We start from the raw sequence: 72,089 nt of genomic DNA, 5'->3' as shown, positions 1-72,089 counted from the left end.
GAAGGAGTTCACACTATTTATGAAAAAACTGGTCTTTGCGCATTTCAAGACCTAAGGGATTTTCATGAACTCCCCTGCGCCTCCTTTTACTTCTACTTACAGCTAAGGGCGGCGCTCAGGGCCAGGGCCGCCTGGGAGAAATGCGAGGCCCTGTGCAAGATTTAAACGCGAATCCCCCCCCCCCCCCCCCCCCCCCCCCCCCCTAAAGGGAAAAAAAATCATACAGTCAACATATTCTTAAATAATAGCGCTGCCCGAGGCTGGGCATGATACAGTCAACATATAGCAAGAGAGAGAGAGAGAGAGAGCGAGAGCGAGAGAGAGCTCCCGTTCTACAGTCAATATACAGTGTTATCGCTGCACAGACCCGGCAATGCCCCTGACCAGAGGAGAGAGAAATATAATATAGTTAGTAAAAGCACTATATAAACTCAGAACACAGCTCAGAACACAACACAGCTTAGAACACAGCTCAGAACACGGAACACATCTCATAACAGCACAGAACACATCTCAGAACACAGCACAGAACACAGCTCAGAACACAGCTCAGAACACATCTCAGAACACAGGTCAGAACACAGAACACATGCAGAACACAGCACAGAACACAGCTCAGCACACAGCTCAGAACACAGCTCAGAACACAGGACACCTCAGAACACAGAACACATGCAGAACACAGCTCAGCACACAGCTCAGAACACAGCTCAGAACACAGAACACAGCTCAGCACACAGCTCAGAACACAGCTCAGAACACAGAACACATGCAGAACACAGCACAGAACACAGCTCAGCACACAGCTCAGAACACAGCTCAGAACACAGGACACCTCAGAACATAGAACACATCTCAGAACACAGCTCAGAACACAGAACACATGCAGAACACAGCTCAGCACACAGCTCAGAACACAGGACTAGGTACAAGAGTTAGAGAGTTCCCATGTTTGTGGTGCTGCAAAAGAGCAGACATGTAGTACCCTGTAGTGCCATGTAGTACCATGTAGTACCATGTAGTGCCATGTAGTACCCTGTAGTACCCTGTAGTGCCATGTAGTACCATGTAGTACCCTGTAGTGTCATGTAGTACCCTGTAGTGCCATGTAGTACCATGTAGTACCCCGTAGTACCCTGTAGTACCCTGTAGTGCCATGTAGTGCCCTGTAGTGCCCTGTAGTACCATGTAGTACCCTGTAGTGCCATGTAGTACCATGTAGTACCATGTGGTGCCATGTAGTACCATGTAGTACCATGTAGTACCCTGTAGTACCATGTAGTACCCTGTACCCTAACTAAACTAGACAGATTAATCTAAAGGTCAGTCCCCGACCAGGTGAGATCAGGGTAGGTTGAAGGAGAGAGAGAAAAGATGAGTCTTAAGCAGGGATTTAAAAGCTTCGACAGAGCAGGCGCCCCTGATGACGGCAGGTAATTTGTTCCACGGGTAGGGAGCGCGGTAGACAAAGGCTCTGTGGCCGGCGGATTTCTTTTTAACCCTAGGGATCGATAGAAGCCCCGCATTTTGTGAGCGCAGAGCACGAGCGGGCGAGTATCGGGAGATGAGATCGGCTAGATAGAGCGGTGCAAGCCCATTTAAAATTTTGTAGGTGAGGAGTAGCACTTTAAAGTCAGATCGGGCTTGGATAGGAAGCCAGTGTAGGGCGGACAAAACTGGTGTGATAAAATGTTCTAGTTCTAGTTAGTATCTGTGCAGACGCATTTTGCACGAGTTGAAGATTTTTGATGCTTGAATTAGGTAGGCCTGAAAAAAGTGCATTACAGTAGTCCAGACGTGATGAGACAAAAGCATGAATCAGGGTTTCAGCATCAGCCAGAGTTAAAATGGGGTGAATTTTTGCGATATTACGAAGATGGAAGAATGCAATTTTGGTGACATTTTTTATATGTGCATTAAATGAGAGGGAGGAATCAAAAATGACTCAGAGGTTTTTTATGGTGGAGCTCTGGGATACATGACAGGTATCAAAGTTGAGGGAGATGTCCTGAAACAGGCCTCTGTGGTTTGGGGGGCCAACAATTAACATCTCAGTTTTATCTGCATTAAGGAGTAGAAAGTTTTGCGACATCCATTTTTTGACGGCAAGCAAGCAGGCCTCAAGGTTTTGTAGTTGGGAGGAATCATTTGGCTTAATAGGTATATATAATTGGGTGTCATCAGCGTAAAAATGAACGTTTATGCCAAATTTGCGTATGATATCGCCGAGGGGTAGCATGTAAATCGAAAATAGCAAAGGGCCCAGGACAGAGCCTTGTGGGACACCACATTGCACTGGGAGGGTCTCAGATGTTAAATCATTATAGACCACGCAGTGTGTTCTATCAGTTAAATAGGATTTAAACCAAGCTAGTGCGAGCCCCCGAATGCCAACATGATTCTCAAGCCGACCTAGAAGAATCGAGTGATCGATAGTGTCAAAGGCTGCACTGAGATCAAGCAATAAGAGCACAGAAGTGAGGTTTGAGTCAAGAGAGAGCAGTAAGTGATTTGTGACTTTGGTAACTGCCGTTTCGGTGGAGTGTAAGGCTCTAAAGCCAGATTGAAAATATTCATTAAGATTATTGTTTGATAAATGGTCAGTAAAACACTTTGGATAGGAACGGAAGATTGGAGATAGGTCTATAATCTTTCAAGATTAGAGGGTCGAGGTTTGGTTTTTTAAGTAGTGGTTTAATGATGGCTGATTTAAAGGCCAGGGGCACCACGCCAGTAGACAAGGAGGTGTTGAAGATATTGAGGAGGGCAGGGCCTAGAGTTGGGAAGAGTTTTTTGATGAGAGTTGCTGGAAGAGGGTCAAACAGACAGGTTGAGGGTTTAGCCGCGCCAACCAGTTTAGAGAGGGAACTAAGTGAGACGTTTTCAAGGCAGCATAGCGTATGGCTGGAATCAAAGTCAGGGGGAAGGCCCATCAGAGGTTGGGAGGGACTCTGATTGTTGAGTAAAGCAACAATTTCATCTCTAATGAGGTCAATTTTCTTGGTAATAAATGTCATGAATTCCGTAGCCGAGAACGCATGGTTTAGGGCACTTGGTTGTTTCTGCGTAAGTTTTGCAACTGTGTCAAACAGAAACTTTGAGTTGTTTTTGTTTTCATTTATGAGACTGGAAAAATATGAGGTTTTGGCAAGTGAGAGCGCCTTTTTGTAGTTACGTAAACTATCATTCTAGGCGAGGCGGAATACTTCGAGTTTGGTCGAACGCCATTTATGTTCAAGTTTGCGACAAGCCTTTTTAAACCAGGGAGTTCGTTTTTGCGGAGCACGTTTAATTTTAGGCTTAAGGGGAGCGACAATGTCGAGCGTGCTACGAAGGGCGGCATTAAGTTTGTCTGTAAAGAGATCAAGGGGGCCAGAGTAAGAGAGGAAGGGAGAGAGGGTGTCTGGTAGGCAGTTAACTAGAGTTGGGACAGTTGAGGCGTTAATACGACGGCTCATGTAGGATTCTACACTGTCTGGGCGAGAAACCGTCAGATCAATTTGAAATTTGATGAGGTAGTGGTCTGAGAGAGCAGGAACATAGGGGGAGACGGTCAAATTTGACACAGTGAGACCGCGGGCTAGGACTAGATCAAGGGTGTTCCCACCACTGTGAGTGGGTTGGTCAACGATTTGAATGAGACCGACAGAGTCAATGATGTCGGTAAAAGCCTTATTTAGGGGATCTAGAGTTTTGTTGGAATGAATGTTAAAATCACCAACAATTAAAATGTTATCTGAGCACATAACAAGCTCAGAGATGAAAGTTGAAAATTCATCTAGGAAGAGGGTGTAAGGGCCTGGGGGGCGGTATAGGACAGCCATTACAAAGGATTCAGTGGAGGTAGGAATCAGACCGCCACACTTTCTGTTGGGTGGAGAGGGACGCAACAGGAGCACCTCAAACGAGGAAAACTTACAGTTTGCGTCGGATGTAAAGTTGTGCTTAGAGTCGTAAATTAGAGCAACTCTGCCTCCTTTCTTGGAGGTGCGTGCGATGTGGGAGCTACTAAAATTAGGGGGTGAGGCCTCGTTTAAGGGCAGAAAGTCATTCGGTTTAAGCCATGTCTCAGTGAGGCCCAATAGGTCGAGACTATGGTCTGTTATCAGTTCATTTACCAAAAGAGCTTTGGTTGGCAGAGAGCGGATGTTGATAAGACCAACCTTCACACACTCTGTATACTTAGCAGCGCGATTTTCAGCCATGCGGGTAGGTTTAATCGCAATTAAGTTGTCATGGTTTATCGCACAAGGACGAGCTGGGTAAAGCGGAGCGTAACGAGATATTCTAGTTTTGATTTGGTATACCGGTTTAAGGGTAGAGATAGAAAGAGAGGAGTGGGGAGCCTGGTGGAGGAGGGACCCAGCAAGAAAGGTATAAGGATTGGCAGGCTCCATCGGTTTAGCATGACTAGCAGGCTCGCTAAGAGCCTGCACCCTGGCATGATTGTGGGGTGGCTGTCAGCCCGAAGCTATAATCTTGTCTATATTGCGAGATAAGAGAGAGGCGCCTTGCATGTTAGGATGCACGCCGTCCTTTTTCTCAGCAAGCCAGGGCGCCCCCAGAAGGAGGACCAGTTATCCACAAACCCTAAGCCCTGTTCTTTACAGTATTTTTCCAGCCATCGGTGTAGAGAAGCTGTCCTACTCATGAACTCATCATCATGCCGGTTTACAGGCAGGGGGCCAGAGAAGATTACTCGATGCCGACTCATCTTTCTGGCGAGGTCAGAAATCCTAACTATGTTGATCTTTGTGACCTCAGAGACTTTCATCCTACAGTCATTAATTCCGATGTGTATAACAATATGGTCGAATTTATCTTCAGTGGGTGTGATATGTGGGTTACCTTTTCCCTTGACTATGCTATTCGCCAGAAATCTCAGGTTGGTTTCAATGTCGGTAGCTCTGGCTCCCCCAAAACATGCAGAGCCACAGAGCTCCACTAGTATATCTGCAGAGCCGCAGAGCCCGGAACAAGTCAGACACATTCTACAAACGTGTCTAATGTGAAATATATAAGCATATAAGCAAAACTAGATTTTAGGTATGTGATGAAAAAGGGCCTTGCGGGAAGGGGGGCCTCGCAAAAATTTTAAAAATTTAATTAAAAAAACGAAATAAAAAATAAATAAATGTTTATTTTTTTATTTTTTTTGTGAGGCCCCCCTTCCCGCGAGGCCCTGTGCGACCGCACTGCTCACACACCCCCTGAGGCGGCCCTGCTCAGGGCACATGGGGTTCTGTGGGCTCAAACACTACATCCACACCCTTTCTTTAAGCTTATCAGAGACAGAACAACCTCAAGGGGTTTTGTCTCAGATTTCTATACACTCTTAATCAAATCCACATATGTGACTTGCTCTTACAAAATCAGTCACATTGACCCGAAAACACATTTTGAGATGTATACACCAATGGAAAGAGGAGAATGTTAGCTTTCCAATGATACCAATATCACCTTTCTACTCCAAATATAAAGCAAGTTATTACAATAGTTAGTTACTACATATCGGATGTCAGCAAAACCTTATTGTGGAGAAAAAAGCCTTCAAAGTTTTCAGCTAATTAATTAGAATAAATTTATTTAATTATTATTATTATTATTATTATTATTATTATTATTATTATTATTATTTATTTATTTTTTTACTCACACACCTGGTCCGAGGGACAGAATGTCTGGGACATGTAAGTAGATCTCAAAGTAATATCCTGCAGGGACCCTCAATGGGGAAAACACGTACATAGGATGAAATCTGAGAACACACACTTAACGTTAGATCATACAAGTAATTTTCAACGCCTTGGCCCGAGACAACAAACACCATGCTATTTTTCAACATGGCATCAAGGATATCAATGACGTTAACAAAACTATAAGCTAAACTAACCTAAACATTTCACATAACTGTACCTGTGAATGGGACACACACAACCAGCAGGTCAAACAATACAGTCGGTCGCTCGCTCCAGCTTGCATCAAGCTACAGAACAGAAAAATGCACATTAGCAACTAGCAACATGTGCATAAAAGCAGCGTGCACTTCCGTCACCTCTCAGTCAGTAATAAAGGTATTTACACAAATTATCAGCGAACTAATTGTGGTCTACATAAGTTACAGTGAGTCATAAAATTCTACTGATGACTTTTCCACACTGTGATCACTTAAATTATAGTATTAACAGTTTTTCTATACGGAGCGAGGAGCAGAGCATCTTACTCACAGCTGAAGACATCTTTCTGCTGTAGGTTAACCACAATGCACCGGTATTATGAATCGCACCACAAAAGCCTTGACTTTTTCACACCTGTAGGTGGTGCACTTGTACATTAAATAAAAGGACTTTTATTTACAATGGCTGCTTGACCCAAATTATTCACAATTTAACAATACTAAAACGGTATTACTAACATACTGTAGCTGAACATCATTCTTCACACCGTTACAAGTGCATACACTACACTCACTCACTCACACACACCTGACCGAGGGACAGAAGGTCGGGGACATGTAATGTCCTTGGTCTCCTCAGTGCAATAGTCTCTTATCTTGTCGAAGAGGTACCATTGCCTTTTGGCATCCAGTCCTGGCCTCTCCTGCTGACATGGATCTTCCTGCCTCACCATTGCATCAGGGCGCAGTAGCTCAAACTCTTGCTCTGGTGAGTGTTGGAACTCCTTGGCCAGGACGACCCCAAGCTTTTGGTGTGTGAAGCGGAGGTGGTGAAACCGCTTGATTCCGGGTAGTGGGCGGTAACTGGGGGATAGGAAGGTTTGCCAGTCATACGATGGCACCAAACCCTCCCCAGACTCCAACCCAACCAGCTGCGGGATGTTCACACCGCTGACTGTGCTTTGTCTCACTGCCCAGCAGATGTCTTCAAGAAAAGAAAATCATTCGATATATTCTGGCGAGAGAACTCAAGTTCTCAAGTTCTTTAATAGTTGTCATACAGAAGTACAGAATACTTTCATACAAAATGCTTCTTACTGTTACGCTCCAGAGACTGTGCTAGACAAGATAGTATCAAATAACATAATAACATAATATAGCATGAATTTAGAAGAAGAAAATGAGGTCACAGTTGTTCGGTATAGACATATGTACAATGTTCTGAGTTACCATATAATATACAATACACAATACTATGCAGTGTACTAATGTACAGTACTATCTAGTGCAAAGCAGAAATGGGATGAGGTACAATTTTAGGTACAATTTACAGTAAGGTGTACGAGTTGTAGTGCAATCCTTCATCCATAAATATAAAGTGTGGGGAGTGGGTGCTACAGTGTGTTTGTTTAAAGTGGGTGTGTGCTATAAAGTGTGTGTAGTGGGTGCTACAGTGTGTTTGTTTAAAGTGAGTGTGTGCGTGTGGATGTGTGTGCTATGTGTGTTTGGTGGTTGTTGTTGTGTAGTGTTCATTCATTGTTCGTTTAGCAGCCTGATGGCCTGGGGATAGAAGCTACTTCTGAGTCTTTCTGTGCTCGCCTTGAGACTCCTGTATCGCTTGCCTGACGGCAGCAGTTCAAAGAGGCAGTTGTTCGGGTGGCTCGAGTCCTTAATAATTCTCTTAGCCTTCCCCTTGCAACGCTTGTAGTAAATGTTCTGGAGGGTGGGGAGCCCCCCTCCAATTGTGCGTTCGGCTGAACGTCTCACTCTTTGTAGTCTGCTTTGGTCTTTTGCAGTGCTATTCCCAAACCAGGAGGTGATGTTGCCAGTCAAGATGCTCTCTATTGTACATGAGTAGAAGTTCTTAAGGATCTTCTGGCTGACTTGGAACTTCCTTAGGCGCCTGAGGAAGTAGAGGCGTTGTCGTGCCTTCTTCACCACACTGTTAATGTGTATGGTCCATGTCAAGTCCTCGGATATGTGGGCTCCGAGGTACTTGAAGCTGTTGACTCTCTCAACCGGTGCCCCGTCGATGCTGAGGGGGCTGTAGTCCTTGACCCCCGACCTCCTGAAGTCCACAATCATCTCCTTTGTTTTGCTGACGTTCAGGGAGAGGCTGTTTTCCTGGCACCATCCCGCCAGGACCTTGACCTCTTCCAGGTAGGCCCTCTCGTCGTTGGCAGAGATCAGGCCCACCACCACTGTGTCGTCAGCAAATTTGACGATTGTATTGCTACTCCGCTGAGCCACACAGTCGTGTGTGTACAGGGAGTAGAGGAGGGGACTCAGAACACAGCCCTGGGGGGCCCCTATGTTGAGGGTGATGGATGAGGAGGTGCAGTTGCCTGCTCTCACCACCTGGGGTCTGCCAGTCAGGAAGTCCAAGACCCACTGGCAGAGGTCATAGCCCAAGCCCAGGTCCCTGAGCTTGGCTATGAGTATGGAGGGGACTATGGTATTGAATGCCGAGCTGTAGTCGATGAATAGCATTCTCACATAGTTCCCCTGCCTCTTGTCCAGGTGTGATGCTGCTGTGTGCAGCACATGGGATATGGCGTCCTCCGTGGACCTGTTGGGGCGGTATGCAAATTGCAGGGGGTCCATGTTGATGGGGAGGGAGGAGCAGTCCCAGAATTAGACAGAGTTTGACTGGGATGATATTTGGGCTAATGTTACATTGGCTTCCTGTAACCCTAATCACCAGCAAATACATTTTAATTATATTCATAGGACGTATCTCACACCTATAGGAAACTGTGCGCTATGGGGTTGGTGGCTGACTCTCTGTGCACATTGTGCGCTCTGAGGGCCACTGGCACTTATATGCACATGTTTTAGGAATGCCCACCGGAAGCTCATTTTTGGAAATCTATAACAACTAAACTTTCAAACATATGTAACCACTTACAGCAGCAACACTACTCCTAAATGATATATCACTACTGCCGGCCTCCATACAGCAAAAAATAATCATTCTGGTGGGCGTTACAGCAGCCAAGAAACTGATAGCCATGAGGTGGAAACAACCTGAGAAACTTACAATGATCAATTGATCTCTAACACTTTTGGATGTGATTTATATGGAGATCTCCACTGCTTGGGTGAGAAAGTAAAGGCCATGATCTAGCGGTGAGGCGGGGTCGGAGTGTTGGTCCTGAGGGGTCCTGAGGTCCTGGGGTCCAGGGGTGGGGGGAAGGAATGTTCTTTTGTGAAATGTCTTTAGTAATGTCTGTGGTAATATAGTTTTATGTTTATATTCAGTTTTTATTATTTTCATTATTTCTATTTATTGTCATTATTTTTGTTATTATTATTGCTGTTGTTGTACTGTGAAGTCTTGTTTATTATTATTATTATTACTATATTGTGTTTTGTCTTGTTTCGTGTGCAAAAGAAAAAAGGAAATAAAAAGAATTGATAACGAAAACGACCTAAACAAATTCCTTGTATGTGAAAATTACTTGGCAATAAAGACCTTTCTGATTCTGATTCTGAAGTCTTGACATTTGATGAGCAGCTAAGTAATTATTCTGTTCATCATCCTGTTACAAAAATTGCAGTGATAATGTGCAATGTCCACTCAACAGTCATCTCCCGCCTCGACTACTGCAACGCACTGCTCGCTGGCCTCCCGGCCACTGCCACTAAGCCTCTTCAACTCATTCAGAACGCAGCGGCCCGCCTGATCTCAAACCTACCGAAGTCGGCCCATGTCACCCCACTTCTTAGGGACCTGCACTGGCTCCCCATTGCTGCACGAATCCGCTTCAAGGCCCTCGACCTAGCATACCGTGCGGCAAAGGGAACCGCTCCCGCCTACCTCCGGTCAATGGTCTCTAACTACACACCCTCAAGACCCCTACGCTCTGCATCTTCTGGCCGCCTCAGACCTACTCCTATCCAAGCTCCGGGAGGGTCATCAAAGAGAAGTCGCCTATTCTCAGTCCTTGCCCCACAATGGTGGAATGAACTACCCACCCCAGTTAGGACAGCCGAAACACGTCCAATCTTTCGCCGTCGACTAAAGACGCACTTCTTCAACCATTATCTGAATAAAAAAAAAAAAAAAAAAAAAAAGTCATGCACTTGTCCTAATAAACTAACCTACACTGTAGCACTCAACACTTTGATGAACATTGTTGCTCAGCTGATAGAGTTGTGCCCTTCCTGATGGCTTGTCGTACAGAACATGTAAGTCGCTTTGGATAAAAGCGTCAGCTAAATGACTAAATGTAAAATGTAAATGTAATGTGAATAGAGGAAGCATGATTAGGGTATATAAAATATTAAAACTAGTTTTGGGTGCCGACACAAATATTTATGTTGAATTGAAAATGTAATGTAATTTAGAAAGCATTTTATGAAGCCATATAAAAAAATATCCACGCCACACTGATCTTGCTTCACGGCACACCAGTATACGACAGGACACTGGTTGAGAACCACTAGGCTATACTTGCTTTCTTTATAAAAACAAGAGGGGTTGTCTTATATTCGCATCAATGCGTTATGTGGAAACACAAGCTTGCATTTTAATGACTCAGGGTTTTTTTGGGGGGATGAATTGAGTGGTTTACATGGCACTTTATGGTTTCAAGTTCAAGTTTCTTTAATAGTTGTCATACAGAAGTACAGAATCATTTTATACAAAATGCTTCTTACTGTTACGCTCCAGAGACTGTGCAAGACATGATAAGTATGAAATAAAATAACATAGTATAGCATGTAAATTATAAGTAAAAAAATTAGGTCACAGTGTTCAGTATAGACATATGTACAATGTTCGATGCAGAATAGACGTAACTGAGTTACCATATAATATACAATACTATGCAGTGTACTAATATACAATACTATATAGTGCAAGGCAGAAATGGGATGAGATGCAATTTAGGTAACATTTACAGTAGGTGTACGAGTTGTAGTGCAAATCCTTTATCAATAAATATAAAGTGTGTTTGTGTGATCTAAAGTGTGGAGAGTGGGTGCTGCAGTGTGTTGTTTGTTTAAGTGAGTGTGTGCGTGTGGGTGTGTGTGCTGTGTGCATTTGATGGTTGTTGCATAGTGTTTATTGTTCGTTTAGCAGCCTGATGGCCTGGGGATAGAAGCTTCTTCTGAGTTGCTTGCCTTAAGACTCCGGTATCGCTTGCCTGACCGCAGCAGTTCAAAGAGGCAGTTGTTCGGGTGGCTGGAGTCCTTGATGATTCTCTTAGCCTTCCCCCTGCACCGCTTGTTGTAAATGTTCTGGAGGGTGGGAAGCCCCCCTCCAATTGTGCGTTCGGCTGAACGTGTCACTCTTTGTAGTCTGCTACGGTCTTGTGCAGTGCTATTCCCAAACCAGGAGGTGATGTTGCCAGTCAGGATGCTCTCTATTGTACATGAGTAGAAGTTCCTAAGGATCTTCTGACTGACTTGGAACTTCCTTAGGCGCCTGAGGAAGTAGAGGCGTTGTCGTGCCTTCTTCACAACACTGTCAATGTGTGTGGTCCATGTCAAGTCCTCGGATATGTGGGCTCCGAGGTACTTGAAACTGTTCACTCTCTCAACCGGTGCCCCGTCGATGCTGAGGGGGCTGTAGTCCTTGACCCCAGACCTCCTGAAGTCCACAATCATCTCTTTTGTTTTGCTGACGTTCAGGGAGAGGCAGTTCTCCTGACACCACTGTGACAGATTCTCTACCTCTTCCAGGTAGGCCCTCTCGTCGTTGGCAGAGATCAGGCCCACCACTACTGTGTCATCAGCTAATTTGATGATTGTGTTGTTGTTCCGCTGTGCCACGCAGTCGTGTGTACAGGGAGTAGAGGAGGGGGCTCAGAACACAGCCCTGGGGGGCCCCTATGTTGAGCGTGATGGATGAGGAGGTGCAGTTGCCTGCTCTTACCACCTGGGGTCTGCTGAGTAAGGTCTGCCAGACAGCTAAGCATTAATACTAAATCAGACACACACACAGCCAGAGGTTGTTTTATTGCAGTAGCCAGGGGAGCAGAAGGCAGCTTTATAATATTACTCCTACGTATAATAGTAATTTTACTATGACTACTAATAATAATAATAATAATAATAATAATAATAATAATAATAATAATAATAATAATAATAATAATAATAATAATAATAATAATAATAATAATAATAATACAACTAGTTATAGTACTGTAATAGTACTGGTACTACAAATACTACTACTTATAATAGCACTGGTACTACTACAACTACTACTACTACTACTACTACTACTACTACTACTACTTATAATATTACTGGTACTACAACTACTACTTATAATAGTGCTGGTACTACTACAACTACTACTACTTATAATAATAATAATAATAATAATAATAATAATAATAATAATAATAATAATAATAATAATAATAATAATAATAATAATAATAATATTAATAATAATAATAATACAACTAGTTCTACTTATAATAGTGCTGGTACTACTAGCCTACTACTAATAATTATTATTATACTATTACTACTGCTATTACAACAACAACAACAACAACAACAACAACAACAACAACAACAACAACAACAACTACTACTTATAATACTACTGGTACTACTATAACAATTACTTATAATAGTACTGGTACTACTTATAATACTGTAGCAACCCTGGGATTTGGGTAATTGGTCAGCCGAGCTGTAACTCTGCACTCTGGCAACCTGGGGTCCCGCGAGCCGGGCGTTGGCAGAGGGGAGGGGGCAGGGGCTGACGGAAGCAGTGTAGGTGCAGACGACGTTAGGCAAGCAGAGGTGATGCACCTCTATTTGCTACGCTGTAACCTTTGCTAACTATAAATAAAATAATGTGAGAAATAAATGAGTCATCCTTTTCCGAGGATGTTACAATACTATGACTACTATAATACTACTGCTACAACATAATTTGTTTCAATGTGTTTCAACATATAAATAGTCACCTTGAATCCAATGTGATTTTTATGCAATGATTTTAGAGAGAGGATGAGGATCCATCAACTCTGCTGGAGTTTGACCAGCCCTGCCAACCACACACAGGATTATATTTTGTGAGTAACTTTCCAAACATTGCTACAGAATACTGAATAACCTCATTTCAACTGCATTATTTGTTTGAAAAAAAAAAACTCCCATATCCACAGAGTCTGGAGTTTAGCACAATATCACCCAACAGCCCGTATCCGGGCCCTCTTTAGGATGATGTTCCCACTGGCGCGATACGGCACTTTGCAAGCGTCTAGCGGCTCGGGTCTGCATTTTGTACACAGTTTACCAAAATCGAGGTGAGGCCGTGTCCCCAGCACATACCGTATGGAATCCTAACTCTAACCCAACATGGGTTATGTGCCTTAGGGAATACCATACAGTACCTGTACTGTGGGGATGTAGGCCTGAGGGAACATAAGGCTGGGGTAGCATATGGCCTAATCTTGATGAGGAATATGTCTTAGAAATGGTGGAAAATAGGGCCTAATTTGGGGGAACATAGAGCCTAATTTTGGGTAACATAGGGCTGTGGGAACATGGGGATGACCCCGTCTGAACAACGAGTTTGCTACTTTGTTGATGCCATCCACTTGACACAACTATGACCAATGGGCTTTCTCACAGTACTCTGTTAAACAGTGTGTGAGAATTACTTCAGTGTTTACTTACAAAATATCAAACTACCTGCATGGCATGAAATGCCTCTGCGCTTGAGCCATCCCGTCGTCCTTCCCCCCAAGTGCTCCTGTCCGTCTCCATCAGGGATGCAACAGTATTAGCAATCTGTTCTGCATGTTTTTCCATTTGGTTTATTTATTTTTGGGGGGGAAACCCTTGTGAGCATGGTGTTAACAGAACACGCTTTGGGGCAACAATAATGTGGTCAAGAGGTATGGATTCTCTATTGTGCCCGAACTGGCTTGACTTCTTTATTCACATATAAGCAGTATAGATGTACAGAGCTCTGCTCTCTTTGAGAGCCGTTGGAGTAGAGAAAGAAATGAGAGGGGGCGACCTCTTATATAGTTCCCTCTACGGTAGAATACTCCAGTAGCTACGCCTAGAGCGCCCTCCGGTGGAGACAGATATATATGCATAGGTAACCACACAGAGTCCCTTAATTAAACACTCCCACTTGTTGGTGGACTGACTGACTTCTTGGAAAGACCTTTCTTTTAGTAACAAAGAGATAACATATATATATATATATATATATATATATATATATATATATATATATATATATATATATATATATATATATATATATATATATATATATATATATATATATATATATGTAAACCCAAAAACATTTTACAAAGGAAATTATATAATCACAAAAGTATCAGCAGAACATAGCATTCAATATCTTCACATTAAATATAGTCCTTGTAAACTACATCAGTTTTATTGAGAATGGGTACCTTCACAATACCTATTACCCTTTGTCCGTTGGATAGTAAATCGGTGTCATTCTTTCTTATCCGATGATATACCTGATGAGGGGACATTATTTTTTGATGACATGTTTACATCCATATTGACACCTCAGGTTCCTGATAACCAAAATGGTTCCCTGTTACCTTTATGAACAACAGTTTCCATATACACAATATCTATCATTTTAAATGGTTTAGAAAGAACGGCCATTCTACAAGAATACTATATTTGGTAGAGAGGATACAATTCAGTTAACTACTACATCCTGGACAATGTATTAATAACCTTATCTCCATCACTTCGAACAGTGGTTCAAGATAAACATATGTATTTGTCATAGCTAGAGATAAGTATACTCAGCCCCACATGCTGATAATATCTCTGTGGGATCTATGCCTTTAAGTTCTGGCTATCCACCTGCAGCACCTCTGTGGTAACAAAAGAAAGAAAACAAATTTTGATGGAGTTCAATGGTTCTCTGTGTGATCAACAAAGGAATACTATGCCATCCTTACTCACCATAAAACATAGGTCATGGCGAGTACAGGCTGTTCAATAGAATGAAGTTATCCACAGTTTATCTATACATTTTCACTTCAGTCAAACACAAAAAAAAACGACTCAAGATCCTCTGGGGTATCGATGTCCATACCTACAGAATGGTTTAATGTGCTTAGGTCTATCTTTTGTGGTCTGGAGTGATGATAAAATCCTCCACTTTTATATTTTAGACGTAGATACATTTTCTATGAACCATATTTTGTATTTGGTGGTCTTCAATACCTTCCTGGGTTGAATACTTCCCCATTCGCCCCCCACTGACTGCCTGTTCTCCAGTGGCTTGGTTGAAAACATCTACTTTTCTCTCCCACTGTATGTATGCCCCCTACGGGGGTATGTGTATTGCCCTCGTTGTCACTCGCTTCCCGGGCATGGTCTGTCAGATGTTCTAGGGGTCTGTGTCCCCCTTTGGGGTACCTCCCACTGCTTGAAGCGCTTGACGTCACCCTCAGGTGCTTCTCGCCATCGCCCCCTGGGGGTAGCTGACTGTCTGTCTGCATAACCGTACTGGGTACACTGGGGTGTTGTGTTTCTATTTTTACACACCATGTTCTGGAGTCCAGTTCTGTCTCCTCTGTCTGTGCCTCGTCCTCACGAGTTGTCTTTGTGGCAAACTTTACTAGCATGTGTTTCTGTACTGTCCCTTTACCGGGATGATACACTAGGAGAGCAGGACTCCCTCTGTCGTGGCCTACGAAAAATCCTTTAACGTCCTTGGACTTGGGTTTCCCCTTACCCTGCAGGTGCACATAGCACACTGATCCAAATCGGTGCATTCTGGCTAGATTACACTTCTTTCCTGTCAGTGCTGTATATGGAGTAGTGCCCGAGTGCTTATTAAAGCACCTGTTTCGGGTGTAAGCGGCTTCTTGTACCGCATAATGCCATAGGCTCCTTGGTAAGTTACTACCTGCTAGCTTGCATCTAGCTATTTCGAAAAGGGAGTGCCATTCCCTCTCTGCCACCTTGCCCTGGCGTGTGTGGTATGGGCGTGACGTCTCGTGTCTTATCCTATACCTTCCCAATAGTGACTGGAACTCTCTGTTTGTAAATTCGGCTCCGTGGTCGGACCTCAGACATTTTACTACCCCATAGGGAGCTACGTCTGCCAGGAATCTTTCCGTGGCCTGGAGTATGTCACCCCTCTCTTTGACAAAATAGACAAACATCGCCCCTGTACACACGTCTGTAAAAGACTGTACATATCCGAAATCTCCCATGGACTCACCGCTTACTGGGCTGACTAGGTCCATGTCAACCAGCGCGAGTGGCACCTCCACTCTGTCTGTGAGATCTCTATGTCTCGGTTGGGTAAACTTTCCCGTTTTGCACATTGCACAATTTTTGTCAGGCCTACGCACCCCCTCAATGTGCATACCCTCTGATATTACTTGTAGTTTCAGTAAATCCTCGTAATTACAATGACCCATAATCTCGTGCCATGTCTGAATATCGTGGCTGGCCATTCTGTCATACGCATCATCATTTCCGTTACACTGGTCATAGTCATTACACTCCGTTTTCAGATAAAATACTTTCTGGTACATCTTTATGTCAAACCGGGTACCGTCAGGCTCTACAAGAAAATGTTTACCTTTATCGAAGGACACCTTGGTGCTGCTTGCAGTAGCAGCTATTACAGAGAATAGTTCTTGTGGGAACGATGGTACGTACAGGGCGTCCTTCATCATCACTCTACGCCGGCGCCCCCTGCTGTCCGTGAGGCATATCTGTGCGTCCCCCCTACCGTATGCCAGCCTGTAGATACGTCTACCATCGGCCAGTTCCATGCAGTGCCTCTCCGATTGGAAAGTGTCGTGAAACTTCTTGAACCGACTCCTGTCGTTGATGATATGGGACGACGCGCCCGTGTCCACGAGCAGTCTCCTTCTCGTGGCCCGCTGCATCTGGGCCGGCCCGGCGGTGTCCGCCGTCCGCGCTCCAAAAGTGCAGTCTTCTTGTTCCGTTATCCTCCGGGCGTCATCTCGACTCGCCTCGTGTCGGTCGTCGCCGCCATCGATTCTCCTGACGTCATATCGATTCATCTCACGTCAATAGCCGCCGCTGTCGTCATCCTGTCCACAGCCGCCATCTTGTCCGTAGTCGCCATTCCGTCCGTGGCCCTCGACTCGTCTGCAACCGCCATTTTGTTCGTGGCTTTCGTCTCGCTGGTGGCGTTTCTTCATGCACGCTCTGTCTGTGTGTCCCGGGGATTTGCAGAAGCTACACCAGACAGCCTTTGTGCATTTGCTTCTCCGATGGCCTTTATCACCGCATCGCCAGCACGCCAGTTCTGTCGTAGTCTTGGTTCTCTCTCTTGGCGTCTCTCGGGCCTTTAGCACCCTCTCCCCCTCCTCCGTGGCGGCTGGGTGGGTGTCTTCTGAGGCCTCGAAGTTCCTTAGCTTAGCCTTGAATTGTCCCAACGTAATGTCCGTTGAACCGTGTGTTATCAGGAGTGTGAACGGTTTGTACAGCTCCGGTAGTCCTCTCATTATCATCGCCATCATTAGCCCATCACTCGTTGCCTCTCCGGCACTCCTCAATGGTGTCATGATCTGTTCCGCTCTGTTGACGTATTCGGTCACTGTCTCGGTGGTTCCCATTGTCAGGCCCGATAGTGCGGTGTAGAGGGCCACGACTCTGGGTCTTCCTCGTCCGATGAAATGTTCTCTCAGTACCGCTAGGCTTTCTCTGCCTCTGTCCTTAGTGTCGCGGAATATCAGCCCCAGGCTGGTGTCGTCAAGCATCTGCGCCAACTCACAGTACGCATTGGCATTTCGTTGTTCATCCAGGGCTCGCTGTTCCGCTGTTAGTTCTCCGGTGGGGGCTCCCAGGATTGTCTCCTTCAGTCGCGCTCGGTGCATGCAGCACAGCATGCGCTCTTCCCAGAGTTCGTAGTTCTCTGCTTTCCCAGTGAATGTTGGCCACTTGTCTCTTCTTTGGCCTTCCATCTCTTTGTTAATGGTATGCTTAGCCTTTTACTCTGGTCGGCCTAGCGACTAGCTACGCAGTGCTATCCTAGCCTATAACTCAGCTAATCTTACTACAGTACCTCCACACATTTTCGCCCCGGCGTTATCTGGGCCCATAACCTGTTAACAGAACACGCTTTGGGGCAACAATAATGTGGTCAAGAGGTATGAATTCTCTATTGTGCCGAACTGGCTTGACTTCTTTATTCACATATAAGCAGTATAAATGTACAGAGCTCTGCTCTCTTTGAGAGCCGTTGGAGTAGAGAAAGAAATGAGAGGGGGCGACCTCTTATATAGTTCCCTCTACGGTAGAATACTCCGGTAGCTACGCCTAGAGCGCCCTCCGGTGGAGACAGATATATATGCATAGGTAACCTGTTACAGTCATAGTCAAGTCAAGTCAAGTCAAGAGTTTTAATTGTCACGGCATACAGGTATACAATGAAATGCGGGTGGTCTTGCCCGCAACGATGTGCAATACAGTGGTACATATAATAGAATCAAAAGAAGAAACAACATTGTGCAGTAACAGGTAGCAGGTAACATGGAGTGACATCTCGGTATCTGTACATAGTTATTTACAGCGCATGTGTGACATGCTAGTTAGCTTTGGTAGTGCAATACACTGTTCCTGTTATTCTAATTTAAAGTGTCCTTTCCTTTGGCCATAAGTGTGCGTGTGTGCGACATGAGTGTGTGCCCGCTCATGTTAAAGTGTTAAGTGGCTGCTCGTGTGTGAGCGTGCACAGTGTGCGTGTCGTGTGTGTGTTCATGTGTGCTTGTGTGTGGACAGTTCAATGTTCTGAGCACTCAATGTACATTGTTCATGGCTCTGATGGCCTGGGGGAAGAAGCTGAGCCTAAGCCGCTCTGTCCTAGTAGCTGGGATTTGCAGGCGTCTGCCTGACCTCAGCAGCTGAAACAGGCTGTTATTGGGGTGGTGAGGGTCTTTCATTATCCTGCAGGCTCTGGATTTGCACCTCTTGTTGTATAGAACCTGCAGGGGGGGTAGTGCAATACCCGTGGTACGCTCGGCTGAGCGCACCACTTTCTGTAGGGCCTTCTTGTCCTGTGCCGTGCTGTTTCCATACCAGGCAGTGATGTTTCCGGTCAGGATGCTCTCTACAGCTCCTGAGTAGAAGGACTGGAGTATCTTCCCCGATACTCTGAACTTCCTTAACTGTCTCAGGTGGTAGAGACGCTGTTTCGCCTTCTTTACTACTGTGTCTATGTGTGTTGACCATGTCAGGTCCTCTGAGATGTGGACCCCCAGGTACTTGAAGCTGCTCACCCTGTCCACGGTAGCCCCGTTTATCATCAGTGGTGTGTGTGTCTCCTGCTGTCCTCTCCTATAATCCACGATCAGTTCCTTGGTTTTGCCAATGTTCAGGAGCAGGCTGTTGTCCTGGCACCAGCGTTCCAGTACCTCAACCTCCTCCCGGTAGGCCTTCTCGTCGTTGTCCGAGATCAGCCCCACCACCACCGTGTCATCTGCGAACTTCACTATGGAGTTGGAGCTGAACTTGGCCACACAGTCGTGTGTGTAGAGTGAGTACAGCAGGGGGCTCAGAACACAGCCCTGGGGGGACCCGATGCTCAGGGTGATGGTGTTGGAGGTCTGACCCCCCACCCTGACCGCCTGGGGTCTTTCGCTCAGAAAGTCCAGTACCCAGGCGCTCAGGGCGGAGCTCAGACCTAGCTCGATCAGCTTGTCCACCAGTCTGGTGGGGACTATGGTGTTGAACGCTGAGCTGTAGTCAATGAACAACAGTCTCACATAGCCCCCCTTCTGACGGTCAAGGTGCGAGAGGGTGCTGTGCAGTACCTGGGAGACCGCGTCGTCGGTGGACCTGTTTGTCCTGTATGCAAATTGCATGGGGTCCATATCACTGGGGAGGGAGGCACAAATGTGGTCCTTGACCAGCCTCTCGAAACATTTCATGACCACAGAGGTGAGTGCCACCGGTCTGTAGTCATTTGGACATGCTGGGGAGGGTTTCTTCGGCACAGGGATGATGGTAGACCTCTTGAAGCAGGCAGGGACCACTGACTCCGCCAGTGATTGATTAAATATGGCGGTGAACACAGGGGCCAGCTGGTTGGCACAGGTCTTGAGTATACGTCCTGTTATGCCATCTGGGCCAGCAGCCTTCCTGGTGTTCACCTGCATAAATGCTCTTCTCACACTGTGTTCCGACAACGAGAGAGCGTCCCCCCCCCCTCGCGGTTGCCCCCCCCCCCTCCACAACAGCCGGCGCGCCAGTGACGTCACTAGCCGGAGAGCCAGCAGCGCCACTGTCTACACCAAACCGAGCGTAGAAGGTGTTGAGCTTGTCCGCGAGGGAGGCGTCGTCGCTCCCCATTGAGGGGGCGCTGACTTTATAGTCAGTTATTGTCTTCAGTCCCTGCCATAATCCTCTTGTGTCGTTTTGTGCCATTTGTGTCTCCAGTTTGTCAGCATATGTCCTCTTAGCAAGTTTGACAGCTTTGCGTAGAGTATAGACTGAAGCCTTATACTCCTCCATGTTTCCTGACTCTCTACCCAGGTTGTAGGCGGTGGTACGAGAGTTCAGAGCTGCTCTAATAGTGCTATCCACCCACGGTTTCTGGTTTGGGAAAATCCGCACCGTTTTCCTGAGGACAATACCATCAGCTATTGTTGTTATGTAGCACACCACTATGTCTGCTAGTTCACTGACGTCACTGGCGCTTCCTATGAACATATCCCAATCCGTGTCTGCAAGCACGTCCTTGAGCGTGGCCTCTGATTCGTCGGTCCACTTCTTTGTCTCACGTGACACGACGGCGTCACGTGATCTCTGTTGATATGCCGGAAATAGCAAGATGGAGTCATGATCGCTCGAGCTTGTGGACCCCGTTAATGGCGGAGCGGCTACTGCCTTGTAACCCGCTTTGAACGGGGAATAGCAGTGGTCGAGTGTGTTCTTCCCTCTGGTGGAGCAAGCGATGTGCTGAAAAAAGGACGGCATCACTTTCTTCAGGTTGGCCTGGTTGAAATCGCCGGCCACTACCATCGCTGCGTCTGGGTGTTTGATCTGGTGTCTGTTGAGATGATCGTGTAGTTCGCCCAGCGCTTTGCCCGTATTCGCGTGTGGGGGAATATACACGGCAGTCATGACGACTGCTGTGAACTCCCTCGGGAGGTGAAACGGACGACATAGGATAGAAAGATGTTCCAAGTCCGGCGAACACGAGTTTGAGAGGACCTGCACCCCCTCGGGATTAACCCAGGAATTGTTCGTGATGAGGCAGACTCCGCCGCCGATGGTCTTTCCTGAGCCAGCGTTGCGATCTGCACGTAAGACTGTGAAGGCATCCGAGGGAGAGACGCTTTTGTCTGGGGTCGTCGACGTGAGCCATGTCTCTGTGAGACATATAATGTTGATGTCTCTCATCTCCCGTTGGAACCGGACCCTCACTCTCAGATCATCCATCCTACCCTCCAACGAACGGGCATTCGCCAGAAAGATGGATGGAATTGCTGGGCGGTAAGCAGCTCTTTTTAGTCTCAATCTGATACCTCCTCGTCTCCCTCTGTGTCTTCTCCTGCCGTCGCCTTTGTTCTTTTCTTTGCCGCCATTCTCCCGTCTGATTTCTGCTGGCCATTCTAGGTCAAAAGTGTCTCCAAACTCCTCTTTGAGCCCGGGGTTCAGGTCCATAAGTGTCTGACGGTCGTATGACGTACCCGCCAGTGTTGCTTTAAATAAAAAAGTAGCAAAAACAAACATAATAGCTAAAAGTGAGTACATCGTTGCGGAGCTAAAACCAGAGGCGTCTGACCAGGGTCGCGTCCTCTTTGCACAGTTAGACAGTCACTAACATCCCCACACAGAGTCCCTTAATTCAACACATGGGGAGAACATGCAAACTCCCCACAGAAATGTACCAGGCAACCCGGCAACCCACTACACCACCATGCCCCCCATTCAGTCATGAAAGAAACGTATACCTTGGTAGGGGCAAGGAAAGGAAGAAGACAAGGTTTTAAGAGAGTAAAACGATAAAACAAAATATCCTGCCATGTCTTTTTCTTTTTTTTTTACTTCCTTGAAACCATTTTGATCGTTTGAACCTCCCTTTCTCCAGGACACAGTGACAACTCAGCCTTCTGTTTCCCAGTGTCTTCTTTTAAAAAACAATGATCACAGAAGCACTCCGTTTCAGTGTTAGTGGGTGGGAAGCCGGTGGGGTTATGAGTCCTGGTCATTGTAAACTGTGACCCGTACTGGTCGGTTGGGGCGCCGGTTCAGCAGGGAGGGGATCTGGGGGAAATAGTGTGAACCTCTGCACGTGTTACGTGTTAAACGGAGTGCGTTGCGGTGGCGATTGAATAGAACTCAATTGACTCATTGATCATCTTTAGCCTCTGGCATATTTATTTCACAGGCGGGGCGAGATGCGGTCGTAGTGCCGCTATATATATCAACAACAATCATTCACAAATAATAGACCGGAACAGGAATGGAAAGGAAACGTCAGTGACGTCACATACTGGATTTACTACATCGCCCTCTGTAGAACACAAATGAGCAAGGGCGCACATAATAATAATATATTTAACACCCCCACTCGAACTTAGCTTATTGTGGTACAAAACAAAAAAATATATATATATATTCTCCTTCTTTGGCCTTCAATACAAAATAAACAACAACAACAAAAAACATATTGGCACATCCATGCTTTTCTTTCACTCTAACTAAGTGCCAAGCTTCAGTTGTAGCTTAGTGGCTGGTTTTGTCATCACATCAGCAATCATGTTGTCAGTAGGACAATATTCCAAACATATCCTCTCACTATTCACAGTTTCTCTTATGAAGTGATATTTTATATCAATATGTTTACATCTTTGCCTGTTTACAGGATCCCTGGCTAGTGCAATAGCTCCTTGGTTATCATCATAAACCTTGGTTTGTGCATACTGACATCCATCAATACCCTTGAGTAGCTGTTGCAAATACATACACTCCTGTATGCAGTGATGCCAGTAACGCGTTACTAAGTAACGCGTTATTGTAATCTGATTACTTTTCCCCGAAAATAGTAATCTAACACGTTAATCTTTAAAAGCCAGTAATCTGATTGCAGTTACTTGTCCAAGTGGCTGTGCGTTACTATTTCGTTACTATCTCATCATAAATTCATAATGCAGGCGGAATGCAGTATTTTATTTTGTTTTCAACAGTCAAAAATACATTTTGAGCTGTTTTTCTTATTTGGGAGTGACGTCGTGTGGCAGTGAAAGGGTTACACAAGAATGTGTCCCGCGGCGTGACTGGACCCTCTGTCTGTGAGTGACTCTGCTTTGGTCCAATCACATTCCCCATCCACAGTCTGCGAATCAGAGGCAGAGTAGGGCGGGTCTTTACAGCACGTCATGTAACATATGCGCCAATCGTGTGACAGCAGGGCTCCGTCGTTACAGCCTCGTCTGCACAGAGAATTCCACCCCAAAACGCTTGTCTAAACGCAAAATTAAAAGTGAAACCGCAAGACGACTTTTGCGGTTTCTGTCCAGACTTCCCTCCCAAAACGCTTGTCTAAACGTAGCCTCAGTCACTACTTCACGTTTGTGTCAGCTAAGCCGGGTGAAAAAAACATTCATATGCGGAGGAAACAAAATACTGTCTACCGCTAAAAACAGCACATCCAATTGCATTGAAAGCATCTGGAAACACTAGCCGACGCTTCGACTACAGATACAGCGCTCAAAACTCAAACCTCTCATGCGCCTCTACCACTCCTCCACCACTGCACTCCAAACTGATTGTGTGACTCCTATTGTTCTTGACCGGGCCAGATTTCACACCTCCACTTCCTCCCACAGGCTGGGCAGATTTTCATTTTACATTTTTATTCGTCCTAAATGTCCCAGCCCCATGGGATTTCTTAGCTTTTTTCACTGTTTACTTATCATGCATTGCAACACTAATATATGGTCAGTACCCCAAGTCAGACTGCCCATATACAAATTATTTTGGGGGTCTGAGGGCAGTAGCCCCCGACCCCCTCCCTGGGGAATCACTTAACTTAAGTACCCTCCCTTTGTTCCCCCAGCCACCACCCCCGGAAAATTAACACCTGAGTAGACTTAAGTGGCACACAAGCAGCAACAAGCAGCAGACAAGCAGCAGACAAGCAGCAGAATTGGTTTGATTTTTGAGCGCTGCGTCTGTAGGTACAGGAGGACTCGGAGGTCCAACAGCAAAAGAGAGAGATTGTTTCTTTCCCTTTTGATTAATGTATATTTGATGGTGGCAGAGCAAAAGCTCTTATTTGCCAGATTTACAGTTAATTTACATGTTAAAGAGAGACTGATTGTATGTTTATAGAGAGACATTTATAAAAACAATTTAATAGTTACAGTTGATATAATTGAATAGTTCAGCCTGCATTTGTTAGATGTGATACACTGGTTTTGTAAAACCACTGGCTGGCTGCTCTAATGCTGTGAGCATCATAGACTGTTGCTTTACCATACTTGATGGTACAGAAGCTGAAGCACTAGTTTAACAATTTACGTTATGTGCAGAGAAACAAGTGAAAAACAATTTATGCACTTTCAATAAAGCGTTTAAAAAAAAACTGTTGGGGGAACGACGACGACTTCGTAACCTAGTTACTTTCAAAGTAACTAAGTTACTCTGATAATCAAGTAATCAGTAAAGTAACTTAGATTACTTTTTAAAGGAGTAATCAGTAATCAGTAATCAGATTACTTTTACAAGTAATCTGTGGCATCACTGCCTGTATGGCTGATGCTAAGGCCATGTATTCTGCCTCGCAGGTAGAATGTGCAACTGTTGGTTGTCTTCTACTCTTCCATGAAATGAGAGAGCTTCTCTCACTTAGACTGGCACAGTACCCTGTGGTACTACGTCTGTCTACAACGTCTGATGCCCAGTCAGCATCACTGTGGACTATTAGGCCTAGTTCACCTGTATCATTCTTTTTAAAACATAAGCCACGGTCTGTTGTACCCTTAAGATACCTGAACACATGTTTTACAGTGTTCCAATGCTCTTCACTTGGTTCAGAAAGATGCTGGGAAAGTTTACTGACTACAAAACTTAAATCTGGTCTAGTGCATGTAGCCAAATAGATCAAACTTCCCACTGCCTCTCTATACATCCTTGGGTCTCCAAATTTTTCTGCATTTTCTGTGTATTCAAGTTTTGACTCACATGGGGTCTCTCTGGACCTACACTCTTGCATTCCAAATCTGGAGAGGATTTTGTTCACATACCTCTGTTGTGACATTGTGACTTGACCCTCTGACTGGTTAAAATCTATCCCTAGAAAATGTTTTAATTTTCCCAGATCCTTCATTTTAAACCTCTCAGCAAGCATCATTTTGACACCTTTCACAACCTCCTCATTGTTACCAACAATGATTAAATCATCAACAAATACAATTAGAATCACTTTTTCATTTTGTTTTTCCCTTGTGTATTGGCAGTTATCAGCAGGATTTTGTTCAAAACCATTCTCAGTGAGATATGCATGTACCAGAGCATTCCAGTTTCTGCCTGACTGCTTTAGACCGTATAGGGATTTCTGTAATTTGCATACTAGCTTTTCTCCTGTTTCTGACTCTATCTCATAACCTTCAGGTTGTTCCACATAGACCTCACGATCAATTGGTGCATGCAGGTATGCAGCTTTGACATCCAATTGATGTAAAAATAAATCTTCCTGCACTGCCTTTTGCATGACCACTCTAACCGTTGTCATGTCAACTGTAGGTGAGAATGTTTCCTCGTAGTCAATACCTTGCTTTTGGCTGTAACCTTTTGCCACAAATCTTGCTTTACATTTGTCTGATCCATCAGTATCACTCTTGAGAGCATAGACCCACCTCGCCCCCACTGCCTTTTTGCCTGGTGGCAACTGGGTGATCTTGAATGTGTCATTATCTTTCAGTGACTGTATTTCATCATTCATTGCGTCTACCCACAGATGTGACTTGGTTGAGCTTATGGCATCCTGGTAATTTTGTGGTATGTCACAAACTGCTCTATAACAAGAGTCTACACATGTTACCAGTGTAGTAGTTTTTTTATAGAACATAAATCCTAAACCTCATTGCCCCATAGAAAAGGTCATAAGATTAAGCTTTGATTAGGAAAACAGCTGCCGTAGTTAATCAACGCAAGAACCCTCCCAACAGGTTGTAACAGCCGGCTGTAAAAGCTAAAAGAAACTGTTTGAACAAGCTTCCTTCTTCCCCTTCGGGAGTGATAGAACAATAGAGCCACCTGGTTCCTAGGGTGGGACAGGAAGGATTTCAGATAAGCCCTAGCTAACACAATGAGGTGATGAGATCCCATGACGTTGTTATCAGCTGTTTCGCGGCCTGGGGACAGAAGGACATTCAACTGTTCTGAGTAGTGAATGTTTACCATCAATGTGAGACTGTTAGGCTGGAGCTTGGTAAATCATGGAGGAACATATTATTAATGAACGCTAAAGTATCAAATGTATAAAATAGAGATTGATATAAGTTAAATGAAGGATTAGGCCTGTTAGCTATTTCACTGAAAGTCAACAGACTGTTACAGACTTAAATCCCCTGCAAAATAAGACTAGTTTCACTTAAGGTGAAATTAGGCTTAATGGTAACAGAATGTGTTCAATTATGATATCTCTGTGTTTATGTAATCAATTGCAATTCAAATATATATATTATGAGATCAATAACCCAAGTATTAAGTTGTTGGACGGTGTTTGTTCTTTGACTGGAAAACAAAGGAAAGTTCAGTTGGCTGTGAAGCCAACCCCCAATTTCACATCCAAACTTAGTAGGCCTGGGATTGGAGGAAAATATCTGATGATGTCATTTTGGTGACGTCACTCAGAGACTCCAGGTTTTTGGATATAAGATGGGGTGTGGTGACGAGGTCAGGGGACTCTGAAAACGAAACCACCAAGAAACCACACCCACCTCTTCACATAGGAGACGACGACCGGCAGAGAGGAGACTGAACAAAGAAGAACATTTTGGAGGGAGAACAGACCTTTAGCTTTGTTCACCAGCAAGAGAACAAAGGCCTTCAACAATTCAACAATCTACTTTCTTAGTCTAGTTGGGATCGCAGACGGCATAGTGTCTCGTGATCACAACTATAGCGTTCTTTATTTTAATTGAAACAGATCATTTTTGTATGATTTTGTGGATTTTAATAAACCACTCCGTTTGAAATAACTACCTTCTCCTCCATTTCTCCTGTGCCGCTGGTCGTCATAACAAAGACCTCCAGGTCTTTGTTAAAAGTACTTTCCAGGGCTTTTAAGGTTTTAAACACAACGCAGAGCAGATTAGATATTAGGTTCTGATTATATCAGAACAAATAGCTCAGGAAAGTACTACACCAGTCTGTCTGCTGTATCCTCAGCAGTGTTGGGCAAGTTACTTTAAAAAAGTAACTAGTTACAGTTACTAGTTACTTCTTCCAAAAAGTAACTAAATTACTTACTCAGTTACAAATTATAAAAGTAACTAGTTACTTCAGAAAGTAACTATTGCGTTACTTTCAAGATTTTGTTTTACATAAACAACATACACAAATCTAAACTATTTTAATGTTGCTGTGGGACAAAGTGAGACTAGCCTCCAATCAAATGCCATGTAGGCTATGTAGATATTATAATTACTATGTTTATATAGTGGATCATACAAATATAAACAGAATAGATGTTTTGGAACTTTTGATATGTATTGCCCCTCAACAGGCCACAACTGGGCAACATAAAATTATGCTTGTTAAGCACTATACCAAAAATAAATAACAAATATATACTGATTGATTGAACATTTTAATTAACAGATTTCAGAATGGGTACAATACAGTACGGCTCAATACACACAATTGTTAAGGGGATGCAGACCAGAGAAAGAGTTTCGTCTTGTTTACATCAGGGTCCCCCATTTTCAATTCATGACATTTATGACGAAAGTCTTTCTCTGGTCTGCATCCCCTTAACAATTATATGTATTGAGCTGTACTGTACTGTACCCATTCTGCAATCTGTTAATAAACTTTTCAATCAATCAATCAATGACATACACAACATACAGATATAAGAAGCTAATCGAATCATCTAAACTAATCTAATCATTACATTTAAGACATGCATGACATACAGAGATATATCTCTGAGCAGCTGAAGCCTGTGCTATTAAACCAGGAAGTGCAGCACTGTTGATAAGGCTGTCAGCACTGCAGTAGAGCCACTCAGTGCCCCTGCAAAGAGTGAACACAAAACGCTCATGGACCCGCGGTCTCATGTTGACATTGTGTTGTTCGTTGGATTCGTTTTTGAGCTCAAAACGTACACTACACGGACCGCGGTCTCATGCTGACTGATCAGTGATCGCTTGTCTTGTCGCGCTGTGTGTCAGACTCTGGATGCTTTAGACAGCCGCCCACCTCCACCTCTGATTGGCTTACCATGACATTGTATTCAACCTCAGCCAATCGTCAGCATGTATGCTTGGCTCGCGCACTGTCCACTAAACAAGGAAGAACATTATTATTGCCTCTCGGCGCAGAGATATGTCTGATGAAAGAAACAGGTTCATTCATAGTAACGCGCCGCATTTTTTTTTAGTAACGGTAACGACGTTATTAAGATTGGAAGAGTAATCCGTTAGATTACTCGTTACTGAAAAAACGAACGCCGTTAGTAACGAAGTTACTTATAGTGCCGTTATTCCCATCACTGATCCTCAGTCACATAATCCTGAAGGTACACTGGCTTTCTCCTAACTCTAGGTGGGTACCTTCTACCCTGACACTCAGTGCTAGGCTGTTCACATTTAGCCTCAGAAACATCACTTTGAACACTTTGACCTGATGCATTTTCCATTTCTTCATCATCATTTCCCTCATTTTCAAGGATCCTGGGGTGTAACTGTGCATCTCTGTCCAGATATTCAATGTGTGATCCATGTGTCTGTGTTTCTTTTTCTTTGGCTGTCTCATTTGTGAACTTCACTAACCTGTGTTTTCTGACCTTCTCTGTGTCTGGATAGTACACAAGATAAGCTGGGCTGTTTTTGTCATAGCCAATAAAAAGACCCTGCTCACATCTGGGATCTAACTTCCCTTTCTCTTGTGTGTAGGCAAAACATACAGATCCGAATTTCTGAAGTTTGGACATGTTTGGTTTCTTGCCTGTGAGCATCTCATATGGTGTCTTCTTTGTGCGTCTACCGTAGCACCTGTTTCTCACATAGGCTGCCGTCTGTACAGCATAACTACACAGCTTGTCTGGCAACTTACTGTCTAACAGCATACACCTTCCCATTTCATAGAGGGTTCGCCAACCTCTCTCTGCTGTGCCATTTTGGTGAGGTGAATAGGGTGCAGATGTCTCATGCTTAATCCTATTTTTGGTTAACAGTGCTTTGAATTCCTTGCTTGTAAATTCACCTCCATTATCAGATCGTAAACATTTCACTTTTCCATAAGGGGCTGAGTCTGCCAAGTACCTCTCTGTGGCGTGTACTGCATCACTTTTGGATTTGAGAAAATACACAGTCATGGCACCTGAGTAGTCGTCTGTAAAAGACTGTGCATACTTATGACCTTCTAAGCTTGGGGTTCTCATGGGACCGGCTAAATCAGTGTGGACCATCTGTAAAGGTTCTGTAGCCTTTCTGTCCGGCTCCCTATTCCTTGTCTGGGTGAATTTACCTTTTGTACATATTTCACACAGCTGTGCTGGCCTCACTGCACTGCCTCTTATCTCCATACCTTTTATCACACCCAGTAACTTTTGTACATCCTCATAATTGCAATGACCCAATATTTCATGCCAAGTTTGCATGTCATGACATATATTGCATGTATAAAAATGTTTCTGAACAGTTGGCAAATAAAACAGATTACCACTTTCATGGAGGTCAAACCTGTTGCCCTTCTTGGCGATCATGTGGCTGTCCCCCTTTTTGAAAGTCACCGTTGCTCCTGCATTGGTTGCTCTTGCCACTGAGAATATGTCATGTGGATACGTCGGCATATACAATGCATCCTGTAGCTGTGCTCTTTGTTGCCGTCCCTCGTTGTCTAGTAGGTAGATCAGCGCCGTTCCTCTGCGTTGTGCCAACCCGCTGCACTTGGTCCCATCTGCCAGCTCCATTGAGTGGGTGTCAGGCTGGAATGTGTTGTCAAAGCTCTTGAACTTGGCAATATCATTGACGATGTGGGATGTCGCTCCGGCGTCCACCATGATCCCCTTTTTCTTCACGTTGGCTGATGGCCTCTCGTTGTTTGCATGCTTGGCCATGAAGCATTGATCGTCGTCGTCGGTGTCCACCTCTGCGACCTTTCTTGCTCCTTCTTTTCCCTTTTTCCTGCACAGGGACTCTGTGTGTGTGTTGCTCTTGCAGTGACTGCACCACACTTTTCAGGTGCACCTGTTTCGGGTGTGTCCTCTTTCTCCACATCTGTAACATGTCAGAGTGGCTTCCCCATCCTTCCTATATGTCTTGGTGCCTTGTTTGCTTTGCCTTGTGCTAGTCTTCATCACACTGTCTGTATATGCAGTGCCAGTTGTCCTCATTTTCTCAGACTCTTCATAGACTCTTAGTCTTCTCTTGAAGTCTTTGAATGTAACATTGTCCTCATTCTGTGTTACATGGACAGCTAGTGGCCTAAATGAGTCTGGTAATCCATTCAGAATAGTGGCTACAAGCAGCCCATCACTCATGTTCTCTCCTGCATCACGAAGAGCTGAAATTATATTTTCAGCCCTTATCATGTAATCAGTCACAGTCTCATTGTCTTCCATTTGTATGGTGGTCAATGATGTGTACAGGTTTAGAATCCTGGGCTTGCTTTTTCCCGAATAATGCTCCCTCAATAATTGCAGGGCTTTCCTCCCAACATCGGCCGCATCATGTCTTATCAATGAAAGGCTCTTATCGTCTAGCGCATTCACTAATTGGGCGTAACAGTCTGCATTCCTCGCTGCGTCTGCAGCTAATGCAGCTTCACCAATGGGCGCTCGCAAAATCGTGTCTTTTAGCTTCAGAATGTGTAAACGGCTAAGGAATCTCGTCTCCCACAGATCATATCTATCTTCTTTTCCATCGAATATAATCTGCTGGTGTATTGTTCCTGCTACAGCCATTTTCACGTTTCTTCAGAGTTTACTATATCCAAACGTTCGGTTGCGGCTTGTAGAAACTCTGTGACGTGTCTTCACTGTTCACGGAAATCTCCCGGTACCGTCTTCATTCCCGGTTTAGTTAGTATATTATTCTATTCACCTTGTCGCTCTAGACTGGCATTCCTGGGCCCATAACCTGTTAAACGGAGTGCGTTGCGGTGGCGATTGAATAGAACTCAATTGACTCATTGATCATCTTTAGCCTCTGGCATATTTATTTCTCAGGCGGGGCGAGATGCGGTCGTAGTGCCGCTATATATATCAACAACAATCATTCACAAATAATAGACCGGAACAGGAATGGAAAGGAAACGTCAGTGACGTCACATACTGGATTTACTACATCGCCCTCTGTAGAACACAAATGAGCAAGGGCGCACATAATAATAATATATTTAACATTACGTTCCCCCAGTGAAACTCCTCGCTGTCAGGGGAAAAGAAGCGGCTGGCGACTTCACATGTATTGGAGGAGGCACATGTATGGTAGTTCTACACCCTCCCCAGACCGACAGTGGGGCAATGTGCGCAGCGACCAGGAACGGAATTGGCATAACTACTAAATTGGGATGGGTGAAAAATACAGAAAAAGCCCAAAAAATAAATAGAATAATAAAATAAAAAAAAAATTGTCAGGATCCTGTAGTGCAGTGGTTCTCAACTGGTCTAGCCTCGGGACCCAACATTTTCCTTAGTCATTAAGTCGCGACCCAAATTTTTTTACCACTATGATTTATGTAAAAAAAAGAATTTGCAGTAATATGCAATCTTTCATAACATGAAATAAACACAAAGCTTCTGCAGCTTTTAGAATGAAGCATTAACTTCCGGTTGAGCGAGCTAGGAGATGGCAGCATAGGAAAATATGCTCTCGACCAATTAAGTTAAAAGTAGCCCAATACATCTCGAATCAACTAAAAGTTTTGAGACAAATGGATGCAAGATTGGGCGCCTTGAGAATGCCTAGAAAGACGAAGAATTCAACGCAGATTGAAATACGGGAGGTAGAACGAGAAGACCAGTTACCTCCCGAGGCTAGCAGGGCTATGGAGGGGAATGACCCACCGGCCAGCAGTGACACTGAGGATAATGATACGCTGGACGGCGACGGAGAACAAACAGACGGAGCGGGCCTGGACCTCATACTGAAAGAATTGAGAGAGTTCAGGAAAGACAACAGCCAGCAGCTGAAGAGGATTCGGGAAGAAATAAAGAAACCTAACACGAGAATCGAGGTGGCGGAAGAGAGAATAGAGACGGCTGAGACACGGATACAAGCGGCGGAGGGGGCGGTATCTGAACTGTTGAAACTCCAGATACAAATGCACGCTAAACTGACTGACTTGGAGGGTCGCTCCAGGCGTGAAAACATTAGAATCCACGGAGTTAAAGAGGGAGCAGAAGACGGTTCTCCGTTAATGGTTTCCTATGTAGAAAGCCTGTTTAGAGAACACCTGGAGCTCCCGGTCTCGTTCGAAATACGAGTTGAAAGAGCGCACCGCGCCATGATGCAGAAGCCGCCACCAGAAGCATCACGAGGTCCATAGTAGTCAAATTGGCCAGCTACAGGATGAAAGAAGAAATACTGAAACAGGCATGGCAAAAGCGGGGATTTCAACTTTTCGGGAGAAGGGTAAACCTCGACCATCGAAGTGGCCCCCGATGTTTTGACAAGGTGAAGGGAATACGGCGAAGCGAAATCGGTGCTGAAGGAGAAGAATATTCATTTTCAAACTCCGTTCCCGGCCAGGCTGAGAGTTTTCTACCAGGAGGGGACAGTGCTGTATGGATCAGCGGAGGATGCGACCAGCGACATGGCCAAGAAGGGGCTCCAAGTGACCGTCATCAAACAACCAGAGTGTCTTTTGGAGCATGTCCAGCGCTTATCGTGGAGCACGAGCAGGAAAACGGGGAACAAGGAAGCTGCTCGCGGGAGGGGAAACTACAAAGATAAACTCCAGGCTTTCAGGCGATAGGACCTGGACTCAGAGTGACTGTAAGTAAAATGGAAAGTGATGGAAATTGACGTTTACCGAAGAGCCCACTGAAGAGAGGGTGAGTTTCGATATTTAAAAAAAAAAAGAGGGGGGGGCGAGCCAGGCTCAGGACATTCGGGACAGACTGTGAATAATTACTGCAAATGAGAAGAGTACTTTGTTGGCAATAACTAATGAATATACATGAGTGGTCGGGGCTGTTTCCTTAGCCACATAACCTAATGGACAGCAGCATGGACTGGAAAATGCTGACAAGTGAAGGCCCTCTCCCACCAATAGGGGGGAGAGGTTATCCCTCAAAGCCCTCTTACAGTCGGGGCTTAATTAGGGTCATAAGGAAGACCCCCACACATGGAAGTAATTTTTCTTTGTTAATGTTTGTATTATGATTTTGCCCATTTATGTTTTTTTTGTGGCTGCTGTTCTTGGCAGCCCCAGGGGGGTTAACTTTGATAAAGTGAGTTCACTATCGATAATTGAGTTTAATTATATTGGACAATATGCAAGCAGTTAAAATTGTAACGTATAATGTGAACGGTTTACTCAATCCAATCAAAAGAAGCAAGATATTAACTAAATTGAAAAGAGATAAAGTGGAAGTGGCCTTTTGGCAGGAAACGCATCTTACAGAGATAGAGCATGCAAAATTTAAGAGAATGGGCTTTAAATACCAGTTTTCATCCTCATATCCGGCGGGCCACAGGAGGGGAGTGGCGATACTAATCTCCAGCAAACTTTGTTTTGAACTCACATTTGAAAGAACGATACGGAGGGGAGATATGTTTTGATAAGAGGAAATATGGGCGGGACATTGATAACTTTACTAAACATTTATGCCCCACCTAACTCGAAATGGGAATTTTATAGGATTCTATTTGATTTGATAATAGCAGAGACTCAGGGGGTCCTGATTTGCGGGGGGACTTCAACATTAGATTAAATCCTAATCTTGATACCTCCAAAACACGCATAACTCAGCCAAAACTGACAAACAAGAAAATAAATACTGCAATGAAGGATATTGGGTTAATAGACGTTTGGAGAGAGTTGAATCCACAAAGAAGGGACTACACATTTTTCTCCAACCCACATTCGATGTACTCAAGGATTGATTACTTCTTTGCTTTTGGTAACATGATGGGTGGCTGTGAAATAGGCACTATGGACCTTTCAGATCACAGCCCTGTTTATTTAAAAATGAATCTAGTACAGGATCAGAGAAATACTCTGTGGAGATTAAATATCCTCGTCCTGAATCATATGAAGGATCAAATTGAGGTGGATATTAGAGAGTACTTGGAACAGAATGACAATGGAGAGGTTTCCCCGCCGATACTTTGGGATGCATGTAAAGCAGTTCTGTGGGGTAAAATAATTGGATACAGTGCTCACTTAAAGAGGTCTCTGCTAAAAAAAAATAGACGACTTACAATCAGAATTGAAACAATTGGAACAAAACCATAAAGACACAGTAGACCGGATAATTAGAGAACAAATAATTAAGAAAAAGAATGAAATAAATGAGATATATACAGAAGATATTCAAAGAAAGTTGATATTTACAAAACAGAAATACTATGAACGGGGAGCAAAAGCAAGTAAACTGTTGGCGTATAAATTGAGAGAACAACAGGAGGAGAATTCAATTCATAAAATTAAAGACCCTCTGACTAACCTTATGCAACACAAACTAAGTGATATACAAAACTATTTCGAAACATTTTATAAGAATTTATATTCCCAACCCCAATTTGAGAAAACAAAGAGGGGACAGTGCTGAAAACAAAGATGGAGGAGTTCTTTAAGACAATTCATCTTCCTAAAATAACCAGTGAGCAGAGTAATCAGCTCGCAACTGAAATATCGGAAGAAGAAATTTGTTCAGTCATAGCTCATCTCAAATCAAATAAAGCCCTGGGACCTGACAGATTTCCTTCAGAGTGGTACAGATTAATGAAAGATTTGCTGATCCTGGTGCTGAAATCCACCTTTATTTGGGTCCTTAAGGAGAGTAAGATACCCTCCTCCTGGAGGGAAGCGGTAATCTCACTGATTCCAAAAGAGGGAAAGGATAAATCTGAATGTGGCTCATTTAGGCCGGTAAGTGTTCTCAAAAAGATTATAAGCTCTTTACGCATATACTGGCAAAGCGAATAGAGGGACTTTTACCACAAATCATCAGCCTAGATCAGACAGGTTTTTGTTCGCGAAAGACAAACGCAAGACAACATCAGACGGACCTTACATGTAATTAATTATATAAAAGAGCATAATCTAGAGGCAGTGTTGGTGGGGCTGGATGCAGAAAAAGCCTTTGACTATGTGAATTGGTCATTTGTATACAGCGTTTTGGATACATTTGGCTTTCATAGCAGTTTTATTAAAACAATACAGGCTCTTTATGATAAACCAAGGGCAAGAATTAAGATAAATGGGACAGTGTCTAGTTCCTTCGGACTAGAATGCGGGACTAGACAGGGTTGTCCAATTAGTCCCTTATTGTTCGCAATTTTTATTGAACCCCTGAGTCAGTGGATTATACAGAATACAAATATTAAAGGGATAGATATGAAGGGGGAGAACAAAAAATGTCCTTATTCGCGGACGATGTATTAGTGTATTTATCAAGCCCAGAACATTCACTTAAACAGTTATTTTAGCTTTTAGAACAATATGGGTCATTCTCAGGGTATAAATTGAATGTAACAAAAACGCAAATTCTTAGTTTTAAATATAGCCCTTCAAGAAATATAAAGACGAAATTTTTATTACAATGGGAAGCAGAATCCATGAGATATTTGGGAGTAAATATACCAAAAGATTTGTCAAAATTGTTCGCCATTAACTTCCTCCCCTTGAATCAAATGATTAAAGAAGACATAAGGAGATGGGATGCAATACCTCTTCTGAATTTTGGATCGCGAATTGAATCGGTAAAAATGAATATTTTGCCGAGATTACTGTTCCAGGCCCTCCCTCTAGACCTACCTGACCAAAAATTTCAGGAATGGGACAAACTTATTTCAAGGTACATCTGGCAAGGGTGGAGACCTAGAATTAGATACAAGAGTCTACAACTAGCAAAGAGCAGGGGAGGGGTTGCACTTCCATGTTTGAAGGACTATTATATTGCAGCTCAATTAAGACCAATGACGTGTTGGTGTAATCCAGAATATTTTGCCAGGTGGAAGAAGATCGAGATGGCGGTAACAGAAGAGTATCCAATTCACGCAGCAATTGGGGATAAGGCTTTGTTGAATGATTTAAGGGAGTTGGGAAATCCATGGATTAGTTTACCGCTTAAGTTGTGGAGTAAGGTAATAGCCCCAAAACATTTAAAAGAAGCCATAAAGGTTTTGGGATGGTGTGCGTATGACCCAGAGTTCGTACCCAAAAGAATGGACATACGGGTGGGAGACTCTAGGCCTAACAGCATATTGTACCTTTTTACATCAGGGGTCAATGAAGAGCTTTCAAGATCTGAAGTTGCAGCATGGTTTGAAAAATGAAGATTTTTACAGATATCTTCAAGTTCGGCACTATATCGAGCAACAACTGAAGCAAAGTAAACAAACACTTTTTGAAAATATTTTATTAAATGTCTTCAGAGAGGCTTATGTCTCGGACTCAAACCAAAAAACCATCTCAAGACTCTATAAGGGATTACAACAGACGAAAGGTAATTCATTGTATGTAAAACAGAAATGGGAAAAGGGAGGGAAACCTAAATATAACAGAAGAGGAATGGGAGAATTTATGTGAAATACAATGGAAAACATCAAGTTCACCAGTATGGAGAGAATTTTGTTGAAAATCCCTGATTAGGTTCTTTAGTACTCCAGCTCAAGGGAGTCACCATACCAAATCTTCCAATTGCTGGAGACAGTGTGGCTTCTAAGAGGCAAATCATTACCACATATTCTAGTCTTGTCCATTGCTGATGCCTTTCTGGAGGGAGGTCCATAAAATTTTTGAAAAAGTATTCCAGGGGGACATCCCATTTAAGTTGGAGAGTCTATATTTGGGCGCCAGGCCATCAGAAAATGGAGATAGATATATATTTAAAGGGGAACTATCTTATAAATGACCTTTTCCAGTGTTTAGGGTTATTTTCTAGCTATGTGGACTTATAGTAATAGGATCTATGTCTCTAATTCTCGATTTGGCGCATTCTTCCAATTCTCCTCTCACAATAATGTCCCTCCCTCAAGTGAGTCATCTGAAAATTAGCGTATTCGGGACGTCAGGTGGTGCGTATTTGCATAATAACACCCGCCCCCTCTAGCTGCCAGCCGAACGAGAGCGAGAGAACTGTAAACACTCTGCGTGTCTCCCTCTCCCTCTCGAGGAAGTCCACCACCGTGCTGCGCTACAGCCCATGCTCCCGAACCGAGAGAGAGAGAACTGTAAACACTCTGCGTGTCTCCCTCTCCCTCTCGAGGAAGTCCACCACCGTGCTGCGCTACAGCCCATGCTCCCGAACCGAAAGAGAGAGAACTGTAAACACTCTGCGTGTCCTCCCGGCTCCCTCTCCCGGGAGGACATGCAGAGTGTTTACACTTTTTTTCTCTCTCTCTCTCTCTCTCTCTCTCTCTCTCTCTCTCTCTCTCTCTCTCTCTCTCTCTCTCTCTCTCTCTCTCTCTCTCTCTCTCTCTCTCTCTCTCTCTCTCTCTCTCTCTCTCTCTCTCTCTCTCTCTCTCTCTCTCTCTCTCTCTCTCTCTCTCTCTCTCTCTCTCTCTCTCTCTCTCTCTCTCTCTCTCTCTCTCTCTCTCTCTCTCTCTCTCTCGCTCGACTGACTGTCTCTCTCTCTCGACTGACTGTCACTCAAAGTGCTTATGGGCGGAGCCAGGCCATAACAGCCTGATTTCTTGTGGCTGAAAAATGATGGTTTTGAGTACTTGATTAGAAATATAAACCAATGCATTTTTTTGAAAAAAAACGTACAGATGTCTTCAATAGACTCACAGGAATTGTGTAAAGTTGCCCAAATAGTGCTAGGAATAGTAAAATAGTTCCCCTTTAAGATATTATGCGCGGCTAGCAGGAAAGCCATTACTAGAAAGTGGTTAAGAAGAGAAATTCCTACAGTGGATGATTGGATTGATATTATTTATGATATTTTTAAGATGGAAAGAATTACTTTTTCTTTTAGGTTGCAACAGGATAAGTTTCGGAAGAAATGGGAAAGATGGATAATGTACATTACACCGTTACGATCTTCATTTGTTTAAGGTATATAGAAATGACCATTCGGGATAATTGTTAAGTGAACCTTGTGTAAAGGGAGTAGAGTATCAGGAAGATGCACCCCAACTAGGGATGTCCGATATTATCGGCCTACCGATATTATCGGCCGACGGCCGATATCGGCATTAAAATGTGATATCGGAAAATATCTGTATCGGTTTAAAAAAAAAATTACATTTCTATAACCTTTATTTACCCAGGCAAGCAAGTAAGAACACATTCTGATTTTATTTATTGTCAACAGTATGCAATAAATAATATCGGTATCGATTGATATCGGTTGATATCGGTATTGGAAATTAAGAGTTGGACAATATCGGTATATCGGTATCGGTAAAAAAGCCAATATCGAGCATCCCTAACCCCAACATATTATTTTGTTATTTGTTTGCTTTATGGTAGATGCAGATGTATTGGCGATGTACTATAACATATATTTTGTTATCTAATATATTGTTTTTGTTTGTCTAGAAAGAAAAAAAAAGTTTAGGAGGTTATTGACTGTATGGGTCCTCATGTATGTACTGGTACTTCTGCACCGCAACTCTTTATTATTTATTATTAACAATTGATGCAATTTGTACTGCAGAAGGCGGAGACAAATGAAGGCGAGGGCGATATTGTTTGTATGGACCATGGTGAAAATCAATAAAAAGATCATTTCAAAAAGAAATAAACACAAAAAGTGCAACAAAAATGCAACTATTGCTAAAAACCCAATGAAATAAAATAATAATAAATAATATATGCTTCTTAGCAGATGTCTTAACATAACATACCTAAATTTGGGGGAACTAATGGGATAACTGGGGTTGCAACAAAAGTGCAACTAGGGGCTAAAAACACAATGAAATAAAATAATAATAATAATAAATAATATATCCTTCTTAGCAGATTTCCTAGCTTAACATAACATACCTAAATTTGGGGGAACTAATGGGGTAACTGGGGTTGCAACTAAAGTGCAACTAGGGCTAAAAACCCAATGAAATAAAATAATAATAAATAATATGCTTCTTAGCAGATTTCCTAGCTTAACATAACATACCTAAGTTTGGGGGAACTAATGGGATAACTGGGGTTGAAACAAAAGTGCAACTAGGGCTAAAAACCCAATGAAATAAAATAATAATAATAATAATAATAATAATAATAATAATAATAATAATAATAATAATAATAATAATAATAATAATAATAATAATAATAATAATAAATAATTATGCTTCTTAGCAGACTTCTTAGCTTAACATAACAGACCTACAGTAAGTTTGGGGGAACTAATGGGATAACTGGGGTTGCAACAAAAGTGCAACTAGGGCTAAAAACCCAATGAAATAAAATAATAATAATAATAATAATAAATAATTATGCTTCTTAGCAGACTTCTTAGCTTAACATAACAGACCTACAGTAAATTTGGGGGAACTAATGGGATAACTGGGGTTGCAACAAAAGTGCAACTAAGGTCTAAAAACACAATGAAATAAAATAATAATAATAAATAATATATCCTTCTTAGCAGACTGTTAAAGTTATGTGATGTATACGATTGCATGTAACTGTCTAACTGTTTCCACAAGAGGGTGCTATAGGCGGAGCTATTGACGCTGGCGCCAGGTAAGAGGGTATTTAAGGGATTGTTTCCTCCCTCTCTATCTCTTCCCACCTATCTCCCACAGAGAGAAGGTCTCATGTACTGTGTACCAATGTGATAATAAACTACGCCAATTAAAGGCTGAAGTGAGAGGACCTTGTCGTCATGATAAGTTATTGTCGCCCCATAGCCAACATCTGTCAACAGGTTATGGGCCCAGATCACGCAGGGGCAAAATAATAAGGGTAGCAAGTTTAGCTAAAGTATAGGCTAGTTTAGCACCGGGAGCACCGCGTGGCTAAAGCTAAGCTAACGGGAGCTAAAGCTACGCCTACCATCAAAAAGGGATGGCGACCAAAGGAAAGAGCAAATGGCCCTCGTTCAACGGAAGAGCAGAGGACTATGAGCTCTGGGAAGAGCAAATGTTGTGCTGCATGCACGGTGTGGGACTGAAGACAACGATCTTGATGGCCCCCACGGGAGAAGTAACGGCGGCCGCGCGAGCCCTGGACACCAAACAAAATGCAGACGCATACTGTGAGTTAGCACCACTGCTAGACGACACAAGCTTGGGGCTGATATTCCGCGACAATAAGGACAAAGGCAGAGAGAGCCTGAAAGTGTTGAGAGAACATTATATCGGACGGGGAAGACCCCAAATCGTATCCCTCTACATAACACTAACCGCACTGAAGAAGGCGCACTCCGAGACTGTGACCGAATACGTCATCAGAGCTGAGCAGATCATTACAGCGCTTAAGAGTGCAGGAGAAGCACCAAGCGATGGACTAATGATGGCGATGGTTATGAGAGGACTACCGGAGCTGTACAAACTGTTCACACTACTGGTGACACACGGTTAAGCGGACATGTCGCTGGGAGAGTTCAAGGCCAAGTTGCGGAACTTTGAGGACTCAGAAGACACACACCCAGTCGCCGCGTAAGCGGGAGAGAGGGTGCTGAAGGCCCGGGCGGCATCGAGAGAGAAGACCAGGCCCACGACGGAGCTGGTGTGTTGGCGATGCGGAGAAAAAGGGCATCGGAAAGATAACTGCACAAAGACTGTTTGGTGTAGCTTCTGCAAATCCACGGGGCACACAGACAAAGTGTGTAGAAAGAAACGCGACCAGAGCGCACGGTACGTGCATGGACAAGATGGCGGCTGTGGACAAGATGGCAACGACGGTGGACGTGAGACGAGTCGAGACGACGCCTGGAGAGTAGCGGGACGAGAGGACTTCATCTTCGGGGCGCAGACAGCGTACGTCACCCAGCCAACACAGCAGCAGCAGGCCCAAAGGAAGGGACTGATCGTGGACACAGGTGCGTCGTCCCACGTCATCAACGACAGGAATTGATTCAAGAACTTTGACAACACCTTCGAGCCGGAGAGACACAGCATGGAGCTGGCAGACGGGAAGTGCACTTACGGGTTGGCGCAAGGGAGAGGAGACGCACAGGTATGCCTCATAGACAGTGAGGGGCGCCGGTGTACAGTGACGTTAAAGAACGCTCTCTACATACCCTCGTTCCCACAAGAACTATTCTCTGTCAAATCTGCTACTGCAAACGGTGTTCTTCAATTAAGGTAAAGATGTTCTTGTAGAGCCTGACAGTACGCGATTTAACATAGAGGTGTACAAGAGAATGTATTATCTACAAAGAGAGTGTAATGACAACGACAAGTGTAATAATAATGATATGTGTAATGTGACTGTCAGTCACGATATTCAGACATGGCATGAGATCATGGGACATTGTAATTACGAGGATTTACTGAAATTGCAAGCAGTGACAGAAGGCATGCACAGAACGGAGGAAAAGACTGTCACAACTGCAAACAGGCAGGCTACACAGTATATGAATATACTGACGGACAATCTATATACTGAAAAGACACTTTTTATGCCACTATGTGAATTAATATGAAATGCTGATGTGAATGTCTCTTTCCTCTGAACTTGTTTTAAAAAAAGACAAAATAAAAAGTTGGTCACAAAAAAAAGAAGGCATGCACATTAAAGGTGAAAAGCGTAGACCTGACAAAGAATGTGAAGTGTGCATAAAGGGGAAGTTCACTCAATCGAGAAACAGAAGTCCCACAGAAAAAGTAAAGGTACCACTTGCGCTAGTTAACACAGATCTAGCCGGTCCAGTAAGCAACAAGTCCATAGGTGGCTTTAGATATGTACAGTCTTTTACAGATGTGTATACAGGGGCAGTGTTTGTTTACTTTCTCAAAGCAAAGAGTGACACACTCCAGGCCACGGAGAAATTCCTGGCAGACGTAGCCCCTTATGGCAACATAAGATGCTTGAGGTCCAACAACGGAACCGAGTTCACAAATAGAGAGTTCCAATCACTGTTGAGAAGGAACAAGATAAGACATGAGACGTCATATCCGTACTCCCCACACCAGAACGGGGTGGCAGAGAGGGAAGGACGTACTCTTTTCGAAATGGCTAGGTGTAAGCTAATAGCTGGTAACTTACCTAAGAGTCTATATATGGCATTATGCGGTACAAGAAGCCGCTTACACCAGAAACAGGTGTTTTAATAAGCACACAGGCACCGTATACAGCACTGACAGGAAAGAAATGTAATCTAGCTAGAATGCACAAATTTGGATCAGTGTGTTATGCTTACCAGCAGGACAGAGGAAAGCTCGAGTCCAGATGTGAAAAAGGACTATTTGTAGGGCACAACAAAGAAAGCCCCGCTTTCCTAGTCTATTATCCCAGTAAAGGGAAAGTGCAAAAACACAGGCTAGTCAAATTTGTCACAAAGACAACATGTGAGAACGAGACACAGACAGAGGAGCCAGAGCTGGACTCCAGAGTAAGGTGTGAAGAAACAGAGACACCTCAGCCTAGTGTACTTAGCACAGTCGTGCAGACAGACAGTCAGCAACCCCCAGAGGATGATGACGAGGAGCACCCGAGGGTGACGTCACGTGCCTCATGCAGTGGGAGGTATCCCTCACAGGAACACAAACCCCCAAAGTATCTGAAAGACTATGCCCGGAGAGAAAGTGACAAGAGTAGTGAGTGGAGTACCTCAGACCTTTAAAGAGGCGATGGTGTCCCCTGAATCAAGGAAATGGGAGAGAGCAATGGATGAGGAGATGAGGTCCCTAGAGGACAACCACACCTTTACTCTAACCAAGCTACCAAAGGGCAGACAGACAGTGGGAGGAAAATGGGTGTACTCAATCAAGGAGGGTATTGAAGGCCACGACAAGTACAAAGCCAGGTTTGTAGCTAAAGGTTACAGTCAGAGGGAGGGGATAGACTACGGTGAAACATTCTTCCCCACAGCCAATCTGACCAGTGTAAGGGTAGTGATGCAGAAAGCAGCTGAGGACAGTTTGATTTTACACCAGATGGATGTGAAGACAGCCTACCTGCACGCACCCATAGATAGGGAGATATACATGGAACAACCTGAAGGTTACGAGAAGAAAGGAGAGAAGCTAGTGTGTAAGCTAGAGAAATCCATTTACGGCCTGAAACAGTCTGGGCGAAATTGGAACGAGTTGCTTCATACATGTCTCATTGAAGATCACTTCCTACAGAACCCAGTACACCCCTGTGTTTACTCAAGGGAGTCAAAAGAGTCAGGAAAAGTGATAATTGTCATTTGGGTGGATGATTTGATCATCGCAGCGGACAACACTAGAAACCTAGAGCAGGTGAAAAGTATGCTCTCCACCAGATTCAAAATGAAAGACCTAGGCAGGTTAAATCATTTTCTATGCATGGACTTCGAACAGTCTGCCAGTTGTGTAAAAATATCCCAGAAGAGATATGTGGAAAAGATCCTGAAACATTTTGACATGCAAGAATGTAGGACAAGGGAAACACCATGTGATCAAAAACTAGACTACCAAGAGGATGCTCAGAAATTGACAGATGTAAAAATGTACAGAGAAGATGTAGGTAGCCTCATTTATTTGACAACATGTACTCGCCCTGACCTATGTTTTGTAGTGAGTAAATTGTCACAGCATTTAGCTGACCCCACAGAGGAGCACTGGATTACAGCAAAACATGTTTTTCATTATCTCAAAGGTACAGCAGATAAACAGCTTTGTTTCAGAAAGAGCAGCGAAGGCTTAGGGCTTAAAGCCTACAGTGATGCAGATTGGGCGGCAGACACCACAGACAGAAGAAGTACCACAGGGTATTGTGTGAGTTTGAACACAGACAGCTCACTGGTTTCGTGGAAAACAAAGAAACAGCCCACAGTGGCACTGTCAACTTGTGAAGCCGAATACATGGCTCTAGCTATGACAATACAGGAATGTATTTATCTAGAACAACTGCTCGAAGGAATGGATACCTATGTATATAAGAAAACTGTTGTTTATGAAGACAACCAGGGAACCATTGCAATTGCTAGAAACCCTGTGTGCCGACAGAGGTGTAAACATGTCGATATAAAATATAATTTCATCAGATCTGTCATCAGGGAAGAAAGGATGACACTTGTTTATTGTCCTACAGACGACATGGTAGCAGACGCTATGACGAAGCCTGTTTCCAAACTGAAATTGAGAAGATTTGCAGAGGTCATGTTTGGTGTGTAAATATTGCCTGTTATGTAGTATTGACTGCCATATTCTTTTTGATGCTCTGAGCTGTACTATTTTCTTTGAAGATTGTTTTCGAAAAAGTTGTACAGTATACAAGACAGCCGTAAGTGGGAGTGTTAAAGTTATGTGATGTATACGATTGAATGTAACTATCTAACTGTTTCCACAAGAGGGCGCTATAGGCGGAGCTATTGACGCTGGCGCCAGGTAAGAGGTATTTAAGGGATTGTTCCCTCCCTCTCTGTCTCTTCCCACCTACCTCCCACAGAGAGAAGGTCTCATGTACTGTGTACCAATGTGATAATAAACTACGCCGATTAAAGGCTGAAGTGAGAGGACCTTGTCGTCATGATAAGTTATTGTCGCCCCATAGCCAACATCTGTCAACACAGACTTCTTAGCTTAACATCCCAGGAAACTAATGGGATAACTGGGGATATTGTTTGGTCCTGACAAGAGTCTCAAAGTCTGGGGTGATGGTAGACAAAGCAACTCTGAGGTCATGCTCAATGTCAAATCTGTTCCTCCGCTTTGTCTTCAGCTGGACCAGAGCTGAGAAGCCACTTTCACAAAGATAGGTAGTGCAAAAACTAAATAATATTAAAAAAAAAATGTAAAAGAAATTTACACACACATCCGCGACCCACTCGAAATGGCCCCGCGACCCACTTTTGGGTCACGACCCACCAGTTGAGAAACACTGGTGTAGTGGATATTAGTCACCCGGTTAGGAACCAACTGATCCTTATCCCACCTTGCTATGGGTATAGAAAATGTTACCATTTTCACCAGCCTTGCCTGTTCAGAGGTCATTTCTCACTCCCCTCTGCTAGGTCGCCCATGTACCACATGTTGCCCACAAAACCCCATGCAACAACCGACTAGACAGGACCATGGCAGGATGTTAACTCATCCTTCATCAGATACTGTACGTGGGTTTAATCCATCTCCCCAGGACTATATTACTCTTTATCGTGCCCTCAGAACTTTGTAATTCCGCTGCCGGTGCCTAATCCCTTCCCTAACCCCATCTGACCTAAACCTTATCTATTCCATTTCTATTATATCCTATTTATACTCTTGCGAGTATCCATTTACTCTAATAACAACACCCATGCAATTTTCAAAACCCTTTCATGTAAGCCACGCATTGACAAAAATAATACCCATTTGCTGGATCACTGTATCTCTTGCCTTGTTATCTCTGTGTCATTGTTATCTTGTTATCTCTGAGTCATCTGAGAGTCTTCCGACCTGAACCAGGACAGAACAGCACTTTCTTGGTTGCAAGCTTAAAGACCTCCAGGTCTGTTAACAATTCAGGAGCCATTATTCACAAAACATTCAGTAACGAGTACTTTGCACTGCATATTGTTTCAGTTTATCAACATGATATGATGTTAGCTTAGCATTTTACTCGGTTTGCTAGGCAAGATGGTCGACACTCGCTAGCTAACGGTTAGCTATCATTAGCTTCTCTATGAAGACAGTCCATTAGTATTTCTAAATAATAGTGGAAACTGATTGTACATACAAATGCATGTTATCATTTATATATAATTAATATAATATGAACTTTATATATTCTTACGTTTATTACGTTAGTTGTTCAACCTGGAAGTAGGGTAGGAACAGATTAGGATAGGAACAATATTTACCTGAGCATGTTCTTAATCCATTTTGCAATACAATGACATTTTCTAATGTGGTTATGACAAATCTTTCATATGGGTAAATAGGTATTGTGAATATTCTTTATAACCTTTACATTTAGCTGACTCTTTTATCCAACTTACAAATTGTGTACAACAAGTCACCAGGAGGGGTAGGCCTACACATTAACAAGTGGTATTGTTAATTGTTGTCAACCGGATCTCTTCACTGGTAAACAAGAATACCCTGAAGACTCTGGCAGGAGCACTCATTCAAGGGTACTACGACTATGCATGCACCTCATAGTACCAAAGCACCTCAAAGGCGCTAAAAACAAAATTACAAACATCTCAAAACAAACTGGTCAGACTACTGCTTGACCTTACTCCTAGAACCCACCTCACCCCTGCCCACTTTGACAACCTAGGATGGCTTAGAGTAGACGACAGAGTACAGCAACTTGCAATGGGCCTGGTCTACAAGATACACTACACGACCAAGGTACCCATGTACATGTCAAAATACTTCCCAAAGGTCAGTGAATACCACGATCACAACACCAGAGGGAGCTCCACAAATCATGTAAAACCCAGATTCGGCTCAAACAAGGGACTAAACACGTTTCGCAATTATGCCACATCAATGTGGAACGCCCTACCCAAAGCTGTAAAGGAATGTGAATCACTACCCACTTTCAAAAACACTCAAACAACACCTACGGGAGACTGCAATTCTAAACTGGCCCCTGTAAATGTCCTAACACAACCCCCCCCCCCCCAATGTACAGTAAATGACCAAGTATGGTCTTGTCAATGTTCCAATGTACAGTTTTGCTTGTTCAGTTGTACAGTGTCCCCCACCCACTCCTCCTACCCAACCTCCTCCAATGTACAGTTTCAAATGTATATACTCTCTTTTCTGGACTCTTTTCGTATCACAAACAGTATACTGTATTTGCAAATCTGGTATGTCATAAATTTATAGATGTAGCAGTACTGTCTATCTGTATGTCTGGTGTGTCATATATGTTATGATGAATTGAAAATGGGGGACCCTGATGTAAACAAGACGAAAGTATTTCTCTGGTCTGCATCCCCTTAACAATTGTATGTATTGAGCTGTACTGTACTGTACCCATTCTGCAATCTGTTAATAAAATGTTCAATCAATCAATCAATCAGTCATGATAAGACTACATTTCCCAACCCTGTCGCTTCCTGTTTGCGTGTAACTGTTCCGCAACAGTAAGTGACTTCCGGGGTAGGCCTGATTGGCCCCGACAGGCACGTGACGCGGCAAACTCAGGACGCGCAACGAGGCTGCTGAGAGCTGTCGCGCGGAAATAGGCTGTCTATTGCCATTCTCTAACACAAACTCTAACCTTAACCAGCTCCTTAACAGCGCCTAAACTTAACCGTTCTAACCTTAACCAACTCCGAAACAATGCCTAACCTTAACCTTAACCTTAACCATGCCTAACCTTAACCATAGAAAGAATATTGCCATTCTCTAAGACAAACTCTAACCTTAACCAGCTCCTTAACAGCGCCTAAACTTAACCGTTCTAACCTTAACCAACTCCGAAACAATGCCTAACCTTAACCTTAACCATGCCTAACCTTAACCGGCGAAAGAATACACGTTAAAAAAAATCACGTTAAAAAAAAAAGATTTGATGGGATTCGAACTCACCAACAACGGACCGCAGGATCGCAGGACCGCTGCTCTGCCAGGTGAGCTGAAGCGCTGAATGAAAGTCATGGCGTATTTGCGTAATTCCGCAAGCTCTGCCGCTCGGCTCCGCGGAGCGTGCCGCGCGGCAGAGAAAGTTGCGCGTCACGTGCCTGTCGGGGCCAATCAGGCCTACCCCGGAAGTAACTTACTGTTGCGGATAAGCTATAAGCTTCCTGTTTTGCTGTTTGTTCTCACCCCCTGGCTTGGGATTTGTTTTGATTGGTTTGGAAAGGCAGCCTTTGCCCTGTACTGCATTCAGGCAGTTTATTCCATTCTGTAGCACCAGCATAGATAAAAGAAACCTTCCCCATCATGGTTTTTAATCTGTACACGTTCAGCCCTAGTACTACTCTCACTAGATTGTATTGTGCTACTTGCAGTTTCTGTTTCAAGAACTTTCTGCTTTGTTGAGGCCCCAATATCATGAACTAAAGGTGTAGTCCAAGAGACACTGCAGTAAGCTAGAGGCCAATAGTCTTAAGGATTCCCTGTCCAGTTATCTTGCCATCATGCAACCCAGGTAGTTAGAGGACTTTGATGTAATGGATTCCCCTTAGATCTTAATGTTCAGTGCTGATTCCTTATTTAACCCTTCAATCCGAATATCCAGTGCTGATTCATTGTTTAGCCTTTGATTTTCATTCTCATGGGTCTCATCTGGATTTCAATATCTTGAACTAATATTATATAATATTATCTTTCATTGAAACTCTAATATTTTCAGCTAGTTCTACAGACTCAAATCATAAATATTCTCAAGCAGTACATGATGATTGCTAATTATCAAAAATAGTTGAGACAAATGTAGTTGTCTGGCTGAGACTGTAATGCCTCTTTGAATACACAGCAGTCTGCATTAGTAATCAGTCTACTTAGAATGTGTTATTGTTGTTGTTGACATGAGGAATGATGCAAACTCTAAGGCTCAACGCTGCCCACCACTGACCATAAAGTGAACTACTTCTCTACTTTCTTCTGTGGCCCTGTGTACCCGCAATGGGTAGAGCGTGGCATTAATACTGCCAGGGTTAGGGGTTCAATTCCCTATGTAGCTCAATGTGTAGAGCATGACATTAATACTGCCAGGGTTAGGGGTTAAATTCCCTGTGTAGCTCAATGGGTAGAGCATGGCATTAATATTGCCAGGGTTAGGGGTTAAATTCCCTGTGTAGCTCAATGGGTAGAGCATGGCATTAATACTGCCAGGGTTAGGGGTTAAGTCTGGTCACTATATGACATGTGTTATGGTGACATGTTACAGTCTGGTCACTATATGACATGTTATGGTGACATGTTATCATACAGTCTGGTCACTATATGACATATGTTATGGTGACATGTTATCATATAGTCTGGTCACTATATGACATATGTTATGGTGACATGTTATCATACAGTCTGGTCACTATATGACATATGTTATGGTGACATGTTATCATACAGTCTGGTCACTATGTGATGTCAATCAAACGTCAATGACATTGGCCTCCCGCCCCACCAGTCTGTTGCGATCGGAAACGTGTCAAATTGTGTTATAATGCCGTTTCTATGGATCTCATAATATATGCCAGATGGACATTCTCTGATCTCTTATTGGAAAAAGACAGAAATGTAATGAAAATAAATGAATATGGAATGAAAGTAAATGAGTCATAATAACCTCTTGGCTGTAATGAGAGGAGACCTCAGAGCCTTTTCATGTCAAACCAGTAATTATAGGAATGATCCAATCTAGTAAGACACACACTCATGCACACACATGCACAAATACACACAAACATACATACATACAGACACACATACAAACACACACTTAGACACATGCCCAAAATACACACACGAGCACAATGATCCGTCAAAGCATGAGTGTGCATGTGTATGCATGTGTGTACGTGCATTTGTGTGTGTATGTGTGTGGTGTGTATATGCAAGTGTACCTGTGTGTGTGTGTGTGTGTGTGTGTGTGTGTGTGTGCGTGCGTGCGTGCGTGCGTGCGTGCGTGCAACATGCAAACTCCACACAGAAAGGCCTGGGAGATACCCCACCTGGGTACCTGGCATCATGGAAACCTGGTCTCCAAGCGGGAATCAAACCCTGGACCTTCTTGCTGTGAGGCGACAGTGTTAACCACTATACCACCGTGCCGATATCCGCACATCATAAAAGTTAATATTCCTGGCTCTTGAAAACAACATAAACTTTGTCTTACTAGCATTAAGAACCAATTTAAGACTAGCAAGAGCATCCTGTAGCATAAAAGGAAAGTTGAAATTTCTCAATGGCCAACTGTACAGAGTCTGCAATACAGTACACAATTGTGTCATCAGCATACAAATGGGCATGACATCCATACAAAGAAGAAACAATATCATATACCTGTACCTCCCCCTCTCCTGTGCTGCTATGACACATGACAGGATTATCAAATATTGCAAAAGTGTAATTTTAGTCAGTGTTTTTCTGACAAGATTGTTTATATGGTATTTCAATGTAAATTTAAATTAGTTCCGTTTGCAGTGGATACATGCATACTCGTGAAATCAATATATGGCTCTAGAAAAGATTAGCGTGTGTGTGTGTGTGTGTGTGTGTGTGTGTGTGTGTGTGTGTGTGTGTGTGTGTGTGTGTGTGTGTGTGTGTGTGTGTGTGTGTGTGTGTGTGTGTGTGTGTGTGTGTGTGTGTGTGTGTGTGTGTGTGTGTGTGTGTGTGTGTGTGTGTGTGTGAGTCTCCACACAACTGTTACCAAGACATAGTAGCATACAGTAGTATACAGACCCTCATCTGCACCTTATTTCCTTTCTATATTTCCTTTTATTCATATTTTTATATTGTCCTGTGATTTATATTTTTTATTACCTATATTTATTGTCTTCCATTCCTGCATATTTCATTGCAACCTTTATTTAAAATCGTAAGCCTCTGAGGTTTCCCTCATTTACAGAAATGACAATTGTACAAAATGTAAACAGTACATAATACAAACAATATTCACAGAAATGTAAACACCAGAGTAAAAATAAAAAACATTTCAAATAATTTAAAAAGATCAGCTAAAACAGTTACAGGTAGTCACACAATGGTCTGAAATCATACGTTTAAACATTCCAAGGGAAGGGAGAACCTCCAATTTCAGAGAGTTGAAGGACATTCCATGAGTTAGAGGCATCAAAGGAAAAAGCTGACTTCCCTAGATCCCTAGACAAACTTGAGGAACCCTAAGAACCATCCAGTAATTCGAGCGAGTTGAATAGGTTCCAATATTCCATCATCTAAGGGCCAATAAGGTCTTTAAAAATAAATAAATACCAGTGTTTGTTGCGCCTTTCTGTAAGAGAAGGCCACCCACCCTATCATACAGGACACAATGGTGAGTATCATATCTGTCACCACCAGTAATAAATCTAAGAGCTGAGTGATATGCAGAATCCAGAGGTTTAAGAGTTGATGCCGCAGCATGCCTTTAAATTACATCACCATAGTCCAAAACTGATAAGAAGACTGATTCAACTATTCTTTTTCTACTAAATAGAGGAAAATTGGATCTGTTTCTGTACAGGAAACCAATTTTCTGTCACAGTTTGAGGCAAGATTGTCCACATGGAACTTAAATGTAAATTTCTCGTCAAGCCACAGGCCAAGATATTTATACTCGTGACTCTCTCTATACAAGAGCCACTGACATGCAGTAATATAATGCGGAACACACACCCATGTATTGTCTCTGTAGGATTGCCGATGCGATTATCAAATATTGCAAAAGTGTAATTTTAGTCAGTGTTTTTCTGACAAGATTGTTTATATGGTATTTCAATGTAAATTTAAATTAGTTCCGTTTGCAGTGGATACATGCATACTCGTGAAATCAATATATGGCTCTAGAAAAAATGTGTGTGTGTGTGTGTGTGTGTGTGTGTGTGTGTGTGTGTGTGTGTGTGTGTGTGTGTGTGTGTGTGTGTGTGTGTGTGTGTGTGTGTGTGTGTGTGTGTGTGTGTGTGTGTGTGTGTGTGTGTGTGTGTGTGTGTGTGTGTGTGTGTGTGTGCGTGTGTGTACGTGTTCATATACATGCTTGCATGGGTTTTATTTATTTGGCATGCGTGTGAAGAAAGATATGCTTATTTAGAGGTGACATGTCCCGTCCTCTGCGCCACAATGCCTTCAGTCTATATGGTTGGAACGGCAGATTGATGTTCTCCCGTCCCCTCCACTCTCACAATAAGAGCTTTGAGGCGCGATCTGCCTGGGCATGCCATGGCGGAGTGAGGGTCACAGGGTCAACCACCTCCAGTGTCCCCCTCTGACCCCTGTCCCATACCCAGTTGAATTGGCACAGCTTTGTGCCTCACCGGACTCTGTGATTGGACGAGAGTGCCGTGAGAGATCAACCCTGGTGGCGTCAACTCCTCAGCACTCCTCTGGGAAAAGGATAGAGAAAAGACATTCTAAGAATAAGAAAAGAGTTGGGAAGAAAGAAAGAGAGAGAGAGAAAAGAAAGAAAGAGAGAAAATAAAGAAAGAGAATGAGAGAGACTGAGGAGAGAAAGAGAGAGACTAAAAGAGAGAGGGGGGAGCGGTTTTCTAGATTGAGGGGATAAGAGAGAGAGGGTGGGAGAGGGAAAGAGAGAGATTAAAAAAGAGATATGTTGTCTAGATAGAGGGAAACAAAAACATGCACTGTGAGAGAGATAAAGAGAGATAGATACCTAGATAGAGTTGACATGTCTGTTTGAGAAATTGTGTGTTTTAGAGAGAGAGTGACCATGTACTGTATGTGTGTGCACACATGCATATCTATGAATTTGAATGTGTGTCTATGTATATGAGTGTGTGTGTGTATGTATGTATGTATGCGAGTGTGTGTGCCTGTGTGTGTTTGTGTGTGTGTGTGTGTGTGTGCACGTGCATGTGTTTCATAGAGAGTGAGTCTGATAAAGACGTGAGACATAGCAGAAAAAGGGTTCTGATTGAGCAGCAGTTAAAATATAAGATGTTCAAAGGTTTTCAGTTCTGTGGTGAGTGTCTCGCCCGCCTGCCAGGAGTGGCTGCTGTGCTTGACATGAATTAGCTTAATTGGAAACTAAGGAGCCCAGCAAGGCTGTAACGGCTCAACAACAGCATGATCTATTAATTAATGAGCATTGATTAAACATCAGTATTACAGACACTCCATCTCTGACACTTTTCCGGTTTGCTACACAAAGCGCCTTTCATTACTGTGTCTGATAACAGAAGACCCTTTTCAAGTACTCGGATCATTCAGGGAAGTCTTGTGATTCTGCTACGCCCAGTCCATGGCTGTCTGATGCAGTGAGAGAAGAAAGACAGGTCCTGAGAGCGGCTGAGAGGAAATATAGAAAGTCACGCCTCACTGGTGACATCACCACCTATCACAACCTCTTGTTAGCTTTCTCCAAAAACATTACTACTGCCAAAGCTTCTTTCTTTCACCCTAAGATCGAGGCCTCTGCTAAGAACCTTTGCAAACTGCATGCCACCATGTCCTCCCTCCTCACTCCCCCATCACCCTCTCCCCCCTCCTCCCTCTCTGCCAAAGACTTTGCGATTTTCTTTGAGAAAAAAGTGGAGAGCATCCGCAGCTGCTTCTCCCAACCCCCTCCCATTCCAAATGCTGAATTGAGAACCTCATCCTTTACTCAGTCATCTTTCTCTCCCATTACAGAAGCCGGCCTTTCTGTCTGACATCTCCGCCTGGATGACGACCAACCACCTCAAACTGAACCTAACCAAAACAGAACTGCCTTTTCAACTCATTCAGAATGCAGCCGCCCGCCTGATCTCAAACCTACCAAAGTCAGCCCATGTTACCCCGCTTCTTAGGGACCTGCACTGGCTCCCGCCTACCTTCGGTCAATGGTCTCTAAATACACACCCTCAAGACCCCTCCGCTCTACATCCTCTGGCTGCCTCAGACCCACTCCGGGAGGGTCATCAAAGAGAAGCCGTATATTCTTAGTCCTCGCTCCACAATGGTGGAACACACTTCCCACCACAGTTAGGACAGCCGAAACCCAATCAGTCTTTCGCCGTCGACTAAAAACACACTTCTTCAATCAATATCTGAAATGAAAAAAAAATGTAAAATTTCATTAAAACACTAACCTTCTTACTGTCTTATACTATCATGCACTCTACCTACTATACTAATATGTCTGTACTACTAGGCACTCAACACTGCAGCACTCAAGTTTCAGCACTGTTTGATGAATATTGTTACTCAGTTGTAAGAGTTGTACCCTTCCTTCTGACTTGTCGTACAGAACTTGTAAGTTGCTTTGGAAAAAAGCAGTTAAATGACAAAATGTTAATGTAATGTCTGTGAGTGTTCAGGGTCACATTCACAGAGATGGCTGTGCACGGTGGTTAGCAGCACCGTTGCCTCACAGCTAAACCCAAGCAGTGGGCCTTTCTGTGTGAAGTACCTCCAGATACTCCATAGAAGACATGTACAGTATGCTAGGTACATACTGCTGCCATTGACCTTGACCAAGGTACTGGTAGTAGAACCAGAGTTGGTCCCTGGGAACTGCATTGTAACTGACCACTGCTCCTATTCTGTGTATTTTTTCCTACAGTGTGATTATATGGTACCCTAATGGAACCCCAGTATTGTGATATATATTCAACAGTGATTCTCAATATTCTGTGTATGTATTCCACAGTGATTCTCAATATTCTGTGTATGTATTCTACAGTGATTCTCAATATTATGTATTCTCAATATTCTGTGTATGTATTCTACAGTGATTCTCAATATTCTGTGTATGTATTAGGGCTGACCCCTATTAGTCGAATAGTCGACTAATCGATCGAAAGGAGCCGTAGTCGACTGCCAACCTCTTAGTCGAATGCCAAAATAAATAAAAAATTATTAGAATTTTTTATTTTTTGTATCATTCTTTCCAAAAGAAAGCGTGGCTAACGCTAATGGCACGCATACCAGAGGCTAACTGCCTAAGAAAACAGTCACAGAGGCACCGAAAGAGGATTTCACCCATCTAATGAACACACTAGACTAGACAAATATCAAGATATATCCATCAGTGGACCAATTGCATGCTTTTGCAGAGAACAAGAAGCCTTCAGTCGACTCCTTCAGACATTAAGCACCCCCACAGCCCAAATGGAATGATAACAAAATAAATTAGACTATATTTTTTTTCATAGTGGACTAATAGTCGACTATCGGCTAATTTCGGCCAATCAAAGTCGGCTATCCAAATCCTTAGTCAGGGACAGCCCTAGTATGTATTCTACAGTGATTCTCAATATTCTGTGTATGTATTCTGCAGTGATTCTCAATATTCTGTGTATGTATTCTACAGTGATTCTCAATATTCTGTGTATGTATTCTACAGTGTATACCCTGCAGTGTGAGCAGGTACAGATTCATGGGAGAGGTCTATAGATGCTTACTATCCCACTCTTCTCTGTTGTATTATCTGATTAGACAAAGGATCACGGTTTCTGCAATTATTAGGCCTATACTTTCTTTTTAAGATTATAAAAAAAGATATATATATATATATATATATACAGTATAGAAGATAAAATAGAATTAACCAGAGACACAGGCTTATAGCAGACTTAATGATTTTAGAATATTTCAGCTAATAAAGTGAAATAGTGTTTTTATAGTTTAGTTTTATAGTGTATAGTGTTTTTATAGTTTAGTTTTATATAGTGTTTTGCTACTTCAAATTATTGAACGTACAGAGAGATGGAGAGACAGAGGGGGAGAGAGAAAGAGAGAGAGGAAGAGAGAAAGAGAGAGAAGGAGAGTCTCAGGCTCAACCGCTCCCATTCCTCACGCTCCTATCCCCACAAACGTTATTTAGTACTGTGAGGTTCAATTAATAGTGTTGTCAGTTAGTATACTGTGGTCAGTTAATATGGTGAGGATCAGTTAGTACCGTGTGTGTCAATTAGTACTGTGTGTGTCAATTAGTACTGTGTGTGTCAATTAGTACTGTGAGGGTCAATTAGTACTGTGAGGGTCAATTAGTACTGTGTGTGTCAATTAGTACTGTGTCACCTTGTTATTTGTAACTTTTTTTATTGTTTTTACTTTATTCATATACAACAACAACAACAGTTACTTGTAACTTACCAGTATACAAATTCCTTGCACGTATGGTATGTACTTGGCAATAAGGACCATGGCTGGCAGTGATTGTGATAAATTAACTAGCTGAGGTGTTGTGACATGTTGCAGCCCAACACAGGACTTCTGGCTGAGGTGTTGTACATCATAGGACTAGTGATGGGAATTAAGTCTCTCCTAAGGGAGCCGGTTCAAACAGTTCTGTTACTTCCCGAGAGCCGTTCAATTAAAGCACTCTTTTTAAGGATTACATTTTACATACATTTTCTTTTGTAACACATGGTAACAACACAATTCAGAAAGCAGCACAGAGCTTGCGGCAGTGTTCGTAGGCTACAGCATTTAATTGATTTAAAGGTCCCATGTCTTATAAATGGCCTTTTCCAGTGTTTAGCATTGTTTCCTAGCAATGGGGGTTTATATCAATGGGGTGTGTCTCTTTAATTCTCATTTTGGCTCATCAGTCTAGTCTTGAGTTCACGAGATCCTCCCTCACTCAACTAAGCCATTCTGATTTTACTGTTTTGTTGACGTGAGTAAGGCACTGGTTGTAGTCACCGGCCACAATCAACAATTCGCTCAACAACAGAGCGAGTGGAATTACTTTCTCAAACGTGTTGACGTGCGCAGGTGCCGACAGACAGCAGAGAACGAGCAAGCGAGAGAGAGGGAGAGAGAGAGAGATAGAGAGAGAGATAGAGAGAGATAGAGAGGGAGAGAGAGAGGGACACACACAACCTCCCGACCGCGCGCAGGAGTGTGTGTAAATGTGTGCGCGCGGGGATGGAGCTTCTCCCCCGCAGTCGGGAGCACTCGCATGCATATCACTGTCAAAATATTGTTGTGCACGCTCCCACATGCACGCCCATATTCCGATCCGTGCAATAATATTCACAGGGGTATATTGTCATTTGAAACAAGTTACCAATGCATTGTCCCGTGGGATTATGCCCCCTGCGGCAACATTTATTAGTATCCCCCTCCTCTATCTCTCTCGGTCTTCCAGTGCAGAATGTGGGTGACTGTCACTCAAAGCGCTTATGGGCGGAGCCCAGCCCAAAACAGCTTGAAATCTTGAAGTGGAAAAATTATGCTTTAGAGTACTTGATTAAACATTTTAAGCAATGAATTTTTTTGAAAAAAACTTTATAGATGTGTTCCATAGACTCACACGAATTGTGTAAAGTTGCCCAAATAGTGAAAGGAATAGCAATGCATGTCCCCTTTAATAGTGGTAACCGCAACACTCGAAAATGTAGACAGAACTCATTTTCATTCCTATTTAATTGCTCTTCCTTCATTCGTATTCCCAATCTCTCTGCAAAGACACATTACAGCACAAGTCAGGAGACGATAGCAAGTTAAAAAGTTAATCTAATCAAGCAAGAAGTCTACCATTCCATCTGGTTTCCACTACGATATGATCCATCCTAAATCACATGCCCAAGAGGAACAGCTCTTCTCCCAGCAGTTCAAAAGAACCAGATCGTTCACTAATGACACATCACTCCATAGCACTACTAGCTGGGATGTGGTGACAGGTAGCTTGTATATTAACCATGGTGGCACTACTTTGTGGTGATGAATGACCTTCCCATCTACCGAGCGTTCAGTCTCAGGTGACTTCTCTGAATGTCTATCTGACACGGCTGCAGCTGTTCCTGAGACCCACGGCTCCTTGGAGGCAGAGAGCCGGCAACACACATTACACACAGAGGAACACACGCAGAGGTATGTAAACACACGTGAACAAGCACACACAAAGACACATGTACATCACAAATGCATGCATAAGTGTGTATGCACGCACCTGTGCACAAAAACACGCACACACATGCGCGCAGACACACACACACACACACACACACACACACACACACACACACACACACATGAAGGCATGCAGATAATACATACAAGTGTAACGGAGGTCCGTGAGTAATATCCACAGTCACGATGGACGTGTGTTGTGAAGTGACTGTAGCAGTAAGCGGTACTGCGAGTTAAACTCACTTCCCCTTAAAAGACACATTACCAAGAAGTGAATTCACCTCTTGGTATAGCAGTCTTTGCTGTCGCCCGTGGCGCGGCTGACCCGGGTTCGAAACTCCCTCGGGGCATCGACATTTAACACAACGCAGAAGGAGTAACTTACGATCGGTCACACAAGCACAAACACATGTATAGATTCAATATGCAAAATTGTATCTGGCTGTGAGAGAAGACGTTCCCTCAATAGAGTACCAACCTATCTATCTCTATTTACATTAGTAGAAGGAAACTATAAAGGTCACCATGTAGGGACAAATGTATACATAGCATATAAGTAGCCAGATAAGTGTGTTTTCTACAGTTACGATTAAAAAAATTATTGTTTGCATTGCAAATTATAAAATTCATAAATCAATCATTTATTTGGCTGAAAGCAATACTTTTATTCTGCACCTTTCTAAAAGCTCTGTGGATGTATTATTTTTATTTAAATGACTAGTCTACATACAAGACTCCAAGAGAATTCTGTGAATCCCTGGCCCTATTTAAGGGACCAGTTCAGCTTCAAGTGCAAGAAGGGCAACAGCTTTATCTAGAAAACAAATGCTCGCCAATTGGGTGTAACGTAATGTAAAGATGTGAAATTGCTTTGTTATTACACCACCTTGGTCACGCCAATGGCACAATGTTGCACTATTCAGTCGATCATTTTGTAAAGTGCAATGGTTATGGTCCCAGCACTGTTCGCATATGGATTTTCCTCAAACTGAGCTACACAATCTGCAGGTGACTGGCCATGCAAAAATTAAATGACCAGCAAGTAACTAGGGAAACTGGGCTGGGATGTTTCAAGTTTCTTTAATAGTTGTCATACAGAAGTACAGAATACTTTTATACAAAATGTTTCTTACTGTTGCGCTCCAGAGACTGTAGTGGGCTGGGCTGGGCTGGGTTCTAGTGGGCTGGGCTGGTATGTAGTGGGCTAGGCTGGGATGTAGTGGGCTAGGCTGGGATGTAGTGGGCTGGAACCAGATCCGGGTGGGGTGCCCCCGGGTCGGTTATTTGTACCAAACAGCATTCGTTCTCGGATGTTGAAGTGGGGCCACTCCTCTCGGCTGACAGGACATCCCGGAGTGAACAGAACTTGTGACTTCTTGGCCAGAAGGTTCTGGTGGTCTGGTATGATGAAGGACATTCGGGAATTTGTGGCAGCCTGCCCCGTTTGTGCATGGAACAAAGTTTCTCAACAGTCACCACCAGGGCTGTTTCATCCTTTGCCCATTCCTAGTCGTCCGTGGAGCCACATCGCCATGGATTTTGTGACTGGTCTGCCTCCTTCTGATGGTCACAGCGTCATCATGGTGGTGGTGGATAGGGTCTCCAAAGCAGCTCACTTCATTCCGCTGGTCAAGCTGCCATCTGCTCAGGAGATCGCTCAACTGGTGGTTGACCATGTCTTCCGAATTCATGGCATCTGCCAGGACGTGGTGTCGGACCGTGGACCCCAGTTTACTGCTCGGTTTTGGTTATACTGGGTGCGACGGTTAGCCTGTCATCAGGGTTCCACCCGGAGAGCAATGGGCAAACAGAGCGCACCAACCAGTCTATGGAGAGTACGCTTCGCTGCTTGGCCTCCTCCAATCCGACCACTTGGAGTCACCAACTGGCATGGGCAGAATATGCACATAATTCATTGTGCAATGCATCCACTGGTCTCTCCCCATTTGAGGTTCAGTTTGGGTATCAGCCTCCACTGTTTCCTGAACAGGAGAGGGACGTGGGGGTGCCATCTGCCGAGGCGTTAACCGTCGGTCTCGGGCAACATGGAAGAGGGTGCGTTCGGCTCTTGTGCGTGCAGCGGCCCGGCACAAGCGGTCGGCGGATGTACACCGTCGCCCTGCGCCTTCCTACCATGTGGGCCAACAGGTGTGGCTTTCCACACGCGACCTTCCATTACGGGTGGAGTCGCGCAAACTCGCTCCCTGTTTTGTGGGCCCTTTCACTATTGTTCGCAAGATAAACCCAGTCACGATGCGTCTTCGGTTACCCTCGTCGATGAGGGTACACGCTACATTTCACATATCCCGCCTTAAGCCGGTTCGGAGGAGCAGGTTGGTTCCTGCAGAGAGACCTCCACCTCCCGCTCGATTTGTTGATGGCCAACCTGTGTATACTGTATGGCGTATCCTGTCCAGTAGGCGGGTTGGTAGGGGTATACAGTACCTGGTGGACTGGCAGGGTTATGGGCCAGAGGAGCGCACGTGGGTTCCGGCCAGGGACATCTTGGACCCTGAGCTTGTTCGGGAGTTTCGGAGACGTGTCTCAGAGGGTCCGTCTGGAGCCGCCACCTAGAGGGGGGGTCCTGTCAAGGTTTTTGCCTTATTTCACCTTTCTGTGTGGGACAGCTGTCTATTTTTGCTTTATTTCACCTCTCTGTGAGGGATAGCTGTCAATCCCTGTTCCCTGTGGTTAATTGCCTCATGGGTCGGCAGGTGTGTGGGCTTGATTGCACCTGATGCAGTGCAGCTGTGCCTATGGCCATGTGGAGTCTATTTAAGTTTGGAGATCGCAGTGTCAACTGCTTTTTCATTTCCTAGTGTTGGCTGTCTTTTTGGTCACACTCATTATATTGAAGTGTAGTCTGATCTCTGATTCAGAATTGAGCTTTATGGTAGTCATTCTTATTTTAGGCTACTCACGTGATTCTACACATAAACTCCCTTAGTGGAGGTTTATTGTTTTACTTTTTCCAATATAAACTCCTTTATTAGGAGGTGTCCTTGTGGCTTATTTACTTTTATACTATACCTCTTTATTGAGAGTAGTCCTGTTTTTTGGGACTTGATTTATTTTCTTAATTACTCACTTTGAGATTTCCACCTGTAAAGGTTGTTTTCTGTTGTTTAATTTTTCCCCTCTCCTAAAATATCTGCGTAAGCAGTCTAGTGGTTGTCCGTTTCACGTATAACTTTAAGAGTCCCTGTTATCTGCTCATGACCCACACACACACACAGCCCTCACAGGGCTGGGCTGGGTTGTATTGGGCTGGGTTGTAGTGGGCTGGGTTGAAGTGGTATGGGCTGGGATGTAGTGGGCTGGGCTGGGTTGTAGTGGGCTGGGCTGGGTTGTAGTGGGCTGGGCTGGGTTATATTGGGCTGGGTTGTAGTGGGCTGGGTTGAAGTGGTATGGGCTGGGATGTAGTGGGCTGGGCTGGGTTGTAGTGGGCTGGGTTGGGTTGTAGTGGGCTGTAGTGATCTGGGTTGGGTTGTAGTGGGCTGGGCTGCAGTGATCTGGGTTGGGTTGTAGTGGGCTGGGTTGTAGTGGGCTGGGCTGGTTTGTAGTAGGCTGGGTTGTAGTGGGCTGGGCTGGGTTGTAGTGGGCTGGGCTGGGTTGTAGTGGCTGGGCTGGGATGTAGTGGGCTGGGCTGGGATGTAGTGGGCTGGGCTGGGTTGTAGTGTGCTGGGCTGCAGTGATCTGGGTTGGGTTGTAGTGGGCTGGGCTGGGTTGTAGTGGGCTGGGTTGGGTTGTAGTGGGCTGGGTTGGGTTGTAGTGGGCTGGGCTGGGTTGTAGTGGGCTGGGTTGGGTTGTAGTGGGCTGGGTTGGGTTGTAGTGGGCTGGGCTGGGTTGTAGTGGGCTGGGCTGGGTTGTAGTGGGCTGGGCTGGGTTGTAGTGGGCTGGGTTGGGTTGTAGTGGGCTGGGTTGGGATGTAGTGGGCTGGGCTGGGTTGTATTGGGCTGGGCTGGGTTGTATTGGGCTGGGTTGAAGTGGTATCGGCTGGGATGTAGTGGGCTGGGCTGGGTTGTAGTGGGCTGGGCTGGGTTGTATTGGGCTGGGTTGAAGTGGTATGGGCTGGGATGTAGTGGGCTTGGCTGGGTTGTAGTGGGCTGGGTTGTAGTGGGCTGGGTTGGGTTGTAGTGGGCTGATTTGGGCTGTAGTGATCTGGGTTGGGTTGTAGTGGGCTGGGCTGGGTTGTAGTGGGCTGGGTTGGGTTGTAGTGGGCTGATTTGGGCTGTAGTGATCTGGGTTGGGTTGTAGTGGGCTGGGCTGGGCTGCAGTGATCTGGGTTGGGTTGTAGTGGGCTGGGCTGGGCTGCAGTGATCTGGGTTGGGTTGTAGTGGGCTGGGCTGGGCTGCAGTGATTTGGGTTGGGTTGTAGTGGGCTGGGCTGGGCTGCAGTGATCTGGGTTGGGTTGTAGTGGGCTGGGCTGGGCTGCAGTGATCTGGGTTGGGTTGTAGTGGGCTGGGCTGGGCTGCAGTGATCTGGGTTGGGTTGTAGTGGGCTGGGCTGGGCTGCAGTGATCTGGGTTGGGTTGTAGTGGGCTGGGCTGGGTTGTAGTTATATATTGTTTTACCTCATCGTAATTATTTTCCCAGAGTGATGATCGGAATGATTTTCGGGGTACTCCAGGGAATCTTTTCTCTACAATGTCACATTTTCATATGGAAATCCTCAGAAATCATCACATTTTATATATTATATGTATTTAATTAATTAATTTGTATTAAAGAAAAGACAGTGTGCAGCATATAGTTATGCTTATTAGTTGTTGCCGTTTATATTATCATCGATTTCAATGCATTTCTAATGACTGAGAGACTGGGTATAAATGACTGGTAGCTGCATAGGCGGAGCACATTGTGTATTTTAAAGTATTTTAAAAGAATTTAGCATATTCCAGTATAAAAAATATTTGTGTCCTTTGCATTATCCGTGCTTGCTGGAATTCACCTTTGAATTCGGGCACATCCATAATGCACACAAAAGTTTTAACCATCCACAACAGAAAACAGTAGTCTTTTCACAAGAATCAGGAATTGGAAATGTGCCAGGACCACTGTTTTCTGTTGTTTATGCTTATAACTTTCTTCACCATGTTGAGATGTGGATTCAAACTTTTTTGTTCCAAGACCCTGTTTGCTGCCTGTCTGAAGCTTCCCGGTTGGCTCAGATCCCAGCCAGAACTCCAACCACGGGACTCTCTCTGTGTAAATGCAGCTGTCGCCTCTAGAGGGCGCATGTTTATTTTTATATTTCATTTTATCTCTTGTGACGTATCACGTCCTTTCTCATGCTCTCACTTGCCGTAGTTTGAGCAGATCTGGCAGAACGTGTCCAAACTTGTCGGAGAAGACAGTGCAGCAGATTTATGCACTTTATTTGTCAAAGCAAAAAAGACTAAAGTACTATAGCCATGAAGATAACCCCCTCCCATTGAGCTGCAAGCAGGCCAAAGTGGTTCGTAAAGTTTATTTCACACTTTTCGTTTTGTTTTTGTAATTCTATTGACTGAATTGTATGAGTATTGACTGTTATTATTTCCTGCAATTGTAGTTCTACGGTGGTGATGAACGTGTATTCAAGAATATGCATCAATAAACAGCCATCTGTAATTAAAGAACTCGGAGTCCTCGTGTGTACCAATGGGCGGCACAGTAGAACACTGGACTGTGGAGTTGAAGACTCCAAATGAGAAGTGAATCACGTCGGGTAGAGGATTGTCTGCAGTTGAAGATGTATCGTCGTGTCTGGGGAACCTTTCTGCCATGGAAGGAGCTGCAGCAGTGCGCACACGGCCAAACAAGCGAGCTCGTGGAAGAAGACGTCTCGAGGTTGGCGCGGGTACAGAACACTGCCGTTGAACTTTTCCATGTATCAGTGGGATTTCGCAGCATCCATCTTAAAGAAGCAGCAGACGTTCCCCTACATTGAAGTTGAACTGCATAGGCAAACAAGCGAGCTCGTGGGAAAAGAAAGCTCGAGGCTGGCGCGGGTACAGGACTCTGCCGCTGAACCTTTCCACGTATCAGTAAGATTCACAGCATCCATCTTAAAGAAGCAGTAGACGTTTTCCCTACGTTTGAAATTGAACTGCATAGGCAATGCCATTCACCAAGTTGACTGACTACACGTCTCAGGTATTGACTTTTCAGAGAGAAGTATTGTTGTAGGCTACAATTGCATTGCAAGTGCGCACATTCTTGAGACTATATAAGGTTGTTTACAGTTTAATATTTTTGGCCATTTAAGAATAGGTTGATATTCATTAATGAAGTCTAGCTTTATAAGGTTAATTTAGAAAGGGCCATTCATAAAGGGTATATTCGAACTTAATACTTGCATTTTCATAATAGCCTACTAGGCTTACATTTTCATTTCGTTTTTGAATGTCATATTAGCCTACACATTTTACCAGCCATCCCAGTATAGTAAGCTACTATAATATAAACCTAGGCCTATGGTTTATTTGTTATTTTTCGTGATTTGTATTTCACATTGAAGAAAGGTGTAGATTTGAATTAGCCTACAATGTTCAACTAAATTAAGCATTTTATTTTTGAATACTTAAGACATTTGTTGACACTTTTCATTATTAGGCTTACACATTTTCTTAGACTGAATTCATATTAGCCTACCCCTCTATTTACAGATCATAGTTCTTATTCCATAGATATGGTTCATAAATATTTAATGAATACATAATTGATTTATTTACTACACAGTAAACATGTCACAAAGGGGTGAAATAGAGCAGACTGAATCTCAGATTGAGACAGACAAGCTAGACGATAGTGAGCCAGTGATGGATCTAAAGGTGAACTTCAAAATGGCATATGAGAGGTGGAAGCACTACATAAATAAACTGAAAAGATCCTTCAAGTATAAGGATGACTCTGACCTAATTGAGACCATGGCCAAAATAAATTCAGCCCAAAGTGAGATTGATGGTATTTATCTAGAAATGAGAGACACTTTACATCCCGATCATCCAGACTCAGAAACCTGTAGAAGGAATGATACATGCCAATCGCTCACCAGGACTGCTAATACAAAGGCTCAGCAGTTCATCAACAACAAGAGGAGAACCAGGACTGCTAATAAAAGGTCTCAGCAGTACCACAACAACGGTGGTTCTGAAATCTCAGTGTCGCACAACGCAAGACAAGCTGCAGCGGAAGTAGCCGCAGCTACAGAGGTACTAAAAATAATGAGAGAGCGCCATGAGCAAGAAGAAGAAATCCAAAGACTGGAGCAGGAAGATGAAAGGCGGTCGGCTGAAAACGACGCAGAGAACGCCAAGATCCACGCAGAGAACGCCAAGATCCAGGCAGAGAAAATATTCATCATGGAAAGTGCTGATAGAAGAAAAAAGCTGAATGAGAAAAAGAGAGAAGTGGAACGGTTAGAGGAACTCAAGAAACTCAACGCAGTTAAGGCAAAGCTAAAGGTTTACACTGAAAGCGTTCATAATGATGATGAAGAAGAGCATCTGTGGTTACCTCTTCTACACTATCCTTCAGCACATTCGCTAGCTCTCACCCCACAAGAAGAACTGCGTCCTCTTGCGCCTCCAGTGTTCCAACAAGGAGACAGCCCGTCTCAACAAGGAGAGAGCCCTTCTCAACAAGGAGAGAGCCCTTCTCAACAAGGAGAGAGCCCGTCTCAACAAGGAGAGAGCCCTTCTCAACAAGGAGAGAGCCCATCTCAACAAGGAGAGAGCCCTTCTCAACAAGGAGAGAGCCCGTCTCAACAAGGAGAGAGCCCGTCTCAACAAGGAGAGAGCCCGTCTCAACAAGGAGAGAGCCCTTCTCAACAAGGAGAGAGCCCGTCTCAACAAGGAGAGAGCCCTTCTCAACAAGGAGAGAGTGAGCGAGAGGAACAGGAAGAGCCTGTCATTCTGACTGGACAAGAGCCATGCACTGCCACAGCAAACGGTGTGAAGAATGAAGATGAGAATCAACAAGGAGAGAGCCTGTCTCAACAAGGAGAGAGCCCGTCTCAACAAGGAGAGAGCCCTTCTCAACAAGGAGAGAGCCCTTCTCAACAAGGAGAGAGCCCTTCTCAACAAGGAGAGAGCCCGTCTCAACAAGGAGAGAGCCCTTCTCAACAAGGAGAGAGCCCTTCTCAACAAGGAGAGAGCCCGTCTCAACAAGGAGAGAGCCCGTCTCAACAAGGAGAGAGCCCTTCTCAACAAGGAGAGAACCCTTCTCAACAAGGAGAGAGCCCTTCTCAACAAGGAGAGAGACCTGGAGAGAGACCTCATCGACAAAGAGAGAGACATTCTCATCAACAAGGAGAGAAAACAAAACCAGGAGAGTTTGTGAAAGAAGACTTCTATCTTCAGAAAAGATGGAAGAGAGTTCAGTTCCTGTCAAATGAGTTCCGGACTAGGTGGAGAAAGGAGTACCTGCTTAATCTGCAACACAGAAGAAAATGGACCAAGGACAGGAGAAATACCAGCAAGATGAGAACTTGCCAAGAAATCAGTGGAAGTTAGCTGCTGACAATAGGGTCAGAAGAGTTAACCAGTTAGTCAGTGACACAACACTAGACAACAAAGGCGCACGCACATCTCAGCCACATTATTTAGATAGAGCCATACACAAAACGGTACTATTACAGGAAGCAGAGTAAAGGCTCTTTGTAACCTTTTTTTGTTTTTGTGTATTTGGTTTGTTTAAAGTGTTCCCAATGTTTAAAGGGTTCCTGATGTTTTAAATGGTTATGTTGAAAATCACATGTTATGTGATTGGTGGGAGTGTAAATGCAGCTGTCGCCTCTAGAGGGCGCATGTTTATTTTTATATTTCATTTTATCTCTTGTGACGTATCACGTCCTTTCTCACGCTCTCACTTGCCGTAGTTTGAGCAGATCTGGCAGAACGTGTCCAAACTTGTCGGAGAAGACAGTGCAGCAGATTTATGCACTTTATTTGTCAAAGCAAAAAAGACTAAAGTACTATAGCCATGAAGATAACCCCCTCCCATTGAGCTGCAAGCAGGCCAAAGTGGTTCGTAAAGTTTATTTCACACTTTTCGTTTTGTTTTTGTAATTCTATTGACTGAATTGTATGAGTATTGACTGTTATTATTTCCTGCAATTGTAGTTCTACGGTGGTGATGAACGTGTATTCAAGAATATGCATCAATAAACAGCCATCTGTAATTAAAGAACTCGGAGTCCTCGTGTGTACCAATGGGCGGCACACTCTGTAAGTAAGATAATGCGTATGCAAGTATTTCATACAATTTAATGTGAAAAAGAAAATCCTAACTATCCCTTTAAATTTGGGACAAATGGCACAAGCATTTGCAATACAGAGATGACCCTGTATTAATATGCATGCACTACTAGTCGGAGTAACACACATTCTCTCGCACGCACGCATGCACGTACGCACGCACGCACGCACACACACACACACACACACACACACACACACACACACACACACACACACACACACACACACACACACACACTTTCTATTATTATTATTTGCTACAGGTGTATATTTGGTAGTCCATCTTTCTAAGGGCACAGGAAGGCTACATAAACTTAAATCCCAGGATATAGTGCCTACTGTAGCCTCTGCTTCTATCACAGTACAAGGCAATGCCAAGGTATATAACCACTTCCTCTTACGCTTCCTGTCAACTTGGAGACCTCTCTCTACAAAAACAACAACAGCTTACAGATAACATTATTGTCCTAATTTCAGTTGTACAGTAGTGCTTGTAAAGTCAACTAATTATTGTCATGTCCAGGTTTTGTCTTTTAATTTACAGTTGTACCATAGCTGATTCCCCTCCATAGTAACATAATAGTGAAGTAGATCTGTTGAAAACCGGTGTGTATTAAAACCATAATGGTGTATTTTCAAAAAAAAGTATTCATATTGGTGCATATATACCGGTACTGCAATCACACTTGTTTTGATCCAAAGGCTGGGGTGTCTGAGTGTGTCAGCGCTGCAGGAACGTCATGTCTATAATTTCTTCATGGACATTACAGAAAACAAAGAGGAGAGGATAGAGAGAGAGAGATGAGGGGAGGGATGGAGAGAGAGAAGAAACCTCTGGAGACGAGGAGGACAAGGATGATGATGTCAGCATCCTGATAGAGACCATAAGTACTTCTCTGTCAGGTTTAATAGACTCGATTGTACAGCTCAGTTTGCCGATATGCCGGTGACTACCCCCACCCCCCGAATGCAAAATAAAAATATATATACAGTATATATTTTTTTATTTGTAATTTTTTTATGTTTTGGGGGGATGATTCCATTTGTGGTTAATGTCTGAAGAAGTCGACTGAAGGCTTCTTGTCCTCTGCAAAAGCAGGCAATTGGTCCACTGATGGATACATCTTGATATGTCTAGTGTGTGAAATCCTCTTTCAGTGCCTCTGTGCCTGTTTTCTTAGGCAGTTAGCTTCGCTGGTATGTGCGCCATTAGCGTTAGCCACGCTTCTAGGCCTCTTTGCTTTTGGAAAGAATGATACAAAAAAATTATAATCTTTATATATTTTTTGGCATTTGACTAAGAGGTTGGCAGTCGACTATGGCTCCTTTCGATCCATTAATCGACGATTCTACTAGTCGAGGTCAGCCCTAGTTTGCACTGAGCAGTCAGATTGTACTACTCTAATTCTACCGCATCTCCTTGGGCAATGTTTCCCATAAAAGTTGCCTGACAATGTGCCGAGTGTATCGGTGCCTTAAAGGTGAGGACCCATTGGCAACAGTTTTGGGTCATGGAGATTGTCTTCAGGAGAGATGGGAAATAACACAAAGTGGTTTGGAATTCCTGCCAGTAGTGTAAATGCTAAATGGACTGCATATAGCACTTTACAACTTGTGCCTCACAGTCACGCATTCACACAACGACAGCAGAGGCAACCATGCAAGGTGCCAACCTGCTCGTCAGGAGCAGTTAGGGGTTAAGTGTCTTGCTCAAGGACACTTAATTCGGAATCAAAACGGGAACCTTCTGATTACCAGACGACTGCTCTACCTCCTGAGCTACTGTTACCCCATAATCAATCAAATTTGAACTATCCCTTTAAGGAACAAGAACAAACAATCCTTTACAGTTGCTGTTTTTAATTCCAATAGTTTACTCTTTTTAATGATTTTCTTTTCTTTGATATTCTGAACTGAACTGAGTCAGAATGGAGGACAAATTGTCTGGGACATCAAATCGGCCTGCCTGCATTCAACAGACCTCAGACATAACAGCCATAATGATTTTGTTGAAGGTTGTTTAGGCTTTTCTGGATAATGGGCAGTAGTAAATATGTCACTAACAAGCAACAGACTGGCATCTTTAAACCATGGGCACAGTTTGTGTTGGTTCCTTACAACAACAACAATGAACAAACTTTGTTAGCAACACTGAACAAACTTAGTTTAGCAACACTAAATAAACGTAGTTAGTAACATTGGAAAAATCTAGTTAGCAACACTGAACAAACATTGTTAGCAACACTGAGCAAACTTAGTTAGCAACACTAAATAAACCTTTCCAGCCACTGACTTTGCCATTAGTCAGTGGAGAATGTAGCCAGAGGGAGCGCCACAAATCATGTTAAACCCAGATTCGGCTCAAATAAGGGACTAAACACGTTTCGCAATTATGCCACATCAATGTGGAACGCCCTACCCAAAGCTGTAAAGGAATGTGGATCACTACCCACTTTCAAAACCACTCTCAAGGGACACCTACGGGAGACTGCAATTCAAAACTGGCCCCTGTAAATGTCCTAACCCAACCCCCTCCAATGTACAGTCATTTACCTAGAATGGTTTTGTCAATAGTCCAATGTACAATTTTGCTTGTTTGTACAGTGTCCCCCCCCCCCCTCAATGTACAGTTTTGCTTGTTTATACAGTGTTTCTCCCCCCCCCCCCCCCCCCAACCACCTCCAATGTAAATTACCCAGTATGGTTGACAATATCCCAATGTACCCAACCCCCCCCCACACAACCCCACCCAACCTCCTCCAATGTACAGTTTCTACGTCAAATGTATATACTCCCTTTTCTTGACTCCTTCTGTATCACAAACAGTACTGTATTTGCAAATCTGGTATGTCATAAATGTATAGATGTAGCAGTACTGAATATCTGTATGTCATGTATGTCATATATGTCCTGATGAATTGAAAATGGGGGACCCTGATGTAAACAAGACGAAAGTCTTTCTCTGGTCTGCATCCCCTTAACAATTGTGTGTATTGAGCTGTACTGTATTGTACCCATTCTGCAATCTGTTAATAAAGTTTTCAATCAATCAATCAGCCATGGCTTCGTCCCCGACTGCCAGAACCATATGTAGTCCTCGATGACCTTCTCTGCTCACGCCTCAACAACCAGAACCTGTAAATTCTTCCTGAGCAACATCAGAAGGATCCAACCTTCCTGACAAAAGAAGCCATCCAACAACTCCTACAAATAACATCAATGTCATGTCTCGCCTCGACTACTGCAATGCACTACTAGCTGGTTTACCGGCTACCGCCACCAAGCCACTTCAACGCGTAAAAAATGCAGCAGCCTGTCTGATCTCCAACCTACCAAAGTCAGCCCATGTAACCCCACTTCTTAGAGAGCTGCACTGGCTTCCCATTGCCAGATAAATCCGCCTCAACATCCTTAACCTGGCATACCATGCAGCAAAGTGAATGGCTCCCGCCTACCTCCGGTCATTGGTCTCTGACTACACATCCTCAAGACCCCTACGCTCTGCATCTTCTGGCCGCCTCAGACCCACTCCTATCCGACAGGGGCGTCCATTTGGTATGGCAAGGTATGGCACTCGCCATACCTTGGCAAATAAAAATGTAAAAAAAAATAAAAAAATTTTTTTTACAATTTTTTATGTTGATTTAGAATTCGAATGTCAACATTATGAACGAAGCTTCGAACTATTCGGTACAGCCCTAGCATGTTTTGATATTGTCAATTATCTCACTTTTACTATGTGACTTTTACTGTGACTAACTGAAATATGCCCAAAAAAAAGGAAAATGGACATAGGGACGTTTTTTTATCAAAGGGCAGCAGAGACAAGTGATACAGGGACACAGGTAAGGTCTGGCTTAGTGATTATAATAGTTCAGTTCAGAATTCAGTAACCCATACTTTTTGTGAATGTGTTTTTGATACTACATTCTGTTGAACACACACCTCAAAACCGTACCTAAGGAAAATTGGCTCAATTGCAATCAATCAATCAATAAATCAAATGTATTTTTATAGCATGTTTAAACATGACGCTTGTCAACCAAAGTGCTTCACATAGCTAAGCTAAGTACAAAGAAAAGTATAAAATAAACAGAAAAATTTAATAAAATCAACGGATAGACAAAGGAAAAACAGAACAACACGTCAACAAGTACGGCAAGAGTCAAAGTGAGTCAGGGAAGGCCAGGCGATATAGGTGGGTGCAAGAAAAGTAATAGACAGTTATGATATTACATTCTGCATAATTCGTATGCAAAATATTGTGGTTCCCTGCTTTAGTCTGTTGACACATTTCTATACTAAAAATGCTTGTGTAGTCCTGTGTCATACCTAAATGTCATATAACTGAATTGTATAGAAACAACTCACCAAAAGTGACTATTGCACAGCTGATTTGACAAAAAAATCACCAAGGGGGGGAAAACCCCCCTTCACCCCCCCAACCACCAAACCCCACCCACCCCCCCCCCCCCCCACACCCACCTCCTCGACATACCTTGCCCTTCAGTGAAAGGACGCCACTCCTATCCGAGCTCCTGGGGTGTCATCAGCCTATTCTCTGTCCTTGCTCCACAATGGTGCAACAAACTTCCCACCACAGTCAGGATAGTCTAAACCTGCACAAATCTTCGTTGTCGACTGAAAACACACTTCTTCAATCAATATCAGAAAGAATATATATATATATATTTTAATAGAAATACTAACCTTTGTACTATCTTTTACTATTATGCACTCTGCTACTAAGGAATCTACCTTGCCTATATTATTACCTACTATTCACCCCAGTATGTAGCACTCAAGTTCGACACTACAATGTTACTTACCCTTAGCTGCCAGAGTATTACCCTTCCTGCTGACTGACTTTGGATTAAAGCGTCAGCTAGATGACTAAAATGTGAATGTAAATATAAATGTTAGCAACATCAATGTTTAAATTTTGAATTTTGAGGAGGATTAGGAGCTTGTCTCAACGGCTCAGGAGAGATCCTCTAGCCCTACTGCATCGAGGGTCAATCTGACTGCAAAACTGTCACTGTAACAGTAAATAGGCAGCTTGACATGGCAGCTGTAACAA

Source organism: Notolepis coatsorum (genome assembly GCF_963971535.1).
Source record: "Notolepis coatsorum genome assembly, chromosome: 2".
Taxonomy (NCBI): Eukaryota; Metazoa; Chordata; class Actinopteri; order Aulopiformes; family Paralepididae; genus Notolepis; species Notolepis coatsorum.
This window is presented reverse-complemented; position numbering follows the sequence as displayed.